Source organism: Scyliorhinus canicula, chromosome 12 (genome assembly GCF_902713615.1).
Source record: "Scyliorhinus canicula chromosome 12, sScyCan1.1, whole genome shotgun sequence".
In the NCBI taxonomy this organism is placed as follows: Eukaryota; Metazoa; Chordata; class Chondrichthyes; order Carcharhiniformes; family Scyliorhinidae; genus Scyliorhinus; species Scyliorhinus canicula.
The window spans coordinates 56,838,956-56,911,044 of NC_052157.1; the positions used below are offsets into that span (position 1 = coordinate 56,838,956).

The 72,089-nt window shown below is 51.4% G+C and overlaps 1 protein-coding gene across 1 annotated transcript; it reads left to right on the forward strand.

The window, feature by feature from the left end:
- The first annotated feature begins 10,662 nt into the window (after positions 1-10,662).
- LOC119974974 (immunoglobulin lambda-1 light chain-like) lies at positions 10,663-48,523 on the forward strand. The gene is made up of 5 exons (XM_038814376.1): positions 10,663-10,853; positions 27,205-27,241; positions 32,871-33,224; positions 46,669-46,971; positions 47,768-48,523. Exons 1-5 carry the CDS (start codon positions 10,782-10,784, stop codon positions 47,881-47,883), a joined length of 882 nt encoding a protein of 293 aa, XP_038670304.1. The 5' UTR covers positions 10,663-10,781; the 3' UTR covers positions 47,884-48,523.
- The last annotated feature ends 23,566 nt before the right edge of the window (positions 48,524-72,089 follow it).

Consider the following 72,089-nt stretch of genomic DNA (forward strand, 5'->3'; position numbering starts at 1 on the left):
ACCATTACATCTGATTCCAGCTTCTCCCTCTCAAACTGCAGGGTAAATTCTATCCTATTGTGGTCACTGCTCCCTAAGGATTCCTTCACCTTAAGTTCCCTAATCCAATCTGCCTCATTACATATCATCACATCCAGAATTGCCTGTTTCCTAATAGGTTCTGTCACAAACTGCTCCAAAAAATCATCTCTTCGACATTCAACAAATTCCTTTTCTTGGGATCCACTACCATCCTGATTTTCCCAGTCCACCTGCATATTGAAGTCCCCCATGATGACTGTAATATTGCCTTTTTTACATACATTTTCTATTGTCTGATTTATTTTCTGCCCCACATCCTGACTACTGCTATGGGGCCTGTACATAACTCCCATCAGAGTCATTTTATCTTTGTGATTCCTCATCTTTACCTACACAGATTCTATGCCTTCTGATCCTATATTGTTCCTTGCTATCGATTTAGCTCCATTCTTTACTAACAATGCAACCCATCCCCTTTGCCCATCTCTCTGTCCTTTTGATAGGACACATATCCTTGTATATTTAGATCCAGCCCTGATCCCCTTGCAGCCATGTCTCTGTGATGCCCACAACATCGTACCGGCCAATTTCAATGTGCATAATAAGCTCATTTACCTTGTTCCGTACACTGCGTGCATTTAGGTACAATACCGTCAGTCTTGCATTGACCACCTCCCTTCTCACACTTGTCAACTTTTTTGCTCTGCCTGAGGGTGATGTTGTTCTCTTATTTTTGTTCTCTATTCCCCCTTCATTTATGACACCTTCTAAGCTAACGCTCTGGTTCCCAACCCCCTGCCATACCAGTTTAAATCCTCCAGAGTGACTCTCGCAAACTTCCCAGCCAGGATATTGGTGCCCCTCCAGTTTAGATGCAACCCCTCCTTCTTGTACAGGTCCCACCTACCCTGGAAGAGATTCCAATTGTCCAGAACTCTGAAACCCTCTCTCCGACACAATCAGATCTGCCACGTGATTAGCTGCACTATCGTCCTATTTCTAGCCTCACTGACACATGCACAGGGAGTAATCTGAGATTACAACCCTCGAGGTCCTGCTTTTTAGCTTACTGCCTAACTTCCTGAACTCCTTCTACAGGACCTCATTACTCTTCCTGCCCATGTCGCACGAACCAATGTGTACAACGACCTCTGGCTGTTCACAATTCCCCTTTAGGATGCACTGTGTTTATTCAGAGACACCCTTGACCCTGGCCCAGGGAGGCAACATACCATTCTGGAGTCTCTTTTACGTCGACAGAAGCGCCTATCTCTGCGCCTTACTATAGAGTCCCCTATAACTATCGTTCTCCTGCACTTTGCCCTCCCCTGCTGAGGAGCCGAACCAGTTGTGATGCCACTGTTCTGGCTGCTGTTATTTCCCCTGATAGGCTCTCTCTTTCCAAAGGCTCCCGGTGGCTGTCAAGGTGACGGTCGCCCTGAATTTGACCGCCATGGGGTCCTGCCAGGCGACGAGTGGGGACCTGTCTAGGATCTCCCAGATCTCGGTGCAAAGGTGCATCCATGCCGTCATGGAGGCCCAGGCGGATCAGCACATCCATTTCAATGTGGACCAAGCCCTCCAGGATACCCGGACAGCAGGGTTCGTGACCAAGATGTCCCAGGTCTAGGGGGTCATCAATGGGATGCATGTTGCCCTACGAGGACCGGCCCATTATGGTGTGTGACCATGAGATGCACATCATGCACATCTGAGCCCGATAACCAGATGATACCTTTATCCTGGCACACTTAACGGTTCCTGACCTCTTCGAGACCCATTCCCAGTTGATGATCTCCTCGCGATAGACATTATCCACTGCGATCGTGGCCGATTACGCCTATTCAGGGGCCACAGACCTGTGCTGAGACCAGCTACAACAACGTTCATCCGGCGACCAGGAGCATGATTGATCGGTGCTTCAGCATCCTGAAGATACGGTTCAGGCATCTGGATGCTCTGGACAGACCCTCCAGTATGGCACTAGGAGTGTCCCCCATAACGTGTTTCACAGCGCCAGGGTCCCAGGTTCAATTCCTGGCTTGGGTCACTCTCTGTGCGGAGTCTGCACGTTCTCCCCGTGTCTGCGTGTGTTTCCTCCGGGTGCTCCGGTTTCCTCCCGCATGTTCCGAAAGACGTGCTATTAGGTAATTTGGACATTCTGAATTCTCCCTCAGTATACCCGAACAGGCGCCGGATTGTGGCGACTCGGGGTTTTTCACAGTAACTTAATTGCAGTGTTAATGTAAGCCTACTTGTGATAATAATAATTATTATTACTATTAACATGTGCGTCTAGGCTGATGCGCACGGGATGCTCTAGTCACCTCCAGGTTCACTGACTCGGGGCCCAGTCAAAGGCATGGTCATCCCATCCCACCCAATCACTTCACACGGTCCCATCGAACCCTCGGGGTGGTTGGGTGAGAAGGGAAGGTGGGGTGGGGAGGTGGTGCGGTATGAAGTGGAGCAGGATGGGTCTGGGTCACCGGGGCGGTAAGCGCTGGCTGAACTGGAGTCCCTGGCCCAAGCCCACACCCAATGTCCGCCCATCTACACCCCACCCCCAGCGCCCCCTCTGCAGCCACCCTCACCCAATCCATGTCTCACACCCTTCTGACAGAGCACCGAGTCAGGTTGAAACATTGTGAACAGGTGCTTATTGTGAAACGGTGAACATATTTGTACAGGTTTTAGAACAGTACAGCACAGAACAGGCCCTTCGGCCCTCAATGTTGTGCCGAGCCATGATCACCCTACTCAAACCCACGTATCCACCCTATACCCGTAACCCAACAACCCCCCCTCCCTTAACCTTACTTCTATTAGGACACTACGGGCAATTTAGCATGGCCAATCCACCTAACCCGCACATCTTTGGACTGTGGGAGGAAACCGGAGCACCCGGAGGAAACCCACGCACACAGGGGGAGGACGTGCAGACTCCACACAGACAGTGACCCAGCCGGGAATCGAACCTGTGACCCTGGAGCTGTGAAGCATTTATGCTAACCACCATGCTACCCTGCTGCCCCTAACCCCTAACACTATACTGTGGGCTGCACCCGTACCAACGTAACTGGTATCTACCTTTCTGGCCTTATGGGCCCTACGCTATGTCGGGGTGGGTCCCAGGCGGTACATCAGGAATGGAGGCGGCATGCTGAGATTCCTGCCCTGTGACCTGGGTCCCCTTTGGTGGCCGTTTTCTGGAGTGACTGGGCCTTGATGGGCCTGGTTGCTGCTCAGGTGTCCCAAGTGGGATGGTGCCGCCCTTATCTGCCTACTTCCCATCAGATGCACCAGGGACAGGAGGGGGGAGTCCGAGGCACTGTGGTTCCAGTATCTTCCCTGTGGGAGTCACCGGCACAGGCTCCATCACCTCCTCCTCCCTTGGGGTACCTAATTGTCCCATACCAACTCCTTGGGACGCAGGTGCAGGCAAAACTATCCCCTAACTCCCCCCCCCCCCCCCCCCGCCAAGATACCAGTCTTGAACAGTGTCTCAATGCTCACAGCCATGTAGCAAAGTGACTGTGCCACCACCCTCTGGGCTGGGCTCAGGTCAGCCAGCGCCCAGGTAGTGCTGCTGACGGCCTCAGCCATGGCCCGCTGTGCCTGGGCCAGGATCTGGAGTACGGTTGCAATGTCCAGGTTGCTCTGTTACATGGCTGCACCGTGGCCGCCGCCCATGTGGTATTGAGCTGGGTGGCACACCAGGTCAACATCACCTCCTGCTCCCTCACACGGTTGGACTCTTCCAACTGCACCTGCAGGTACTGGATGCTCATCGACAACCCCTCATGTAGTCCCTGGCTCTGTGACTGCATCTCCACTATGGATGGGACTGCCTGTTCCAGAAGTCCGAAAACCATCTGGACGGCACCTCGTCCCTGGGGTCGGGCAGCCAAACGGCCGTCCATCCTCTTGGGGGTTCCTACCTCCACCTGCTGTATTGTGGAATGTGTGTGGTGAGCACCAGATAGTGCCCCAAGAGCCCCCTCACTAAATTTCCCAACCGAGGTGAGTGTCTCTGGAAAGGTGGAGGGTGTTGGAGACAGCTGGTCTGGGAAGTCAGTGACGTCCCCGGAGTAGTCCTCCGGGGTGTCTCGGGCTGTGGCTCCAAGGTTCCCATCACTGTCCGGGTCCTCCTCGTTGCTATCTGCTTGGGGTTCGGGGTTGGGGTCACCAGAAAGTCGCTTCTCATCGCCAGGTGCTCCTGCAAGACACAAGACATGAAGCATGCGTGGATCATGGGATGGTGGATTATGGGATGGAGAGGGGAACAGGCTGAGCGGCCGGGGTGATGCCCCACGAGACTGGAGCGGTGTCATTACGGACCACCATTGCCGCAGCCTCCAAGGCAGCCACCTTGCTGCGCACCCCTCTGACCACCCCCACTGGTCCTGGTTCTGCAGAGTGACACCGGCTCTAAGAGTGCCCCCACCCTCCCCACCCCAGCATCCCACCCTCTGCCATACCCACCCCACCCGGCAGTGCCGGCCCTAGGGTTGCTGGCGCCCCGGGCAAGCTGAACTTCGGGCGCCCTGGGGGGGGCGGGGCCGAGGCCGGACGGGGCCGAGGGGGGGGTGGGGTGGATCCGAGGGGGGGGCGGACCCGAGGGGGGGGGGCGGACCCGAGGGGGGGGAGGGGGGGGGGCGGGGGAGAGGGGGGGGCGGGGGGGCCGAGGGGGGGGACGGGCCGAGGGGGGTGGACCGAGGGGGGGGGGTGCGGACCGAGGGGGGGGGGCGGGGGGAGCGGACCGAGCGGGGGGAGCGGACCGAGCGGGGGGGGGGCGGACCGAGCGGGGGGGGGCGGACCGAGGGGGCGGAGGACCGAGGGGGCGGAGGACCGAGGGGGGGGCCGCCCTGGGGGAGGGCGGCCACCGCGCATGCGCTGGTTGGCACCGGCCCAACTGCGTATGCGCGGGACCCGAGTCTCTGGCGCCCCCTAGCACATGGCGCCCCGGGCGACTGCCCGAGTTGCCGGTGCCTTGAGCCGGCCCTGCCACCCGGCCTCCAATCACCGGCCCACCCAAGGGTAATGCCCATGCAGCCCCTGGGTGGGGGCTGCAGAATATAACCACTGGTAAGGGCAGCGCCAGCCGACGGTGCCCCTGGCATCAGGGATGTGCAACGGAAGGGCAGGTGGCAGCCGCCCAGGATGGAAAGCGAGCCGTCCAACAGGCCGAGGAGAAAAAGTGCTAAGGAGGCGTCACGTGAGGCCTTGTGTGTACCTCGAGAACCTGCTGGACCGGGCATGCCGTCAAAGACTCCTGCTGAGGAGAGAGAGAGAGTGCAACATATCTGCCAGATGATGGCATACCTGGCACTGCAAGGGTATGGGGGACGACACCTGCTCCTGGTGGCCATCAAGGTAATGATCACCCTGGGCACCATGGTGGCGCAGTGGTTAGCACTGCTGCCTCACAGTGCCGAGGTCCCAGGTTCAATCCCGGCTCTGGGTCTGTGTAGAGTTTGCACATTCTCCCCATGTTTGCGTGAGTCTCACCCCCACAACCCAAAACGATGTGCAGGGTAGGTGGATTGGCCACGCTAAATTGCCCCTTAATTGGAAAAAATGAATTGGGTACTCTATATTTCTTTAAAAAAAGGTAACTGTCATCCTGAACGTTTCCACCACGGGATCCTACCAGGCACCGAATAGGGAACAGTCCGGATTCTCACAGAACTCGGTGCATTGGTGCATCTGCGCCGTCACGGAGGCCTTATATGCCCAGTCGGCCCAATATATCCATTTCAATGTGGACCGAGGCCATTAGGATGCCAGGGCAGCGGGGTCCACCGCCATCGCCGGGATGGCCCAGGTCCAGGGGCTGATCGACAGGATGCATGTCGCCCTACGAACACCTGCAGATGACAGGTCGCTCTTCACAAACCTCCACCGCCCTGGCTGGGGGGGTTGGGTGACAGGGTTTATCCACCGTGGTCGTGGCTGATGACACCTATCCAGAGGCCACAGACCGACGCAGAGGCCCGCAACAACGACGCCCATACAGCGACCAGGAGCATGATCAAGCGGCGTGTCAGCTTCCTGAAGATCCGCTTCAGGTGCCTGGAGCACTCTGAGGGGACTTCCAGTATGATGCTGAGAGGGTCGCCTGCATGGTGGCGGCCTGTTGCGTCCTCCACAACATCGCACAGCTGAGGGGCGATGTGCTGGAGGAGGAGGTGGAACTTCCGACGAGGAAGATGATGGGCAGGACATGCGGCCAATGCAGGTACGGGAGGCCACACGTGTGGATGGTCGGAGGAGGGCGGGGATCCTGGGCCACCCACAACATCAGCCCATTCCGCACCCCCCCTATCCCCTCTCTGGCCAGGATTGTGCACTAGCCCCTATAACTAAACTGTGTCCTGCATGCATGCCAACATTACTGGTGTCTAACGTTCTGGCCTTACAGGCCCTAACACTACACCTTGGTGGTTCCTCAGATGGTACTGCAGGTGTGGAGGCGGCCTGCTGTGATTCCTGCCCTGTAACCTGGGTCCCCGTTGGTGCGCGTCTTCTGGGGAAATCGGGCCACGATGGGCACGGCTGCTGCTCGGTTGTCCCGGGTGGCGTGGTCACCCTGTTCTGCCCTCTGCCCACCAGATGCAACAGAGACAGGAGGTGAGGGAGCGGGGGAGGGGGGGTTGTCTGAGGTGCTGCGGGCCCATGCTGACATCTCCCCTGCAGGAGCCACCAGCATGGGTCCTATCACCACCTCCTCCCTCGGGGTGCCCAATGGCCCCGGGGCTACTCCATGGGACGGGACTGCGAGCAGAGCCATCCACCTGGTGCTGCCAGACCTGGAGGTCTGCTCTAGTCTTGACCAGGGTCTGCATGCTTGCGGCCCTGAGGCACAGGAAGTGGCACATTTCCGTCTGGGACTGGGGCCGGGATTCTCCCCTACCTGGCGGGACGGGGGATCCCGGCGTAGCGGAGTGGTGCCAACCACTCCGGTGTCGAGCATCCCCAAAGATGCCGAATTCTCCGCACCTTTAGAGGCTAGGCCTGCGCCGGAGTGGTTGGCGCCGCACCGACTGGCGCCAAAACTGGCGCCAACGGCCTTTGACGCCTGCCGCCCGGTGTCAGGGCTGGCCTAAAGGCCTTCACCGGTCGCGCATGCGCCGGTGCATCAGCGACCGCTGACGTCACCACCGGCGCATGCGCGGTAGGGGGATACTCTTCTGCCTCTGCCATGGTGGAGGCCATGGCGGCGGCGGAAGAAAAGGAGTGCCCCCACGGCACTGACCCGCCCGCCAATCGATGGGCCCCGATCGCTGGCCAGGCCACCGGGGGGGGCACCCGCGACCCCCCAGGACCCCGGGGGCCGGCTCCCGCCGCCAATCCCGCCGCCATCAGAGGTGGTTGAAACCACGTTGGCGGGATTGGCCTCTCAGCGGCGGGACTTCGGCCCATCGCGGGCTGGAGTATCGCTGCGGGGGGCACGCCGATCGGCGCGGCTTGATTCCCACCCCCGCCAATTCCCGGGTGGTGGAGAATTCCGGCCATAGCGGGGGCGGGATTTACACCGACCCTGGGCGATTCTCCGACCCTGTGGGGGGTCGGAGAATTTCGCCCTGGGTCATCTCTCTCTGTGACTGTGCCACATTGGCCAGCACCTGGGTAATGCCGCCGACATTTCCAGTCATGGCCTGCTGTGACCGGGTCACACTGAGAAACACCGCTGTGATTTCCAGGTGGCTCTGGCACATGGCTACCTGTGAGGTGGCAACCATCTCCTGGGCCTTGGTTCCCGCCTGCACTGAATGCCCCAGGCCTTGGACATTATGATGCAAAGCCGAGACCATCACCCCCAATGCCTCCACCATGGATGCCACCCATGCGGTGTTGCCTGGGGGGCACCATATTCGGCACCACCTCCTGCTCCTGCACGCGGATGGACTCCTCCAACTGCACCTGCAGATACTGGATGCTCGCCGACAACCCCACATACAGTCCCTGGCTCTGCGGCTGCATCTCCATGATCGATAGGACTATCTGTTCCAGAAGCCTGAAACCCGTCTACATTGCAGCTAGGTCGGCCTGCCCTCCGACCGTCCGCCCCCTCGGGAGATGCTACCTCCGCCTGCTGCATTGGATCAGCTGTGTGGTGCGCACCAGAGAGTGTCCCAGGAGCCTCTTCACTAAAGTGCCCAACTGAGGTGAGTGTCTCTGGGAGGGTGGAGGGTGTTGGAGACAGCTGGATGGAAAGTCAATATCATCCTCGGACCCGAGCTCCGGGGTCTCCTGAGTCTCGGGCGGAGGATTGGCTCTCCTCGCTATTGCTCATCTCACAGGGGGTTTCCGGTTGTGGCACTGGCTGGGGGCGGGTGCACCGGATAGACCCGCCCCATCTCCAGCCTCCCCTGCAAGACACAAGACACAACACATGATCAGACCACAGGCCAGGGAGTGGTGAGGGTGAGCTTGTGGGTAAGGGGTGGTGAGGTTGGGGCTAGCGTACGGTGAGGGTGGTGTGAAGGTGAGGGTGGTGTGGGGGTGAGGGTCGGGGTGAGGATGATTTGAGGCTGAAGGTGCAGGGTGGTGTGGGTGTGAGGGTTGGAGTAAGAGTGGGTGGGAGTGAGAGTGGGTGGGAGTGAGGGTGGGAGTGAGAGTGGTGTGGTGTATGAGGGTGTGGGTGAGGGTGGTCTGGGGGTGGTGTTGGGCGGGATTTTGACACACGTGTCCTGGGGTACTGTAACTATGTCGGGTCTCACTTCCTTGTCACGGCCAAGCTCCATCTCAGTGACCTCCCTTTCCTCCGGGCCATGGACCATATCCAGGGCCCTCTGCTCAGCCACAGTGAGGGGCCACAGGTCGAGCAGTCCCCCTCCTGTCTTCTGGTGGGTGTGTGCGCCTTCTCCTGGGGGAGACGGGTTAAACAGAAAACAACAGTGTCAGACAGTCCGACGTATGTAGCCCAGGGAGTTGGTAGCTGGTGGCCTCAGTGGCCAGGGCACCCGGCCATGGCAGTCGGTATGGTGCAGGGTGGGTGGTCAGGTGGCAGGGGGACAGGAGGGGGGTGTGCCGAGTTATGAGTGTGTGGGACGGGGTTAGTGCCAGGGGCACAGTGCTGCCTGCTCACCCTGGCCAGCCTGAGGACACTTTATTTGGCACTGCTGGCTGGTCCGGACAGGGTTGCCCATGGAGCTGACCATCTCTGCCAACTGTGCCCAGGCATGGTGAATGGCAGCGGCTGGCAGTCTCCTTCCTGGTCCAGAGTACAGGGCGGCAGACCTCTCCTCCATGGCGTCCAAGATGGTCTTGAGCTCTGAGTCTGTGAAACTTGGGGCCGCGGGTCTTGCTGCCATCTTGTTGGCTGGGATGGTGTGTGTGGGGAGTGAAGTGAGTATCTGCTCCTGCAGCTTGTCAGCCTCCTGAGTGTCAATCGTGAAACCGGAGAATCCGGCACCGTTTCTCATCAGAGTCGATTGTGTTGCACGAGGCGCGGGTGCTGGCTTATTAACAGTAGCTGAATCGGTCCAGTTGCGGCATCAGGTTTGCTGTCGGTGGACACCACGAATCCTGCAACAGCGTCAACACTTAGTCTCTGAAACTGAGAATCCCGCCCCTTTCATTTACAAGGTTCCTGGTGAATCACGTTGGAGATGTTTGTAGCCTGGAACGTAGATCTGAATATGATTGGTTGTTTCTCGCACATCCCCAGGGGCCTGACGAGCGTTGGACGCAGCGGTTGTATAACAGAAATTACACCGAGGTGCACATCCAGAGAGACAACGGCAACAAAAACAAAACAGGTGATCTGGGTCGCTGCCACGTCGCCGATTGTGGGATCTTGCTGTGCAGCCTTTCCGACAGGACAAGAGCAACATTGCTTGAATAAACAAAAAGCCCCTTCACCTCACACATCCTGAGTAGGATGTTCGCTCTGGAAATGCTGATTCATTCGCAACGAAACAACATTTTGGTCGAAAGTGGTCTCGGTTCCCGTTTTAACAGCCGACAGGGCAGAAAGGTCAGTTCAGAGATGTTTCTCTCACTGAATCGAGAGGAGGAGGGGGGCGGGGGGAAGCTGAAGAGGTGGTTTGGGGACAAGGGAGCGAGATGCTGGGGAGGGGGAGGGGTTAGCTGAGGAGGTGGGTTGGGAGGAGGGAGCGAGATGCTGGAGAGGGGGAGGGGTTAGCTGAGGAGATGGGTTGAGGAGGGGGGAGTGACGATGCGACTTGTGACACACACCCCCTCCCCAGATCCAGGCTCTCCAGGGGTGTGGAAAGGGTTGGGTGGGGGAAGAGACTCTCAAGCCTTAGAATTTGAGACGTTTCAATGAGATCCCCCCCCATTCATCTAAACACCCACTCTCCTCAATCCCAACTCATGGGGACAATCCCTACATCCCAGGAATCGGCCCGGTGAGCCCTCGTCACACCCCTGCCAAGGAAAGTAGACCCTTCCCCAGGTAAGGAGACCAGAACTGGACATGGTGCTCCAAGGGTGATCTCACTGCCCTAAACTTTACAAAATTGAACCCGCCTGAGCAAGGTCTCAAATCCCTTCATTCCTTGCAGCAAGCGAGGGTTTTGAATATAAAGCTGGTCCAGGCGCCACCCCCAGGCAGGACGTGCCAGAGCGAGAGAGGAAACCAAACTCAAAGAACGTTTTGAGAACCACAGCCACTTGATGACTTCCTGCCCAATCACAGAACCTGCACGGGAGCTCATAGCGGCGAAGGCAGCGATGCCTGAGGCAACTCCCCACCTCATACCGATACAAAGGCTTTCCCAGTCCTGAAAATGGGCAAATCCCCGCCAAGGAGGTGGCACCCTGTTCCAGAACCTTCCGCTGCCTCACGACCACACATCCAGGTAGGTGGAAGCAATCCTAAAACACCTGGGTCGTAGACTCAAGAGTTTTGCAGTACAGAAAGACCCTTCAGCCCATCGCGTCCGCACCAGTCAATGCCCATCTATTTATTCTGATCCCATTTTCTAGCACTTGGCCCGCAGCCTATATGCTCTGGCCTTTCAGGTGTTCAGCCTTCTCTGCTCCAAGGAAAACAACCCCAGCCTATCCAGTTTCCATACATAGCTAAAACACTTCAGCCAGGCAACACCCAGGTGAGTCTCCTCTGCACCCTCGCCACTTACTTACTACAGTGAGGCGATCAGAGCAGTGCACAGTACTCTAGCTGTGGCCTAACCACCATCTTATTCAGCTGCATCGTAACCTCCCTGTTCTTATATTCAATGCTCCGGCTAATAAAAGCAAGTGTCCCATTTGCCTTCCTAACTGCGTCTTCTTCGGAGCAGAGAAGGTTAAGGAGGAGATTTACTGGAATGTTCCCGGGGCGGGGGGGGGGGACTGGGAGAAGCTGGGATCGTTCTCCTCGCAACAGAGAAGAAACGTTTGAAATCATGAGGGTGGTGGGGGGGTAGAGTTGATAAGGAGAAAGTGTTTAAGTGTTTCCCAGCGGGAGGAGGCTCAGTAACCAGAGGGGTCACAGATTGAAGAGAATCGGGAAAGGAACCAGAGGGGGTGAGGGGAGATGAGGAGAATTTTTATTTCACACACGGCGAGTTGTTGTGATCTGGAAGGTGCTGCCTGAAAGGGCAGTGGAAGCAGATTCGATAGAGGGAAGGATTCTCCAGTCCGTCAGCCGTGTTTTCCGGAGCTGCGCGTCCCCGTCATCAGCGGGATTCTCCATTCCCGCGGCCGGCCAATAGGGCCACCCCGTGCCGTCGGCAAACCTGCGGCCGTGGATGCGCTCCCAGCGCACCGGAAGATCCCGCCGACGGAGAATTCCCCTGAGAAACTTTCAAAATGGGGGGAATTCGGGAAATACTGGAGGGGGAAAATTTGCAGGAATATTGGGGGAAAGTGCGGGGGGGGGGGGGGGGGAGTGGGGATTGATTGGATGGAACGTTGAAGTTTACGGGTCGAGCGAACAACAGACTGAACTGGGAGATGCCAGAGAGGGATGGTTTTAAGGGAATATCGGGAATTAAGGAAAAGCAGGACAGCCGAGCAAAAGGACCCGGTGATGAATTTTTACAGGATATTAATGATTTTGCTATTTATTCCATTATTAATGACCGAATGGGAAAAAAATCTGACCCATGAGATGCATAGGCCGATATCAGGGACAATGCAACTAAACGCTGAGCCGCAGAGGTGGGTTTCTAAGGAGCGTCTTGGAGGAGGAGAGAGAGAGAGACACAGACAGAGAGAGAGATAGGCTTTAGAGAGAGAGAGACTGGTGTTCGAGAGAGAGAGGGTGAAGGACAGGGACAGGGTGAGAGAAAAGGAGAGACAAGGGAGGAAGAGACAGAGAGAGAGAAATACGTGAGAGTGAGGGTGAAGTACAGGGAGATAATAATAATATATAATAATTTTTATTAGTGTCACAAGTAGGCTTAAATTAACACTGCAATGAGGTTACTGTGAAAAGCCCCTAGTCGCCACACTCCGGCGCCTGTTCGGGTACACAAGGAGAATTCAGAATAAAAGCAAATTACTGCGGTTGCTGGAATCTGAAACGAAAGAGAAAATGCTGGAAAATCTCAGCAGGTCTGGCAGCATCTGTAGGGAGAGAAAAAAGCTAACGTTTCGAGTCTGATGACTCTTTGTCAAAGCTCAATTTTTGTCAAAGAGAATTCAGAATGTCCAATTCACCCAACAAGCACGTCTTTCGGGACTTGTGGGAGGAAACCGGAGCACCCGGAGGGAACCCAGGCAGACACGGGGAGAACGTGCCGACTCCGCACAGACAGTGACCCAAGCCGGGAATCGAACCCGGGACCCTGGCGCTGTGAAGTCACAGTGCTAACCACTGTGCTAAGAGAGGGCGAGAGACAGAGAGAGAAAAACAGGGGAAGAGCGAGAGGATGAAGGATAGAGTGTGAGAAACAGAGATACTAAAAAAAGAGATGTTGAGAAAAACAGACGGATGTCAGTGGACTAGTAATCCAGAGTCTGATGCTCTGGGTACACGGATTCAAATCTCAACAGGACAACTGATGGAATTAAAACCTAATTAATAAAATCTGGAACATAAAACTAGTCTCAGTAATGATGACCATGAAACCATTGTCAATTGTTGTGAAAGTCCATCTGATTCATTAATGTCCTTTAGGGCAAGAAATCTACCGTCCTTACCTGGTCTGGCCTACATGTGACTCCAAACCCACAGCAACGTGGTTGACTCTTACCTGTGCCTCTGGAATGGCCGAGCGAGACACTCAGGAAATTAGGATGGGTGTCAAATGTTGGTTTGATCAGCAAGGCCCGCAGACCCAGAGTAAATAACAGTCTGGAAATTCCAGAGCTCAGAGCCACAGGCTGCTGAAGGCACGGCCGCTAACGCTGAACCGATGGGAATCAGAGAGTGTTCGAGAGGCTGGAATTGGACAAATGCAGAAATCTCGGAGAGATGTAGGGGTTGGAGGAGTTTACAGAGATAGGGAGGGTTGTAGGGGCTGGAGGAGGTTACAGAGATAGGGAGGGATGTAGGGGTTGGAGGAGTTTACAGAGATAGGGAGGGTTGTAGGGACTGGAGGAGTTTACAGAGATAGGGAGGGTTGTAGGGGCTGGAGGAGTTTACAGAGATAGGGAGGGTTGTAGGGCTGGAGGAGGTTTCAGAGATAGGGAGGGTTGTTGGGACTAGAGAAGGTTACAGAGATAGGGAGGGTTGTAGGGGCTGGAGGAGGTTACAGAGATAGGGAGGGCTGTAGGGCTGGAGAAGGTTGCAGAGATAGGGAGGGTTGTAGGGGCTGGAGGAGGTTTCAGAGATAAGGAGGGTTGTTGGGACTGGAGAAGGTTACAGAGATAGGGAGGGTTGTTGGGACTGGAGAAGGTTACAGAGATAGGGAGAGTTGTTGGGACTGGAGAAGGTTACAGAGATAGGGAGAGTTGTTGGGACTGGAGAAGGTTACAGAGATAGGGAGGGTTGTAGGGCTGGAGAAGGTTACAGAGATAGGGGGGGTTGTAGGGGCTGGAGGAGGTTTCAGAGATAGGGAGGGCTGTAGGGCTGGAGGAGGTTACAGAGATAGGGAGGGCTGTAGGGATGGAGGAAGTTTCAGAGATAGGGAGGGTTGTTGGGACTGGAGAAGGTTACAGAGATAGGGAGGGTTGTAGGGGATGGAGGAGGTTACAGAGATAGGGAGGGCTGTAGGGCTGGAGAAGGTTACAGAGATAGGGAGGGCTGTAGGGCTGGAGGAGGTTTCAGAGATAGGGAGGGTTGTTGGGACTGGAGAAGGTTACAGAGATAGGGAGGGTTGTTGGGACTGGAGAAGGTTACAGAGATAGGGAGGGCTGTCGGGCTGGAGGAGGTTGCAGAGATAGGGAGGGTTGTAGGGGCTGGAGGAGGGTACAGAGATAGGGAGGGCTGTAGGGGCTGGAGGAGGTTACAAAGATAGGGAGGGTTGCAGAGGCTGGAGGAGGTTACAGAGATAGGAAGGGTTGTAGAGGCTGGAGGAGGTTACAGAGGTAGGGAGGGTTGTAGGGGCTGGAGGAGGTTACAGAGATAGGGAGGGTTGTAGATGCTGGAGGAGGTTACAGAGATAAGGATGGTTATAGGAGCTGGAGGAGGTCACAGAGATAGGGAGGGTTGTCGGGGCTGGAAGAGGTTACAGGGATATGGAGGGCTGTAGGGGCTGGAGGAGGTTACAGAGATAGGGAGGGTTGTAGAGGCTGGAGGAGATTACGGAGATAGGGAGGGTTGTAGGGGCTGGAGGAGATCACAGAGTTAGGGAGGATGGTAGAGGCTGGAGGTTACAGAGATAGGGAGGATTGTAGGTGTCGTGTTAAACAAAGTGAGATAACACGGGCTGCAACTGGATGCAGCTATAACTGAAATATACTCCAGACCTTGAAGTTAGTTCAATTTTATTTATTGAACCTGTCACACAGTTAGCTCAGTTCTCTGTGAGTTCGACTCTCTGCTAACCTAAGTGTGATTAATCTGTCTGACTGAACCAGACTAGCTGTTAGCCACGTGCCGGAGGTGTTATGTGATATATACACCTGACTCACTCTGTAGGTGTCCCCAGTGGAAAGAGGCAGAGCGTGAGTGTCTCGTGCCTTTTATAGTGAGAAACCACCCCCATGTGTTCTGCCTGCTGATTGGTTATGTCCTGTTCTCTGTGTTCATTAGCTGCCTGTCTGTATCTCATTATGTGCATGTCTGCATATCATGACATCTCCCCTTTTGAAATGTTTTTCTGTAGCATATGTGAAAGTATTTACATGTGTAGGCCGAAAAACTATCTTATTTACATAAAATGGCAGATATGTACATGTGAAAACAGGTGTCCAGTGTGCGAAAACAGAACATAGCAAACAAAACAAATGTTCATAAATTCAGTCTCTGGGGCTTGCGTCTGATCCTGGTCAATAGCCGGAGAGGTGGCGGCGGGGACGACGGAGCCTTGATGGGCGGGATTGCAGCCGGACTGGTGGTCTCGTGGTTCAAGGTATCAGGGGGTGGCACAATAACAGATGGAAACAATGAAGAATGTGGTTGCGGGCAGGCAACTGTACGCAGTGCCTGGCTGTTTCGCCACACAACAGAGCCATCAGCCATACGCACAACGTGCGATTGAGAAGCAGCCTGTCGGACAACAACCGCTGGAGCTGACCAGCCTCCATCAGGTAGCTTGATCCGAACAGCATCCGCCAGGGGTAACACAGGCAACTCGGTGGCATGAGCATCATAGCCCTGCTTTTGCCGGCCCCTGAGTTTCTGCATCTTCTGCAGCAACGGGAGGTGATCCACATCAGGCAAGTGAATGGCTGGAAGGTTCATCCGCAGGTCCCTGTTCATCAGGAGTTGAGCCGGTGACATGCCGGTAGACAGAGGGGTTGCCCTGTACGCAAGCAGCTCAAGGTTGACGTCAGAAGCAGAATCTGCGGCCTTGCGGATGAGCTGCTTCACTCTGTGTACTCCTTTCTCAACCTTCCCATTGGACTGCGGGTAATGTGAGCTGAAAGTGACGTGATGAAACTGATATAGCTGGGCAAAACTTGACCACTCTTGGCTGCTGAAGTAAGGACCGTTGTCACTCATGACAGTGAGTGGAATACCATGCCTGGAGAACGTCTCCTTACAGACCTTGATGACGGTCTTGGATGTGAGGTCTGAGAGCTTCACAATTTCTGGGTAGTTGGAAAAATAATCAATGATTAGCACATAATCACGGCCATTGGCGTGAAAGAAGTTGATGCCCATATTGGACCATGGGGAGGCCACTTCTTGTGCTGCTGAAGAGTCTCCTTGCTCTGTGCTGGCTGGAAGCATTGACAGGTCAGACAGTTGAGGACCATGGGCAGAATTCTATGACCCCCGCAGGGTCGGGGAATCGTCCAGGGCCGGCGTAAATCCCGCCCCCGCCGTGGCCATAATTGGCTGACAGGCCAATCCCGCCGGCGTTGTTTAAACCACCTCTGTGCCGGCGGGATTGGCGGCGCGAGCGGGCCCCCGGGGTCCTGGGGGGGGGGGGGGGGGCGTGGGGCCATCGGCCCCCAGGGGGTGCCCCCACGGTGGCCTGGCCCGCGATCGGGGACCACCGATCGGCGGGCCGGCCAATGCCGTGGGGCACTCTTTTTCTTCCGCCGCTGCCACGGCCTCTACCATGGCGAGGCGGAAGAGACCTCGTCCATCGCGCATGCGCCGGTGGTGACGTCAGCGGCCGCTGACGCTCCGGAGCATGCGCGGACCGGCGAAGGCCTTTCGGCCAGTCCCGACGCCGGGCGGCGTAGCGCCAAAGGCCGTTGGCGCCAGTTTTGGCGCCGGCCGGCGGAGCGGAAACCACTCCGGGGCGGGCCTAGCCCCTAAAGGTGAGGAGAATTCTGCACCTTTGGGGAGGCCCGACGCTGGAGTGGTTGGCGACACTCCGCTACGCTGGGACCCCCTGTCTTGCTGGGTAGGTTGCGCCCCATATTAGAGATGTCCTGACTAATCCCAGGCCAGTAGGCAGCTTGCCTGGCTCTGCGCCTGCATTTCTCGACACCCAGATGTCCCTCATGGATTTGTCGGAGCACCAAGCTCTGGAGACTGAGTGGAATGACATGCGGTCCAGCTTGAGGAGGATACCATCAACCACCGTCAGGTCGTCCTTCACATTGAAGAATTGAGGGCATTGCCCTTTTTGCCAGCCATTGGCGAGGTGGCACGTGACGCATTGCTGAAGAGAGTCTTTGGCCATCTTGTCACGAATGCGAATCACCTTTTCATCCGTGCCAGGAGGTTGCTGGCCCACAGCTGCACCTGTGATTCAATCTGTTGGATGAATGCTGGCGGGTCAGCAGGCAAGGTTATGGAGTGGGCCAAGGCAACCGCAATAATGAGTTCCTTGCCAGGCGTGCGCACAAGCTCAATGTCGTACCTTCTGAGTCTGAGGAGGATGCGCTGCAGCCGGGGCGTCATGTCGTTCAGGTCCTTGTGGATAATGTGGACCAGAGGCCTGTGGTCCGTCTCAATGGGAACGTCGGCAGGTCATAGACATAATCGTGGAACTTGAGAATTCCAGTGAGAAGGCCCAGACATTCCTTTTCAATTTGGGCATACCGTTGCTCGGTGGGTGTCATCGCCCGTCATGCGTTGGCAAACGGTGCCCAGGACGAGGTGTCATCGCGCTGAAGCCATCCTGGCTCGCATCTGTCGAGGTTTTCAGGATCAAAAAATGCCAATACAGGTGCAGTGGTGAGCTTGGCTTTCAGCTCCAACCACTCTGCCTGATGAGCTGCCTGCCACTCAAAGGCAGTAGATTTTTTCAAAAGGTGTCTGAGAACCGTGGTGCATGAGGCAAAGTTTGGGATAAACTTGCCCAAAATGTTTACCATGCCTAGGAAGCGCAGCACTGCCTTCTTGTCTTCAGGGGTCTTCATGGCTTCAATGGTCTTGACCTTGTCTGTGTCCGTGCGCACACCCTGCTGAGATATCTGGTCACCTAAGAACTTCAGTGTCGACCTGCCAAAGCAACACCTGGCCCTGTTCAGCTTGAGGCCATTGGCATGGACATGGCGGAATACTTGCTGGAGACGGGAGATGTGCTCTTCGAGGGTCGTGGACCAAATTATAACGTCGTACACACGAACCCCTTTAATGCCCTACATCATCTGCTCCATGATTCTATGGAAGATCTCCGAGGCCGAGACAATGCCGAACGGCATACGATTATCACAGTAGCTGCCAAACGGTGGGTTGAAGGTGCAGAGCCTTCTGCTGGACTCATCCAGCTGGATTTGACAGATCCCGTGTGATGCATGTAACTTTGTGAAGAACCGGGCGTGTGCCATCTCACTTGTGAGTTCCTCCTTCTTCAGGATGGGGTAGTTTTCCCGCATTATATTCTGGTTGAGACCCTTGGGATCAATGCAGATGCGCAACTCCCCCAAAGGCTTCTTTACGCATACCATCGAGCTGACCCAGTCAGTCGGTTCTGTAACTTGGGAGGTGATGCCCTGGTCCTGAAGATCCTTTAACTGTGTCTTCAGGCGCTCCTTCAGTGGAGCCGGGACCTGATGTGGAGCGTGGACCACAGCATGGCATCAGGCCGCAGCAGGATCTTGTACCGATATGGCAGAATGCCCATCCCGTCAAACACATCCGGATACTGAGCGAGGATGTCGTCAATGGCAGCTTGAAGATCCACGTTGGGGGAGGTGATTGTGTAGACCCGCTGCACAAGGTTTAGCTGCTTGCATGCATGTGCGCCGAGCAGGGAGGCCCTGTCTGGCTTGACGATTTCAAACCTTAGCCTTGTGTGAATGCTCCTGTTGGAGATGAGCAGATGGCAGGATCCCAGTGCTGTGATGGCATTGCCGTTACAGTCCAGGAGCTGGCAGGCTGCTGGTAGGAGCTTGGGTGGCTTCTTGATGCGGTTGAAATCTGCCTGTGAAAGGAGATTGGCAGAAGCACCTGTGTCCAGCTTGAACTGGATAGAGCATTGATTTACTCGCATCACCGCACGCCATTCGTCCAGAGAATCCACAGTGGGGATGGGCAGGCTCCGTGATGATGTCGGTGAGGCATGTTCACGTGCGGTAATGATGCCCACGTGGTAGGGGAACTCCAGGCAATCGTCCTCTGGATCCATTATACTGCCAGGATCAGAATCCTGTAAACCTTGTTGGGCACTTTGAATGCGCTTGCGTTGGAATTGGGATCGCTGGCCCTTGACTGGTGGTGCAGACCTGCACAAGGCTGCATCGTGTCCAGGCATTCCGCAGTTTAAACAGTGCCTGCCTCTTTGGTCTCTGATCATGGAGTCAGCAATATCACCAAAGTTGCAGGACAGAGCCAACAGGCGGAGGCTAGTTAAGAAGGAGTTGAAAGATTCATCTTTACCTTGAAGATGTTGTTTGAATATGTCGCGCTCAAAGACTTCATTGGTGTCCACTTCACAGTGACTATCGAACTTGTCCAGTGTCATAATCTACACATCAGTATATGATGGTGCAGATACACACACTGACTGACACACTACAAGGCCAATCAACACACACAACACAGCAGCCAATCTCCAGTTAGGGCACGCTCACTATAAAGCCAGAGGGCACTAGCTTTCCCGCTCATTCGGGGATGCAGCCTCTGAGACAGACAGAGCTCGCAGTCAGTAGCACAAACATCCACCATGTGGTAGCAGTCTAGGCTGGTCAGGCAATCAATCTAACATAGTGTCGACCCACAGTGCAAGTATGTTTAACAGCTCCTAGTTTAATAAAATAGTGTTGTACTATTACAAGTGTTGGTAGCCTGTCTATGTTACTGCTAAGGTAAACGCAGTCTCCACAGATCCAGAGTACCCAACACATCATGGTACCAGAATGCGATGTTAGAATTTACTAGACCTACCTTCAAGTGATCTGCCTTCATCCAGCAATCAGCCATCCTGCAATAGGGACAGCGTCCGCCCCCCACCACCGCTCCGCATCACCGGCAACCTCGGTGCCAACTGGAAAATCTTTAAACAACGATTCCAGCTGCACCTCAAAGCTACAGATCTGAAAACTGCTTCAGACGCCAGGAAGATCGCTCTCTTCCTTTCCACGGCCAGGGACCACACCATTCACATCTTTAACTCTCTCACTTTCGCTGAAGGTGAGGACAAGTCCAAGTTCAAGACGGTCCTCCTTAAATTTGACAGTCACTGTGACATTGAGGTCAATGAAAGTTTTGAGCGCTATGTTTTTCAACAGTGTTTGCAGGGTAAGGATGAACCTTTTCAATCTTTCCTCACCCACCTCCGCATCCTCGCGCAGTCCTGCAATTACGGCTCCACCTCAAATTCGATGATCCGTGGCCAGATTGTTTTCGGTGTGCAATCGGACCCCCTACAAACAGCAGCTCCTCAAGGTTAAACAGCTCACCCTTGCGATAGCCATCAAGACCTGCGTTCTGCATGAACACGCCACTAACCGGCACTCGCACATTCAAGCGGCTGAAATGATGCGGCAATGTCCCCACGAGGCAGAGCGGGTGCAAGCCATTAAACAATTCCAGGGCCGAGGCCTGGATGAGGGCGGCCATTTTGCCTGCTTTTTGTGGGCTCCCGCACATGCCCGAGGGGACGGCAATGCCGAAGACCGCACTGTGCAGGCGCGCACCACGTACAACCGCACTGCTCTGGCGCACCGAACATTCTGACGTAATGACATGCGGCAACTGTCATGCGGCTCATTTAAAGCGGCAATTTCCTTCAAAATCCCGACGCTGTCTCCAATGTGGCAAGCTTGGCCACTGTGCTACGTTATGCAGGTCTGCTCAACCTACTACCTCTTGTCGCTCCAACCAGCCACGCAAGGATGTCCGAGCCACCCAACCACCGGTCACCGATTCCGAGTCCGACTTGATTCCAGACCTTGACACTTAGGACCCCAACGCACAATTTAGGGTGGGCATCATCACTAAACACAAGATGCTCCCGAAAACAAAAGCCAAGTCTCTCCCAATATTCCGCATTGATCTGGACGAGGAGTGGTGTGCCACACCTCACGGTCAACCGGTCCCGCATCCAATTCCGCTCGGACACCGGCGCATCAGCCAACCTCATTGCGCAGTCTGGCCTCGATAGCCTCCATGTCAAGCCTCCCATCCTGCCATCAGCCTGTCAGCTTCTGGACTATAATGATAATGCCATTGCTGACAGTGGCACTGGTCATTAAAGGCTAACCTGCCATTCGAAATAGTGGGATCCTCTAAAGCTTCCCTGCTGGGTGCTCAGGCATGCAAACTGCTGAACCTTGTCCAAAGGGTTCACTCCCTGACACCCACTAATGCTTCAGCATCTCAGAACGGTGACTTTCAGGCACAGCTGAACGCCATCATCAACCGATACCACGGTGTATTCGAGGGCATGGGCACACTCCCATACACTTATAAAATCTTGTTAAAACCAAATGTCTCGCCTGTGGTGCACGCACCTCGCAGGGTCCCAGCTCCCCTCAAGGACCACCTCAAGCAGCAGCTGCAGGACCTCCAGGACCAGGGCGTGATTCCAAAAGTTACGGAACCGACCGACTGGGTCAGCTCAATGGTATGTGTGAAAAAAACCATCCGGCGAATTGCGGATATTTATTGATTCCAAGGACCTCAACCGCAATATTATGAGAGAACACTATCCTATTCCGAAGCATGAAGAGCTCACCTGTGAGATGGCTCGCGCCAAATTTTTCACCAAGCTAGACGCATCCAACAGGTTCTGGCAGATCCAACTCGATGCATCCAGTCGGAAGCTCTGCACCTTTAACACCCCATTTGGCCGCTATTGTTACAACCGGATGTCATTTGGCATCATCTCTGCATCGGAAGTGTTCCACAGGGTTATGGAACAGATGATGGAGGGCATCGAAGGGGTTTGCGTCTATGTGGACAACATAATCGTCTGTTCTACCACCCCAACAAGAGCACATTGATCGCCTCCAACGCATCTTCAGATGAATCCATGAGCATGGCCTCCCCCTCAGCAGGGCCAAATGCTCCTTTGGTCAAACAGAAATTCAATTCCTCAGAGACCACATCTCACAGTTTGGTGTGCAACCGGATGCTGACAAGGTTTCTGCCATTAAGGCCATGAAGACACCGAAGGACATGAAGGCGGTCCTCCGCTTCCTGGGCATGGTCAACTTTCTAGGGAAATTCATCCCTAACCTCACCTCCCACTCTCAGGAACCTGGTCAAGAAGACAACAGAGTTCAATGGCTCTCCGCCCACGAACAAGAATGGCGGGAACTCAGGGCAAAGCAGACCAAGGCCCCAGTGTTGGCATTTTTTGAGCCATCCAAAGAAACAAAGATTTCCACGGATGCCAGTCAATCTGGCATTGGAGCAGTGCTCCTTCACCGTGATGATGCCTCTTCATGGGCTCCTGTCGCATACGCGTCACGTGCAATGACGCCCACCGAACAGCGCTTTGCACAAATTGAAAAAGAGTGCCTGGGCCTTCTTACCGGGGTCATCAAATTCCATGGCTATGTCTACGGACTCCCAAAATTCACAGTCGAGACAGACCACAGACCGCTGGTCAATATCATTCAAAATTACCTTAACAACATGACGCCACGCCTGCAGCGCATTTTCCTCAAACTCAGGCAGTACGACTTCGAACTCGTCTATATCCTGGGTAAGGAGCTCATCGTCGCCGATGCACTCTCCCAATCAGTCACCACACCCTGCGACCCAGCGGGCTTCATGTGCCAGACTGATGCTCAGGTGGCATTCGCCGCATCCAATCTGCCCGCCACGGATGAACGGCTCATCCAGATTTGTCGTGAGACAACCAACGATCCTCTGCTCCAATGTGTCATGCGCCACCTGACAGACGGGTGGTTCAAGGGCCAATGCCCTCATTCGAGAATTTTAAAGATGACCTGGGGGTGGTAGATGGAATTCTACTCAAGTTGGACAGGATCGTCATCCCGCACAGCATGCACAACCTGGTCCTCGAGCAGCTCCATGAGGGCCACCTGGGAGTGGAGAAGTGCCGACGATGGGCCTGTGAGGCAGTGTACTGGCCTGGAATTAACTAGGACATAGCTAATGCCGTTCTCAACTGCCGAACATGTCAGCGATTCCAGCCTGCGCAATCAAGGGAAACCTTGCAACCCCATGAGTTGGTCACGTCCCCCTAGACCAAAGTGGGCATCGACCTGTTCCATGCGCTTGGCCGGGACTGTGTCCTCATAGTGGAATATTTCTCGAACTACCCGGAGGTGGTTAGGCTGCACGACCTCACTTCAACTGTGGTTACCCGTGCGTGTAAGGAAACCTTTGCTCGTCATGGCATCCCGCTCATGGTCATGTCCGGCAATGGCCCGCGTTTTACCAGTAAGGAGTGGTCCAATTTTTCCGAACAATACAACTTCACACATGTCACATCCAGTCCCCATTACCCCCAATCCAATGACAAAGCTGAAAAGGGGGTGCACATCGTAAAACGACTCCTGTGCAAGGCGGCCGATGCAGGATCCGATTTTTACCTTGCCCTGCTTGCTTACTGATCTGCTCCTTTGTCCACCGGCCTGTCACCGGCTCAATTATTGATGAACCGCACGCTACGGATGACAGTGCCGGCCATTCATGTCCCGGTCTTGGACAACTCTCCGGTCCTTTGCCACATGCAGCTGTCCCGGGCCCAACACAAATTGGCCTACGACGCCCATGCCACGGATCTCCCTGATCTGGCTCCCAATGACGACGTCCGTGTCCAACTTCCAGATGGTAGCTGGTCAGCCACCGCTGTGGTGCTCAGACAAGTGGCCCCCAGGTCATTTTGGTTTGTCAACCAGACGGCTCTCTTCTGCGCCAGAATCGGCGGGCACTACGACTCCTTCCTCGCTCGCCGCATGATTATTATGTTCTGCCTCGCCATCACAACAAACCCGTTACCGGCTTTGTGGATCTCCCTTTCACTCTGCCACCCTCCGAATCTGACACAGTCCGGCCCGTTCCAGAACAGGCGGCTCTTGACCCACCCTTGAGGCAGTCAACCAGAATTCGTCGCCCACCTCAGAGACTGAATTTATGAACTGCCTGAATTCATGGACTCTCTGAACTCGTGAACTGCTTATTTTGTTGCCTTGTTTGATTAGCTCACTGGTTTGTACATACTGTTGTTCTAGTTATTTTTCTGTTACATACTGTCCATCTGCACTAGACACCTCCCGATGTAAATATCTTCGCGTTTCTGTACATAATCTTGTGAATATGCTCATATATGACACGCATAGTTAGGAACATTCACATCATACACTATTTATTGCCACGAACACACATTTGTTTTCAAAAAAGGGGGGATGTCATAACATACACATCAGTATATAATGGTGCAGAGACACACACTGACTGACACACTACAAGACCAATCAACGCGCACAACAGAGCAGCCAATCACCAGTTAGGGCACGGTCACTATAAAGCCAGAGGGCACTAGTTTTCCTGCTCATTCGGGATGCAGCCTCTGAGAGAGACGGAGCTCGTAGTCAGTAGCACAAACTTCCATCATGTGCTAGCAGTCTAGGCTGGTCAGGTTAGGCATATGTCTGCAATCAATCTAACATATTGTCGACCCACAGTGCAAGTATGTGTAACAGCTCTTAGTTTAATAAAATAGTGTTGTACTATTACAAGTGTTGGTAGCCTGTCTATGTCACTGCTAAGGTAAACGCAGTCTCCACAGATCCAGAGTACCCAACACATCATCCAGGATGGTCTGAAACTTTGTATCGTCCCGGCCTTCGGTGAAGTTAAATGAGTTGAAGAGTTGGATGGCTTGACCACCCGCAGTTGAGAGGAGTAGCCCAATCTTTCTTGTATCAGACGCACCCCCGAGGTCTGAGGCTTCGCTGTACAGCAGAAGCCTTTGTTTGAAAGTCCGCCAGTTGGCACTGAGATTGCCGGAGGTCCACAACTGTTGAGGAGCCTGGATCTTCTTCATGGTGCCAGGATATATTTGCTGGTCGCCACGGAACAGGTTGAGATGAACCACCTAGGGATAGCAGTCTTCTGGTACCGTGCCATGTTAAGCACACTGAGATAACACAGGCTGCAACTGGATGCAGCTTTAATGAAAAATACTCCAGACCTTGAAGTTAGTTCAATTTGATTTACTGAACCTGTCACACAGTTAGCTCAGTTCTCTGTGAGTTCGACTCTCTGCTAACCTAAGTGTGATTAATCTGTCTGACTGAACCAGACTAGCTCTTAGCCACGTGCCGGAGGTGTTATGTGATATATACACCTGACTCACTCTGTAGATTTCCCCAGTGGAAAGAGGCGGAGTGTGAGTGCCTCGTGCCTTTTATTGTGCGAAAACCACCGCCAAGTGTTCTGTCTGCTGATTGGTTTTTGTCCTGTTCTCTGTGTTCATTAGGTGCCTATCTGTATCTCATTTCGTGCATGTCTGCATATCATGACAGTAGGTGCTGGCGGAGCTTACAGAGATGCGTAGGGTTGTTGGAGCTGCTGGAGGTTACAGTAGATAGGGATGGTTGTGGGGTCTGGAGGAGATGACAGAGATAGTGTGGTAGTATGACTAGAGGTACTACGGTACCTAGCAATGCCGAGACACCATTGGTGGAGAAGGCTCGCTGCTCATTAGCCCAATGGTATGTAACACTAGTCATCCATTGGTTAGAATTGTAAGGTAGCTCCGCCCAGTAAGGTGGGGTATTAGAGCCCGTGTATCCCCCACAGCTTCCTTTCTGTACCTGAGCTGCTGGGGGAAACATCTTGTCTATTAAAGCCTTCAGTTCGGACTACAACCTCGTTTCTGTGGTCATTGATAGTGCATCAGATAGGGAGAGTTGTAGGGGTTAGAAGAGGTTACAAAGATAGGGAGAATGGTAGAGGCTGGTGGAGGTTACAGAGATAGGGACGGTTGTAGCGGCTGGAGGAACTTACAGAGATAGGGAGGGTTGTAGGGGCTGGAGGTGCTTACAAAGGTTGGGAGGGTTGGAAGGGAGGGCTGGATGAGGTTACAGAGATATGGAGGGTTGTGGTGGCTGCAGGAGGTTACAGAGTCAGGGAGGGTTGTAGGTGTTGGAGGAAGTACAGAGATAGGGACAGTTGTACGGGCTGTAGGAGGTTACAGAGATAGGGAGGGTTGTAGGGAATGGATGAGGTTACAGGAGGCGGCACAGTAGCACAAGTGGATAGCACTGTGGCTTCACAGCGCCAGGGTCCCAGATTCGATTCCCCGCTGGGTCACTGTCTGTGCGGAGTTTGCACATTCTCCCCGTGTCTGCGAGATTTCCTCCAGGTGCTCCGGTTTCCTTCCACAGTCCAAAGACGTGCAGGTTAGGTGAATTGGCCATGATAAATTGCCCTTAGTGTCCAAAATAGGTTAGGAGGGGTTATTGGGTTACGGAGATAGGGTGGAAGTGAGGGCTTAAGTGGGTCGGTGCAGACCCGATGGGCCAAATGGCCTCCTTCTGCACTGTATGTTGTATGTAGAGACAGGGGGAGTTGTAGGGGCTGGAGGAGGTTACAGAGATAGGGAGGGTTGTCGGGCTGGTTTAGCACAGGGCTAAGTAGCTGGCTTTTAAAGCAGACCAAGGCAGGCCAGCCACGCGAGTTCAATTCCCCTACCAGCCTCCCCGAACAGGCGCTGGAATGTGGCAACTGAGGGCGTTTCACAGTAACTTAATTTGAAGCCTCCTTGTGACAACAAGCGATTTTTCATTAGGGGCTGGAGGAGGTTGGAGACATAGGGAGGGTTGTAGGACCTGGCGGAGGTTACAGAGGTAGGGAGGGAGGGTTGTCGGGCCTGGCGGAGGTTGCAGAGATAGGGAGGGAGGGTTGTAGGACCTGGAGAAGGTTACAGAGATAGGGAGGGAGGGTTGAAGGGACTGGAGGAGGTTATTGAGATAGGGAGGGTTCTAGGGGCTGGAGTTTACAGCAATGGGTAGGGGTGAGATAGGGGGAATTTGGTAATTAAATGTAGACAGGGAGACAGTGCGGGGCAGGGGAGCGACAGGAGGAACAGGGTTAATCACTGATGAGTACCGGAGGGGAGGAAATTGGTGTGGGGATTTTGGAAGGAATGTTGCTTTCAGTTCCTGATCTGATTATTTGTGTTTAGTTTAGCTTCCTCCTCGGGAGGGAGCGTGTTCAGCACTGAGCCGTACAGCAACAGCACAGAGGGGGCGGGGGAGGGGGGTTGACTTAACTGTCCCCCCCAAACATTCAAACACTCAACGCTATAATATCTTTCCCCACAGATCACCTGTCTGACCATATTTCTCCTGCTTCTGATCGGTAAATAAGCCAGAACATTCCACCATTCAATTCGGGCACTGCTCGGGGCAGCTGGCGGAGAGGAGCAGCTGGAGGACGAAGATTTACTCTTACTTTTCGAAAGGGAGTCGATTTAACAGCGAGAGGAGGGCCAGCAGCAGAGAGAGACAGAGATACAGTATATATATATAAGACCGATAGAGAGACAGACAGACAGATAGAGAGAGAGAGAGAGAGCGACATAGACAGAGAGAGACACAGAGAGTGAGACAGAGAGAGACAGACAGAGGGAGAGAGAGAGACAGACAGAGAGAGACACAGAGACAGAGAGTGACAGACAGATAGAGACAGAGGCAGAGAGGGTGAGACAAAGAGAGAGAGGCAGAGAGGGAGACAGGGAAATGAGAGAGAGGGAGAGAGAGACAAAGATACAGAGAGAGACACAGAGAGACTGAGCAAGTGATACAGAGAGAGAGGCAGACAGAGGAAGAGAGAGAGACGGGGGGGGGGGGGCAAAAAGGGAGAGACAGAGAGAGAGAAATGAGAGAGATACAGAGAGTGAGAGAGAGAGTGACAGAGCAAGCGACAGAGAGTGAGAGGGAGAAAGAGATAGAGCCAGTGTGAGACAGAAGAGATAAAGGGTGAGAGGGAGATTCAGAGAGAGAACAAGACCAAGATGGACAGGTAGAAGAGAGACAATGAGACAGTGAGGGATAGAAACGGAGAGAGTGAAATACAGAGGGAGAGAGACAGAGAGCGAATTGGATAGAGCAGAGAGTAAGAGATAGAGGGCGAGAGACAAAAAGAGTGTGAAACGGTGATGAAAGAGAGGAAGAACGAGACAAAGAGCGAAACAGTGAGGCGCAGAGAGAGAAAGGAAGAGAGACAGAGGCAGCAAGAGAGAGAGAGAGAATGAGATGCGGTGCAAGAGTGAGGGTTAATAAAGCTGCAAGTTCCATTTGTGAGTCTCTCACAGCCAATGAAAGGCTTATTTTGCAGTGTGGTCACTGTTGTGATGTCGGAAACACAGCAGCCAGTACACGCACAAGATCCCACAAGCAGCAATATGATAATGACCCCAGATCATCTGTGTTTTTTTCAGCAATGTTGGTCGAGGGGTAAATATTGGGCCCAGGATCCGGGGAGAATGCCTCCCGCTCTCCTTCAGTATAGTGACTGTGGGATGATTCACATCCTCCCGAGAGGGCAGACAGGGGTCCTGGTTTCTGTTATTCTCTGTGTCAGTAATGAGTGATTGTTTGACGAGAAAGATCCTCTCAAACAGCCTGTGCAGTTTAACCACATTGATATCGGCAGCAAAAAACCCTGTGGCAGGATTAAACCCACACACAACATGACATCACAACAAAGTTCATCAGTAAACCACCATCTCGCCATTGTCAAAATCCAGCTGCATCGAATCTGCAGCAACGAGAATTAGGCCATTTGGCCCATCTGCCCCATGCTGCCCCATGCTGTTTTTCCAGCCCCACACCAGGCAGAACGGTGGCACAGTGGTCAGCACTGCTGTCTCTCAGCTCCAGGGACCAGGGTTAAATTCCGGCCTCAGGTAACTGTGTGGAGTTTGCACTGTGTGGAGTCTCCCCGTGTCCGCGTGGGTTTCCTCCGGGTGCTCCGGTTTCCTCCACAGTTCAAAGATGTGCCGGTTAGGTGGATTGGCCGTGCTAAATTATCTCTTAGTGTCCAAAAGGTTAGTTGGGGTACACGGTTACGGGGATAGGGTGGAGGCGTGGTCTTAAGTAAGGTGTTCTTTCCAAGGGCCAGTGCAGACCCGATGGGCCAAATGCCTCGTTCTGCACTGTAAATTCTATGAACCAGCCTCATTCCCCCACCCCCACGTTCATCTCTCCCATCACAATATCCTTCTATTTATCGCCCCTCATGTATTTATAACTTCCCCTTTAATACATCAACACTTCAACTCAACCTCTCCCTGTGGGACTAAGTCTGACATTCTCCTCACTCCCTGCGGGAGCAAGTCTCACATTCCCCTCACTCGCCGTGGGAGTGAGTCAAACATTCTCCCCACTTCCTCTGGGAGCGAGTCCCACATTCTCCCCACTCCCTATGGGAGCGAGTCCCACATTCTCCCCACTCCCTGTGGGAGCGAGTCCCACATTCTCCCCACTCCATGTGGGAGCGAGTCCCACATTCTCCCCACTCCCTGTGGGAGTGAGTCCCACACTCTTCCCACTCCCTGTGGGAGCGAGCCCCACATTCTCCCCACTCCCTGTGGGAGCGAGTCCCACATTCTCCCCACTCCCTGTGGGAGCGAGCCCCACATTCTCCCCACTCCCTGTGGGAACGAGTCCCACATTCTCCCCACTCCATGTGGGAGCGAGTCCCACATTCTCCCCACTCCCTGTGGGAGTGAGTCCCACACTCTCCCCACTCCCTGTGGGAGCGAGCCCCACATTCTCCCCACTCCCTGTGGGAGCGAGTCCCACATTCTCCCCACTCCATGTGGGAGCGAGTCCCACATTCTCCCCACTCCCTGTGGGAGCAAGACCCATGACCCCACCACCAAGCATCAAGCCATTGTTTCGATGACTATCCCTGCCCTCATCTCCTCTGGAGATCTTCCCTCACGGCTTCCAACCTCATAATCTCCAAACCCCAGGCAGCCCGGTTCTACCTCCTCCCCAAAATCCACAAACAGGACTGTCCTGGTCAGTCAGTCTGCTCCAGACCTATCAAACTCATTTCTTCCTGCCTTGATTCCATACTCCTCTTATCCAGTCCCTTCCCACCTCCATCTGTGATTCCTCTGATGCCCTACATCATATCATCAACTTCCAGTTCCCCGGCCCTAGCTGCCTCCTCTTTACCATGGATGTCCAACCCGTCTATACCTCCATTCCCCAGCAGGATGGTCTGAGAGCTCTCCGCTTCTTCCTCGGACAGAGGCCCAAACAATCCCCATCCACCGCCACACTCCGCCTGGCTGAACTGATCACTCACTCAACAATTTCTCCTTTAACATGTCTCATTTCCTCCAAGCCAAACTTGTGGCTATGGGTATCCACATGGGTCCCAGTTTTGCCGTCTCTTTATGGGGTATGTGGAACATTCCTTGTTCCTGTCCTACTCTGGCCAAAACTCTTGAATCGGTCTATCAAACTTTATTACTAACACAATATTAAAATATCTTTAGCATCACACCAGAAAATAACTGACAATTACCCCTTAAACAATGCTAATCAATACAGTGACACAATAACCCTTAACTGCTATCTTTATTCCTACTCAAACAACAAAACCATCTCAGCTCTCAATCCACTTTCAAATACAGTTAGAACTCAGGAATATCTGCTGTACAAAGATAAAGGCCTGAATCCTGTCAGAACCATGCAGAAACTCTGCCTGTATTTTTTCAGAAGCTGCTTCCCAGCTCTCCTTCTAACAAGGCAATTCTGAACTGCTGGGAAATAAGCTGTTAATCTGTCTGCAGGCATATCTTTAATTGAACTGCAGTGAGAGCAAATGCTCACATCCCAATCTAAAATTCAACTAAAACTGCTTTTCTGCAAAATGCCTGTCTCTTAGATCCTCTCACTAATTACATCACCTGACCAGGGTAAAATGTAATTCTTTTCTTTTTTTAAATAAATTTAGAGTACCCAATTATTTTTTCTATTAAGGGGCAATTTAGCGTGGCCAATCCACCTACTCTGCACATTTTTTGGGTTGTGGGGGCGAAACCCACGTAGACACGGGGAGAATGTGAAAACTCCACATGGACAGTGACCCAGAGCCGGGATCGAACCTGGGACCTCAGCGCCGTGAGGCAGCTGTGCTAACCACTAGGCCACCGTGCTGCCCTGGGTAAAATGTAATTGACTTCACATTAAGGAAACACCCTTAATCCAAATAAAACTTGATTACCTTTTGAATCTGCTTCCTTCGACCTTTTAGGCAGCACCATCGAGATCACAACAACTCACTGTGCATAAAATGACAATTCTCCATATCGCAGCCCCCCACCCACTACTCCCCCACTCAAAGAACAGAGAACATACAGTGCAGAAGGAGGCCATTCGGCCCATCAAGTCTGCACCAACCCACTTAAGCCCTCACTTCCACCCTATCCCCAAACCCAATAACACCTCCTCACCTTTTTGGTCACTAAGGTCAATTTATCATGGCGTATCCACCGAACCTGCACATCTTTGGACTGTGGGAGGGAACCCACGCAGACACAGGGAGAACATGCAGACTCCGCACAGACAGTGACCCAGTGGGGAACCGAACCTTGGACCCTGGCGCTGTGAAGCCATGGTGCTATCCACTTGTGCTGCCTGTACGCAGCCCTCCCCACCCCAGCTCTTTTCCTGATTCTCTTCAATCTGTGCCCCCTCTGGTTAGCGAGCCTCCTCCCGCTGGGAAACACTTTCTCTTCATCAACTCCATCCAAACCCCCCTCAGCATTTTGAATGTTCGATTCAATCTTCCCTCATAATCTTCTCCGCTCTGAGGAGAACTATCCCAGCTTCTCCCAGTCTCTCCACATGAACTGAAGCCCCCTCATCCCTGGATGCATTCCTAGAAACATAACTCCCCACCATCTCCGAAGCTCTCTAATTCTTCCCAAAGCATGACATTCCAACATTTGGACTCAATCGTTTTGATGGGATCACAGGTGGTAATTTGAATAAAGCGTTTAAAGATAGCATGCTGATTTGATGGCAAGTCAGCTCTGATTGGTTGCTGCAGAGCAAAGGAGAATGCACAAGAGAACGCTCCCTATCTCTGTAACCTCCTCCAGCCCCGACAACCCTCCCTATCTCTGTAACCGCCTCCAACCTCTACAACCCTCCCTATCTCTGTAACCTCTTTCAGCCCCGACAACCCTCCCTATCTCTGTAACCTCCTCCAGCCCTTACAACCCTCCCTATCTCTGTAACCTCTTTCAGCCCCGACAAACCCTCCCAATCTCTGTAACCTCCTCCAACCCCTACAACCCTCCCCATCTCTGTAACTTCCTCCAGCCCCCCACAGCCCTCCCTATCTCTGTAACCTCCTGCAGCCCCGATAACTTCTCCCCTGAATCAAAGTTTCCCTTCAGTGAACCCCCACCCTACTTCACCTTTTGACACTAAGGGCAATTTAGTATGGCCAATCCACCCAACCTGTAGAGCTTTGAACTGTGGGAGGAAACCGGAGCACCCGGAGGAAACTCAGACAGACACTGGGGAATTTGGAAACTCCACAGTGCGTCACCTGAGGTCCAAATCAAACCTGGGTCCCTGGCACTGTTAGGCAACGGTGCTAACCACTGTACCGACGTGCCACCCATAACACCCCTCCCTATCTCTGTAACCTCCTTCTGCCCCTATAATCCTTCCTATCTCTGCCTTCTCCTCCAGCACCCACAACCCCCTATCTCTATAACCTCCTCCAGCCCCTACAACCCTCCCTATCTCTGTGACTTCCTCTAACCCCTATAACCCTCCCTATCTCTGTGACTTCCTCCAGCCCCTAACAACCATCCCAATATCTCGAACCTCCTCCGATCCTGACAACCCACCCTGTCACCAGTTTCTGTTGTGAGGTTTGGTGTGTGAATGTGTGTAAGTGTGGGAGCTGTTCTATCACTGATTCCAAAATCCCTCATGCTTTCTTACCCCAGGTTGTCTCCATGGTGATCTGGTGGTTGTCCAGGAACCCTCATTCATCAGTGGATTAAAGGGACAGTCTGTCACGCTGTATTGCAGCTACACGTCTGATGGCGAGGACGTCTTCCGAAGTGTGGTCTACTGGGCATTCAAGGAGGGCAAAGCCCCCACAGTGATCCACCCCGCACCTCCCCCTCGCTACCAAAACCGGGTGAAGTTCAGCAAATACAACGGGAGCGTCAACACCACATTTCAAATCCACCCCCTTCAACTGAAGGACACAGAGACATATTATTGCTACATCTCATTCCTGGTGGGAGAACAGACCTTCACCAAGGAAGGGGCGGGGACAAGGCTGTTTGTCCATGGTAGGTGTGGCACTGATAGCCCATTACACAAAAGTGTCTATCACTACCTCAGGATTTCCCAAAGTGTTTCACAGCCTCCTTGTGAGTGCACAAATTGAGACTAGGAACATGAGATTATTTATACAAAGACACCAGAGCTCAGTTGTGTTTTGCTCAAAAGCAAAAGTCAAATTAAGATGGAATTACATGACACACATCCCTTCTAGTGATGTCCTGCTGTTATCCCTTAAAGGCATGTTGCAACATTCCACTTTCTTTTCAATGATACTCCCTCTCCTTCCTAAGGACTACATCTATTGACAAGACATGTTCACATTTAGTTGCCATTACAGAAGTGTATTGAGCCAATGAATCTATGAGTCGCTAAAGTGTTGAGGTAATCTGCTGCTACGCCCAGATCTTGTAATGGAGACCTTTTCTGGGGGTTTCTTTCATTGCTGTCTGTGATGTGTGGGATTGTCATTGTTGGTTTAATTTGGTATCTTGTGCACGATGCATTAGGACTGTAAGGTGGGTGAGGAGCTTGAATGGATCTGGTTTGTCCTCACTTATGTCTCATTGCCTTTGTGTGTGATGACTTCATTGGACCCTGGTTCTGAACAAATTCTTGTCACCTCAGCTGGTTGTCACTAACCTTCTGTGGGATCCTGGATGTCAACTTGTCCCAGTTGTAAACTTGCCAGTTCTGTGCCTCCATTGTTATCATGCAGGTTGGCCACCTTCTCTTGCAGTTTTACAAGTTGTTCTCTAGTTTCTGAGACAGTAGAACGAGTCAGAGTGGGTAAATTGGTGTGCACCAGTCTGTCAAATATTAGCTCTGCCAGTGATGTAATAGTTGCACTTAAAGATGTTTCTCTCAGATGTAAGATTGAAGTGAGTAGATCTTGCTTGTTGTGTCTACATTTGAGGATGAGGGATTCCATCGTGCAAACCATTAACTTAACCAGACCTTTAAACCTAGGGTAATGAAGAGAAGAAGCAGTGTGATTTATATTACACTTCTCACACATATCTCACCAATAGATTGCAGACCATTACCTGTAATGATCTCTAGGAAAATAAACTGAAAATAATACTTATAGTCTGGGCAACAGTTGTATTTGCCATATTGTGAAATTGTTGAATAATGGGGTACTTGGTAAAGCCGATGACAATGATGATTAAGTCAGTGCCGTTGACATGAATGAGATTACGTACTATTTTGGTCAAAGAATAGGAAGGAACATCATGTGGAATCAGCGGTACTTTATGCCATATGCTCTAGACATGCCTAAAACTTCTTGATGATGAATTAATTGACATAAGAACATAAGAACATAAGAACTAGGAGCAGGAGTAGGCCATCTGACCCCTCGAGCCTGCTCCGCCATTCAATGAGATCATGGCTAATCTTTTGTGGACTCAGCTCCACTTTCCGGCCCGATCACCATAACCCTTAAACCCTTTATTCTTCAAAAAACTATCTATCTTTACCTTAAAAACATGTAATGAAGGAGCCTCAACTGCTTCACTGGGCAAGGAATTCCATAGATTCACAACCCTTTGGGTGAAGAAGTTCCTCCTAAACTCAGTCCTAAATCTACTTCCCCTTATTTTGAGGCTATGTCCCCTAGTTCTGCTTTCACCCGCCAGTGGAAACGACCTGCCCGCATCTATCCTATCTATTCCCTTCATAATTTTAAATGTTTCTATAAGATCCCCCCTCATCCTTCTAAATTCTAACGAGTACAGTCCCAGTCTACTCAACCTCTCCTCATAATCCAACCCCTTCAGATCTGGGATTAACCTAGTGAATCTCCTCTGCACACCCTCCAGTGCCAGTACGTCCTTTCTCAAGTAAGGAGACCAAAACTGAACACAATACTCCAGGTGTGGCCTCACTAACACCTTATACAATTGCAACATAACCTCCCTAGTCTTAAACTCCATCCCTCTAGCAATGAAGGACAAAATTCCATTTGCCTTCTTAATTACCTGTTGCACCTGTAAACCAACTTTCTGTGACTCATGCACTAGCACACTCAGGTCTCTCTGCACAGCGGCATGCTTGAATATTTCGTCATTTAAATAATAATCCCGTTTGCTGTTATTCCTACCAAAATGGATAAACTCACATTTGTCAACACTGTATTCCATCTGCCAGACCCTAGCCCATTCACTTAACCTATCCAAATCCCTCTGCAGACTTCCAGTATCCTCTGCACTTTTCGCTTTACCACTCATCTTAGTGTCATCTGCAAACTTGGACACATTGCCCTTGGTCCCCAACTCCAAATCATCTATGTAAATTGTGAACAATTGTGGGCCCAACACGGATCCCTGAGGGACACCACTAGCTACTGATTGTCAACAAGAGAAACACCCATTAATCCCCACTCTTTGTTTTCTATTAATTAACCAATCCTCTATCCATGCTACTACTTTACCCTTAATGCCATGCATCTTTATCTTCTGCAGCAACCTTTTGTGTGGCACCTTGTCAAAGGCTTTCTGGAAATCCAGATATACCACATCCATTGGCTCCCCGTTATCTACTGCACTGGTAATGTCCTCAATAAATTCCACTAAATTAGTTAGGCATGACCTGCCCTTTATGAACCCATGCTGCGTCTGCCCAATGGGACAATTTCTATCCAGATGCCTCGCTATTTCTTCCTTGATGATAGATTCTAGCATCTTTCCTACTACTGAAGTTAAGCTCACTGGCCTATAGTTTCCTGCTCTCTGCCTACCTCCTTTTTTAAACAGTGGTGTCACGTTTGCTAATTTACAATCCACCGGGACCACCCCAGAGTCTAGTGAATTTTGGTAAATCATCATTAGTGCATCTGCAATTTCCCTAGCCATTTCTCTTAGCACTCTGGGATGCATTCCATCAGGGCCAGGAGACTTGTCTATCTTTAGCCCCATTAGCTTTCCCATCACTACCTCCTTAGTGATAACAATCCTCTCTAGGTCCTCACCTGCCATAGCCTCATTTCTATCAGTCGCTGGCATTTTATTTGTGTCTTCCACTGTGAAGACAGACCCAAAAAACCTGTTCAGTTTCTCAGCCATTTCCTCATCTCCCATTATTAAAACTCCCTTCTCATCCTCTAAAGGACCAATATTTACCTTAGCCACTCTTTTTTGTTTTATATATTTGTAAAAACGTTTACTGTCTGTTTTTACATTCTGAGCAAGTTTATTCTCATACTCTATCTTACTCTTCTTTATAGCTTTTTTAGTAGCTTTCTGTTGCCCCCTAAAAATTTCCCAGTCCTCTAGTCTCCCACCAATCTTTGCCACTTTATATGCTTTTCCCTTCAATTTGATACTCTCCCTTATTTCCTTAGATATCCACGGTCGATTTTCCCTTTTTCTACCGTCCTTCCTTTTTGTTGGTATAAAACTTTGCTGAGCACTGTGAAAAATCGCTTGGAAGGTTCTCCACTGTTCCTCAACTGTTCCACCATAAAGTCTTTGCTCCCAGTCTACCTTAGCTAGTTCTTCTCTCATCCCATTGTAATCTCCTTTGTTTAAACACAAAACACTATTATTTGATTTTACATTCTCACCCTCCATCTGTATTTTAAATTCCACCATATTGTGATCGCTCCTTCCGAGAGGATCCCTAACTATGAGATCATGAATCAATCCTGTCTCATTACACAGGACAAGATCTAGGACCGCTTGTTCCCTCATAGGCTCCATTACATACTGTTCTAGGAAACTATCGCGGATACATTCTATAAACTCCTCCTCAAGGTTGCCTTGACCGACCTGGTTAAACCAATCGACATGTAGATTAAAATCCCACATGATAACTGCTGTACCATTTCTACATGCATCAGTTATTTCTTTGTTTATTGCCTGCCCCACCATAACGTTACTATTTGGTGGCCGATAGACAACTCCTATCAGTGACTTTTTCGCCTTACCATTCCTGATTTCCACTCAAATGGATTCAACCTTATCCTCCATAGCACCGATGTCATCCCTTACTATTGCCCGGATGTCATCCTTAAATAACAGAGCAACACCACCTCCCTTACCATCCACTCTGTCCTTCTAAATAGTTTGATACCCTCGGATATTTATCTCCCAGTCGTGACCATCTTTTAACAATGTTTCAGTAATGGCCATTAAATCATAGTCATTCACGATGATTTGTGCCATCAACTCATTTACTTTATTCCGAATACTACGAGCATTCAGGTAAAGTACACTTATGATGGGTTTTTTAACCTCTGTTTTGAACCTTAACATCTCCAGTTTTATTCCTTTTAGTATTACTGGGCCTATTCACTGAGCTCCCCTCAGTCACTGTACCTTGTACTGTCGCCCTTTTTGATTTTTGACTATGTCTTCTCTGCCTTGCACTTTTCCCCTTACTTCCTTTTGCTTCTGTCCCTGTTTTACTACCTTCCAACTTCCTGCCACACTAGTTTATACCCTCCCCAACAGCTCTAGAAAACACCCCTCCTAGGACATCGGTTTATGCTGGGGTAATAGACTGCCTCTCTTGTGAGTCGTCTCATTGGACCTATGACCATGTGCGAATAATGAAGTAGTTGAAGAATATCAGATCACAAAGATTCCGGTGTGAGGACCTGCCTGCCTTTAAAGATGATTCCCCGGGAGATGCCGAGCTCGTCCCGATAAGGTCAAAATTGGTCTCACACATTTCGGGACATGCTGGATTGAGTCTGGTCATCCTTTGATGACGGTTTTCGACATTTTCTGTGATGTGGAACTTTTTGCTGCTCCTGTGTGAAACTGCCGGCCCTTGAATTGTGCAGAAATGCGGCAGATCAATGGACATTCTCCTGCAAGCGTAATGTCACAACGCCCTTGAAACTGCCAACTTTGGCGACATATTCCAGACGCGCCGAAACGTCATGAAACGAGGATGAGAGGAGTGGTTTCTGAGGTTGACCCGCCTTTGTGAGATCTGGCGAATTCCAAGGATTGTGACTAATGCGAGGTCACGTCATGCCAGTAGAGTTGTGACCACCGGATCTTTAATCTCTAGAATATCAGTGATACCCGGGAGCACTCCAGCACTGAGAGACCCAAACCCCACAACACAAAGATGTGCAGGGTACGGGGATTGGACATGTCAAATTGCCCCTTAATTGGAAAAAAAACAAATTGGTAGCTTAAATTTATAAAACTTAACAATTGCGAGACCCGGGCATGGAATTAGCGAACCGCTATGCATTGTAAGTTTCACAGCAGTAGGTTTTACTGTGGCCTCCAGCTTCTGTAGTGCATGTCTTGTGGAATTCATGGGGACGTGGGTGGAGAGAAGGAGAGTATGTTGACACTCACCACCATGTCATCTTGGCCAATCTTGTCAACTTTCTTCAGGCAGATAATTTGAATCTTGGTGACCATTTGGACAGTGTGATGGTATCCCTTTTCGTACTGGATTCACGGCGTGAGATTGTCAGGCGATTGCAGCATGCACAGTTGTCGCGCAGACTTCAAGTGATATATTCAGTTCATTCAGTATGCCCGGGTTGACTGTCACAGATAGCAGTTCATGACTTGTTGGTCAACCATTTCAGGATCTGAGTGAGAAGTGGAATATTGATCGACCCTCGCCAACTCATCGGGCACGTCAAATTCGGGGTCTAGATTGTCAATTGTCTCATGCAAATTTACCACCCTGTGCGAGAAGTGGTTCCTCCTTTTCTCAGTTCTAAATCTACCACCTCTGAACCCATATCTAAGACCTTGCATTCTAGATTGCTCCACAAAGGGGAACACTTAGTCTATTTACTTTATCAATTCCTTTTAGCATTTTGTAAATCTCATACAAATCCCCTCTCATCCTTCTAAACTCCAGCGAGTATAAACCCAAACTGTTTAACCTCTCCTCATACGTCAATCCTTTCATCCCCAGAATTTATCTGGTGAACCTCCACTGAACTGCCTCAAATGGCACCACATCCTTCCTCAAATAAGGAGCCCAAAACTGGACACAATACTCCAGATGTAGCCTCACCAACACACTATACAATTGCAACAACACTTCCCTACTTTCAAACCCCAGTCCTTTTGCAATAAATGCTAACATTCCATTTGCCTTTTTAATTACATGCTGTACCTGCATGCTGACTTTCTGTGATTCATGAACAAAGACACACAGATCCCTCTGCGCAGACGCATTTTGAATCTGCTTTCCATTTAAATAATAATTTGCTTACCTATTTTCAAAATAGATAACCTCATACTTATCTATATTAAACCCATCTGCCAGATTTTGGCCCAATCTCCGAGCCTATCTATATCCATCTGTAAACTCTTTATCTCCTCTCACTGCCTGCTTTCTCACCTATTTTAGTATCATCCACAAATTTTACTATGTTACCCTCTGTCCCAACTTGCAGATCATTTATATAAATTGTAAACAGTTGAGATTTGAGGACTGACCCCAGCGGACTCCCGCTAGTAATAGTTCATCAACTAGAGAAGCTTCCATTTATCCCGACCCCCTTTCTGTCAATCAGCCAATCCTCAATCCAATCCAGTACTCTCCTCCAATCCCCTGCGATCTCACCTTCTGGATAAGTCTTTTATGCGGCACCTTGTCAAACACCTTCTGGAACTCCAGATATACCACATCCACAGGTTCCCCATTATCCACCTTGCTGTTTACTTCATCAAAGAACTCAAGCTAGTTTGTCAGGCATGATTTACCCTTCATAAAACCATGCTAACAATGGTGGATTGAGCTTTGTCTTTCCAAATGTTCAGTCATCTTCTCCTTAATGATTGGTTCCAGCAACTTCCCCACCAAGCTAACCGGTCTATAGTTTCCTACTTTTTGCCTCTCTCCATTTTTGAATAGGGCATCACATTAACGTGTTTCCAATCCACCGAGTCTCTTCCAGAATCCAGGGAATTCTGAAATATCATAACCCATGCATCCTCTATCTCTGCTGCCACCTCCTTAATCATAGAATCATAGAATCATAGAATCATAGAATCATAGAATCATAGCATCACTACAGTGCAGAAGGAGGCCATTCGGCCCATTGAGTCTACACTGACCATCTCAAAGAACAGCCTACATATGCCCACGGCCCACCCTATCCCTGTAACCCAATAACTCCACCTAACCTTTTGAGCACTAAGGGGCAATTTAACATGGCCGATCCACCTAACCTGCACATCTTTGGAATGTGGGAGGAAACTGGAGCACCTGGAGGAAACCCACGCAGACACGAGGAGAATATACAAACTCTACACAGCCAGTGATCCAAGGCAGAAATCGAACCCGGATCCCAAGTTCTGTGAAGTAGCAGTGTTAACCACTGTGCCACTGTGGGCAGACCATCAGGTCCCATGGATTTATCTGTCTTAAATCCCGTCAGTTTTTTCAATACTGTCCCCCTAGTGATGGTTAATGCACCATGTTCCTCTGCATTAACTGTAGTTGTTGGAAAATCTTTATTGCCTTCTGCCATGAAGTCAGAGACAACATATTGGTTCATTGCCTCTGCCATCTCTGTGTTCCCAAATTATTACCTCACCAGTATCATCCTCTAAAGGGCCAACATTTACTTTCGCTGTTCTCTTCCTCTTTATATACTTATAGAAACTCTTGGTATTAATGTTTTATGCTAGTTTCCTTTCGTAGTTCATTTCAGCTCTTTTGATTTTATTTTTAGTAGGCTTTTGTTGAAGCTTAAAGTTCTCCTAATCCCCCACCTTAACACTAGCCTTTGCAGTATGGTATTCCATAATTTTGGGCTTTTATGTTTTCCTTGACTTCCTTGTTCAGCAATTGAACATTTTTCTCCCTTTTACAATTCCTCTTCTTTTCAGGAATATAGGGCGCGATTCTCCCAAAACGGGAGAAATCGTAAGGCTGGCGTCAAACCCGGTCCCCGGTCGGGGCTAGCAGCCCGACGCCGTAAGCTCCGGCATCACAGGCTTAACGAATTTCGTTAAGCCCGCTTGCCGGAGTTAGCGCCGGCTGACGCGTCATATGACGTCAGCCGCGCATGCGCGGATTGGAAGACTCCAACCCGCGCATGCGCGGATGACGTCATCGCGTATTTGCGCGAAACCCGCGCATGTGCGGGCCGGGATGCCCCTCAGCCGCCCCGCGAATGGATACTGCGGGGCGGCGGAAGGAGAAATAGTGCGCGGGCATCGGGCCCGCTGCCCGCGATCGGTGCCCACCGATCGCGGGCCCAAGGCACCCTTGGCACGGCCGTGGTATTGCCGTGCCAATCGGTGCCATGGTTATAAAAAGCGAGTTGTTCCCGCCGTTTTTATGAACGGCCAGACCAGGTGTGTTTGCCGTTCGTAAAAACAGCGTAAAGGGCTGGGACTTCGGCCCATCTATCAGCTGTGAATCGCTGCCGGCCGTAAAAAAACGGCGGCAGCGATTCGTGTCGGGAGTTGGGCGGGGGGGGGGGGTGGAGAATAGCGGGAGGGCGGGAAAAATGTCAGGAAGGCTCTCCCGCTATTCTCCGACCCGTCGTGGGGGGCGGAGAATCACGCCCATACTTTATTTGAGAGGTGTTTAATATCTCCCTGAACATCCGCCATTGTTCCTCAACTGTCCAACCCTCAATTATTTGTGCCCAGTCTACTTGGGCCAACTCTTTCCTCAGGCCTGTATAATTACCTCGGCCCCACGCTAAAACTCTGTCCTCTCTCACTCAATCTGAATTTGAAATTCTAGCATGCTGTGATCACTCCATCCAAGAAGATCCTTAACACAAGACTATTTATCAACCCTTATTTGTTACATAATACTAAATCTAAAATAGCCTGCTCTCTGGTTGTCTCCATAACATATTGCTTGAAGGAACAATCCCTCATACACTCTATGAAATCTTCCTCGTGCTACCCTTGCCAATTTGAATAGTTCAATCAATATGCATATTAAAATCGCCCATGATTACTTTTGTGCCCTTCTCACAAGCCCTGGTTATTTTTTGATTTATACTATGTCCCACTTTGGAAGTATTGCTCGAAGGCCTATAAATTGCACTACCAAGAAGATTTTCCCTTGTTTTCTATTTCCACCCAGATCGATTCAACATTTTGGCCCTGAGTGCCAACATGATTTCTTAATGCAGCCTTGGTGTAATCTTTAACAAATAAAACAACTCTACCTCCTATTCCATCCTGTCTATCCTTGCGGAATGCTGAGTACCGTTGGGCATTCAACTCCCAGTCCTGGTCCTCCTGCAGCCATGTTTCAGTGATCCCCACCAAATCATACCCATTTGCCTCTTTGTGCCCTCAGCTCATTGAATTTATTCCGAATACTGAGTGCATTTAGGTACAAGGTTTATAAATATGTCCTACTGATTTGCCTTCCCCTTGCAGGATTTTTTTGTGCACTCCACTTTTCAGACATTCTGACCTCCTTTATTAATCTCTGATAACACTCAGCATCATCCCTAAATTTTGCTCTCAGTCTCCTTAGATTTTGATTTTTTACGTTTTGTATCTCCTCTGTAGTCGTTAGACTGGCCCTGCCTGTTTATCCTATTAACATTTCACAGCATTTACAGTGCAGAAGGAAGCCATTCAGCCCATCGAGTCTGCACCGGCCCTTGGAAAGAGCACCCTACTTAAGCCCCGTGCCTCCACCCTATCCCCTTTATCCCCGTAAGCCAGTAACCCCACTTAACCTTTCCTGGACACTGAGGGAAATTTAGAATAGCCAATCCACCTGATCTGCACGTCTTTGGACTGTGGGAGAAAACCGCAGCACCCGGAGGAAACCCACGCACACACGGGGAGGATGTGCAGACTTCGCACAGACAGTGACCCAAGCCAGGAATCGAACTGGGACCCTGGAGCTGTGAAGCAACCGTGATAACCACTGTGCTACCATGCTGCCCTAACCTCTACCTTCCCCTCACATACCAACCTGCTGTTTTGGTACCCTTTAACCATTATACCTCTTGTAGCTTTACTGTTCCCTTCCACCCCACTTGCTAGTTGAAAGTCCTATTTATCCTTTCCACTAGAACACTGGTCCCAGATCAGTTCAGGTGGAGACTGTCCCAATGGTGCAGATCACTCCTGTCCCAATGCTGATGCCAATGCCCCATGGAATGGAACCCCTCCTCCCCTCCTTCCCTCACCATTCCTTTAGCCACGTGTTTACTTCCTTAATTTTCTCATCCCTATGCCAATTTGCAAAGGTCTTGGGTAGTGATCCACAGATTATAACCCGTGAAGACCTGTTCTTTAATTTTGTTCCTAGTTCCTGATAATCCCCAAACAGGTCTTCTTTCATAGCCTTGCCTATATTGTTTGTCCCAACATGGACCACAATAACTGGATCCTCAAGCCGGTTCAAGCCAGTTGGAGATGTTTGTCACCCTGGTTCCGGGCAGGCAGCATGTCACGCGGCACTCTGGGTCCTGTTTGCAAAGGATGCTATCAGTTCCCCTAATTATATAATTCCCTCAACTATTATCTTTTTGCACCTCCACCGTCTCCGCTGCTTGAATGGCCACCCCTACCATGGTACAATGGTCGGCTCGCTCATCCTCCCTACAGTCCTTTTCCTCACCTACAAAGGGAGCAAGGTCCTCATACATGTTGGACAAGGTCAAGAGCTGAGGCTCTTCCATTTCTGAATTTAGGATCCCTCCATCTGCCTCACTCACAGTCACACTCTACTGTTAACACACTGCTGTCCCTGACCACTGGCTGAATTTGAGGTACTTAATTGGCAGGATGCGAACACCTGACTGTTTCAGCCCTCCCTCCTCCTCCCCTTAACACATCATCCCACTAATTGGGATCTGACCATCTGACTAAGGTTAAGCACAATATCTCTCATTATCTACTCCCCAGGAGACCTTCTTTCTGTCAAGAAAGTTCCATTAGCTGTACTTCAGCAAACAATATCCACGGCTGGAATGAATTATGATCTGACTTTTATGGTGCTTTAATTGCACCTCTGTAGCCCCAAACTCTAGCTGCCTTTCAACCCAGGATTCTTTTAAAACTATTACTGCAGCAGTCAGATACACACCCGATCTCAGACTTTTAACCATTAATGTCCCAGCTGCGTACGATATAATCTATGTGAAATTCCTACATTCATCAAAGCACATCTTCCACATGTCTTGTGGGATTTTGGGATTCAAGTGCGGGCATCAACAGTTGGAGTTGTCCCGAGGGCCTGTAACCATCATCAGCCTGCAAGGATCCCTTCATACTTATGTCCATCCTTGAGAAGCTCTTCGACGCTACACGATTTGGACCTGTCTAGCAGATCTTCTTGGACACTTCCAGGGGAGTGGATGCGATCACCAACTCAACAATTCTGTCTGCTCGCTCTGCGTTTGAAAATTCACAGTATGCACTCTTTTCTCTGCACCTGTTGACAACGTGGTCTACAGATTATATAGGCTGCTGGCGAAATAACAGGAAATCTGACCAATAAATACAGAATTTTAACTTGAATTTGATTCAGTCTTCCAATGTCGCCCATGCCTTTTGGGGATGGTTTCACTCTTCTGCTGTTATTCCCCATGTTTCAGTCTGTGTCGACCTTCGTTCCCAATTGCTGGATGAGCTTTAGTGGCTTGCCCGTCTGGTTCAGACACACCTGAATCAAGAAACCACAATGTCTAAACATTTTGAATCAGGATGTTGCACCTCAAACTTGGGTCTGACTCGCATTACGGAAACTCTAAAATTAGCGTACAAACTTGGGTCTGACTCGCATTACGGAAACTCTAAAATTAGCGTACAACCATCCCCTTTATTATATCTTTCCAGATGACCCCAAAAGTATAAAAACACCGCTATATAGGGTATCAGAAGCTCTGTCGCACACAGTATCAAATACCGTCCTACACAAGGCACCAAAAACTCACGGCTTGGACGTAAATACCACCCGTTAAGAGGCAATGTGATCTGACTCCCTCTTGGTGGATCCCAATGTCCTCTCTGAGTCCTGGACCTAGGGTCTGGCTTCTTAAGATGGTCATTCCTGCAGTTTATCATTCCAGAACGTCCGTTGTCTCTCCTTCTTTTACGGATCTTTCTCACGCTTCCAGTTGAGATTAATGTAGGAATTTCAGAGATATTGTTTTATAGGTATTTGGTGCAGTAAGGGTTACAAACCTGGGTTAATATGTGGGTGTGTGACTGCTGCGGTAGTGTTTATAAAGAATCCGTGTTTGAAAGGATTGGGAGTCAGAAGTGCAATTAAGCCATCATAAAGTTTGGGCTAATGGGGTTTTGATTGGATTAAGGGGGGTTCCCTGAGGAGATGGTAGGATACAGCTTGATAAGATGATGTAATTAATGGGAGGAGCTAAGATATCAGGCATTTTGCAGAAAAGCAGTTTTAGTTGAGTTTTAGATTGGGATGTGAGCAGGAATCAAACACAGGAAGTAGTTGAGGTAAAAACGTTGTGCGATTTCAAGCAGGAGTTAGATATAGCTCTAGGGGCTAAACGGAACAAGAGATATGGGGGGAAGGCGGGATCAGGATATTGAACTTGATGATCAGCCATGATCATAATGAATGGTGGAGCAGGCTTGAAGGGCCGAGTGGCCTCCTCCTACTTCTATTTCTAATGTATGTTTCTATGTAAGGATGCTGCGGGGACTTTAGGAGAGGATGCGGAAGTGGAGTTGAGGCAGAGGGTCGGCCCTGATGGTATTGGATGGGGGAAGATGTATGGAGGGGGCGAATGGCCTCCTCCAGCTTTTTGTTTGTTCACGTCCATTTCACCGGAAGTGGGCATCGCTGGGCCAGGAAAGCATTTATTTCACATCCCCAATTGTCCGTTGAAGGGAGTGATTCTCTGGGCCATTTCAGGGGGGGAAGTTGAGTCGACCTCATTACCATGTGGGTATGGAATCAAGTATAGGCTAGACCAGGGTAAGGATGGCAATTTCCTTCTCCTAAAGAGACGTGAGTGTACCAAATGTGTCTTTATGACAATCCATGATGGTTTTGGGCAGCACGGTAGCATGGTGGTTAGCATAAATGCTTCACAGCTCCAGGGTCCCAGGTTCGATTTCCGGCTGGGTCACTGTCTGTGCGGAGTCTGCACGTCCTCCCCGTGTGTGCGTGGGTTTCCTCCGGGTGCTCCGGTTTCCTCCCACAGTCCAAAGTGCAGATTAGGTGGATTGGCCATGATAAATTGCCCTTAGTGTCCTAATAGTAAGGTTAAGGGGGGGAGTTGTTGGGTTGCGGGTATAGGGTGGATACGTGGGTTTGAGTAGGGTGATCATTGCTCGGCACAACATCGAGGGCCGAAGGGCCTGTTCTTTGCTGTACTGTTCTATGTTCTATGTTGTCACAGTCGCCTTGACAGTCCCGGGTTTCATGTATCGAACTTTAAGTTCCTCAGCTCCATGTTCCACATGCTGTTATGTAACTGGACGTCTTTGCCAAAGGCAATCCCTCAACCAGACCACTAACCGCCACCGGCTCTCCCTTCCACAGAACCTCTGGTCCTTACTCCTCCTCCCAATTGCTCGTGTGATGCTCCGCAGCGACGTTATGTTTCCTGTGGGACTCGGGTTCCAGTTGGGGATGTCGCCCGGATCGACTGGCTGAGAAACGGCGAGGAGGTGAGGCGGGAGAACCGGACGCAGTTGGTCAAACCTGCCGGCGATGGTTCCGCGAGATTGGAGAGCCAGGTTCCATTACCCGTGCCCAGCCCAGGCACTGAGGTGAATTACACATGTATGTTGACCCACACCTCCGGCGGCATCATCGACTGGAGGCAGTACATAGCAGTGAGCGGTAAGTGTCCTGTTCTCCAATCCCTCCCCGGTGGGCTCACTGGTGCGATTAGCGTCCTGCCAGCTGTGGCTCATTGGCTCTTACGCTTTCTCTTTCCCTTCTGGGTCACCAATTTAAGACCACTCCCAAAATTGAAACCCCATAAGCACAGGCTGAAACTCCCAGTGCCAGCCCAAAGAAGCGCTGCACTGTCGTGGGCCAGTGTGAAGGGAGCATTATCGGAGGCTCAGTAATGAGGGAGCACCGTACTGTCAAAGAGGGTACTGAGGGAGTGCTGCACTGTCAGAGGGTCAGTACTGAGGGAGTGCTGCACTGTCAGAGGGTCAATTTTGAGGGAGTGCTGCACTGTTGGAGGGTCAGTACTGAGGGAGTGTTGCACTTTCAGAGGGTCAGTACTGAGGGAGTGCTGCACTGTCAGAGGGTCAATTTTGAGGGAGTGCTGCACTGTTGGAGGGTCAGTACTGAGGGAGTGTTGCACTTTCAGAGGGTCAGTACTGAGGGAGTGTTGCACTTTCAGAGGGTCAGTACTGAGGGAGTGCTGCACTGTCAGAGGGTCAATACTGAGGGAGTGTGTATACCTGTGCCTGCCTATGTAATCATTGTACGTGGGAACCACTTTCATCTCTCCTCTCTGGGTTCGCGATGCAGGATTTTTTTCTAACCAACCCTCACAAGCGGTGGATTGGGATTTAGACAAGGGAGATGATTGGATCGTGTGACAGAGATTTACAGATGTCAGAAAATTATGATTAATCACACTGAGCATTATAATCTCCTAATATCTCTCTCGTTTCAGAATCCCCCGGACACCCCGTGCTCTTGTATGTTCTATTGATCGTAAATTCAACCATAATTCTGCTGTTGGTTATGGCCGTTGGTCTGAAAAAACCTTCCGTGTGCAGCCGCTGCTAAGCTCACTGATGTCTATCCACTCTCTCTCGCTATCTCTCTCTGTCTCCCCATCCATGAAGTCACTGCATGTACAAGACCCTGGCTGCTGAAATCAGCAACCCCCCTTCAAACCTCCAACCGCCTACCCTTCAATGTGAGCTCGGTCCATCACCCCCCACCTCCCGCCCACCTTCCACCTCAAGCTTCTGGACTCTTCACCTCGGAATCAACAATTGGGCGACAATTTCGGAGTTGGGAGTCAGCATCGGGAGGTGGACCCATCATTCTCGAAACTCTGCCTTGCGTAATGTTAAGCACAATCCTGGGACTGTTCAAAATTAAATTAATCTTACTCCATCAGCTTAGGGAGTTTTACGGCTTTGAAGAACAGGAAATATATCCTGAACCCATGTGAGTTGAACGAATTTCCAAATTTGACCTTATTTACCAGCTTGCTTTGCAAGACCAGGTGTTGAAATGTGAAAAAACAATCTACTTAAAGCTGCAGACTGCTTCCTCGCAGATGAACAAGAACCATTGGACTGCGAAAGGGAAAGAAAATGCACTTGAATCCCACAGTCACAAAAAGCGTGTTAAACTCAACATTTGGCCAATGTTTCATGTGGTGTTCAATGGTTAATAAATCACCGTTTGAATGTGTTGGTCTGTTCGCTGATCCACGTTCACTGTGCTCAATTCATCACATCTACAAACAGAACTCGAGAGCGCAAGGAACTGACGGCAGAGGATGTTCCGGATTCTGGGCGGAGAGCATTTGTTCATAAATCCTCTAATTCCTGAGATATTTTAGAGGACCATTTAATAAGCCTATTGTAGATCTAGAAACAGCATCACCTCTGCAGTGCTGGGAGATAAATCGGAACTCTGCAGCCTTGTGATTGTCTGATCCTGCTTGCAGCACACCCTTGCCCATGGCTTTCCCGGGAACGTGTGGCGGTTTCAATGGAAAATGTTGAGTGTGTAGCATTCTGAAGGTTTGGTACAATAGAGGAACATAGAACATAGAACGATACAGCGCAGTACAGGCCCTTCGGCCCACGATGTTGCACCGACATGGGAAGTCAAAAACTAAAGGTCATCTAACCTACACTATGCCATTATCATCCATATGCTTATCCAATAAACTTTTAAATGCCCTCAATGTTGGCGAGTTCACTACTGTTGCAGGTAGGGCATTCCACGGCCTCACCACTCTTTGCGTAAAAAACCTACCTCTGACGTCTGTCCTATATCTATTACCCCTCAATTTAAGGCTATGTCCCCTCGTGCTAGCCACCTCCATCCGTGGGAGAAGGCTCTCACTGTCCACCCTATCTAACCCTCTGATCATTTTGTATGCCTCTATTAAGTCACCTCTTAACCTTCTTCTCTCTAACGAAAACAACCTCAAGTCCATCAGCCTTTCCTCTTAAGATTTTCCCTCCATACCAGGCAACATCCTGGTAAATCTCCTCTGCACCCGTTCCAAAGCTTCCACATCCTTCCTATAATGAGGCGACCAGAACTGTACGCAATATTCCAAATGCGGCTGTACCAGAGTTTTGTACAGGAGACAGCTGTGTAATGGTGAGGCCACTGGGTTAATAATCTCGTACCTGCACCCTAATGCTCCTGGATACTGCCGATGCTGGAAATCTGAAAGAAAGACAGAAAAGGTTGGAAAACAAAGTCAGCAGGTCTGGCAGCATCTGTGGAGAGAGAAACAGAGTTAATGCTTCGATTCACTGTGACTCTTCTTCAGAGATGAACAAAGAACAAAGGAAAGTACTGCACAGGAACAAGCCCTTCGGCCCTCCAAGCCAGCGCCGACCATGCTGCCTGTCGAAACTAAAATATTCTACACTTCCAGGGTCCGTATCCCTCTATTCCCACTCTATTCATGTATTTGTCAAGGTGCCCCTTAAATGTCACTATCATCCCTGCTTCCACCGTCTCCTCCGGCAACGAGTTCCAGGCGCCCACTACCCTCTGTGTAAAAAACTTGCCTCGTACATCTCCTCTAAACCTTGCCCCTCGCACCTTAAACATATGCCCCCTAGTAATTGACCCCTCTACCCTGGGAAAAAGTCTCTGACTATCCACCCTGTCTATGCCCCTCATAATTTTGTAGACCTCTATCAGGTTGCCCCTCAACCTCCACCATTCCAGTGAGAAGAAACCGAGCTTATTCAACCGCTCCTCATAGCTAATGCCCTCCATATCAGGCAACATCCTGGTAAATCTCTTCTGCACGCTCTCTAAAGCCTCCACATCCTCTGGTCGTACGGCGACCAGAATTGAACACTGTACTCCAAGTGTGGCCGAACTAAGGTTCTATACAGCTGCAACATGACTTGCCAATTCTTATACTCAATGCCCCGACCAATGAAGGCAAGCATGCCGTATGCCTTCTTGACTACCTTCTCCGCCTGTATTGCCCCTTTCAGTGACCTGTATACCTGTACATCTAGATCTCTCTGACTGTCAATACTCTTGAGGGTCCTACCATTCATTGTATATTCCCTACCTGTATTAGACCTTCCAAAATGCATTACCTCACATTTGTCCGGATTAAACTCCATCTGTCATCTCTCCCCCCAAGTCTCCAGATGATCTAAATCCTTCTGTATCCTCTGACAGTCCTCATCGCTATCCACAATTCCACCAACTTTTGTGTCGTCTGCAAACTTACTAATCAGACCAGTTACATTTTCCTCCAAATCATTTATATATGCTACGAACAGCAATGGTGCCAGCACTGATCCCTGCGGAACACCACTATTCACAGCCCTCCAATCAGAAAAGCACCCTTCCATTGCTACTCTCTGCCTTCTATGACCTAGCCAGCTCCGTATCCATCTTGCCAGCTCACCTCTGATCCTGTGTGACTTCACCTTTTGTATCAGTCTGCCATGAGGGACCTTGTCAAAGGCCTTACTGAAGTCCACATAGACAACATCCACTGCCCTACCTGCATCAATCATTTTTGTGACCGCCTCGAAAAACTCTATCAAGTTAGTGAGACACGACCTGCCCTTCACAAAACCATGCTGCCTCTCGCTAATACATCCACTTGCTTCCAAATGGGAGTAGATCCTGTCTCGAAGAATTCTCTCCAGTAATTTCCCTCCCACTGACATAAGGCTCATCGGTCCGTAGTTCCATGGATTATCCTTGCTACACTTCTTAATCAAAGGAAAAACATTGGCTATTCTCCAGTCCTCCGGGACATCACCTGAAGGCAGTGAGGATCCAAAGATTTCTACCAAGGCCTCAGCAATTTACTCTCTTGCCTCCTTCAGTATTCTGGGCTAGATCCCATCAGGCCCTGGGGACTTAACTACCTTAATATTTTTCAAGACGCCAACACCTCATGAAGAGGGGGGAGGGATGTGATGGATTATGTATAAGAGGCAGCGGAGCAACTTGGGCAGAGCCGGAGTTCAGTGAGTGGTGGGAGCTGGGAGAGATATATCGATAAGTGACAGATGGCCCGGTGGGGGGAGGGGTGGGATTGTCTTTTTATACTGGGACTAAAAATATTTTGGATATTGAAGAAACCAGTCAAGGTAGAGCAGAAAGGTCACAGACTAATTGAACCTATCACTGATTGTTGTAAAAACCAATCTGGTTCATTAACACCCTTTAAGGAAGGACATCTGCTGTACTTACCCAGTCTGGCCTACATTTTGCTGTGCCATGTGACTGAACAGCAAGCACTGACCACACAAATGGACCTGGGTAAACTCAAACATGGTTTTCTTATTCATGAAGGTAAAGCAGGGCGTGTACATTCTCAGAGTGCTTGATGTCATGCCTCACAAGAGAGTCTGCACACTGCTGACTACCTATCATGTGATAAACTATATCGTTTTCGATCTGTTGATGGCATCTGTCATAGCCACACCTATTTCAAGGTTTACCACAAATGGAAAGTCACACCAGACCCACAGCAATTTTGTTGCCGATTAACAAATCCCACCTCTGGCGTGCAGCCAGTCACTCAGTGGCAGCAGAAACCACGACAGGACAGGTCAGATCAGGTCCACTGCGGCTGACCAGAACGTATGTTCACCACCAGGGCAATGAGGGGCAAGGCAGCAAATGCCACCTTCGCCAGCGACGCCAAGCACACATGGAAAATACAAGTCAACGCCTGCCTGCAAGCAGTATCGAAGTGAGATTTCGACCAATGGTTGGCAAGCCAGCGAATGGTGGAGGTAGGCATTCTGAACGTTGGCCAACGAACAGGCATCTAGGTGTCCGAAGGGAAGGGTTATGGGTGAGGCGAGGGGTAGGCATTGCAGAGGCTCGATCAATCGAGGGTGGAATATATGGGTGGAAGCTCTGGAGGTTGGTCGGGGGTCCATTGGAGGAATTACCCAGCGGATGGCATTTTACTGGGCAGCATGGTCACGTCAACGTGATGTCCTGTTTGCTATTGAGGGAAACAAAGGTAGAAAAAGTGATTCGCGAAGGAACCTCCTGGGTATTCTTAAGGAGAGACATGTTGGCTGAAATCAGCAGATCGTCTATGAGCATAAAGGCAAAACATCTCGGAGACTGGAATCTGAGATCAAAAGATCCAAAGTGCTGGACACACCTTGCAGGTCTGCGAGTGTTGGTGGAGAGGGAAAGAGGGGGGGAGGAATTTTCACCCCACCCCCACGCATCGTACTTACCGGCGGACAAGGTGGCTCGCTTATCATAGTCAGTGGGAACTAGCTGACGTCTTCGCCATTTTGGGTGGATCGTTTCGCCTCACAGTATGGAGGGTGGGGGTGTAACGCCTTCGGAGGGATCGGAAGACCCTGCACTGGTGGGATGGGCCGGAACATTCTCTCCCAGAGTTCACGTTTCGAGTCCCATGTGGTTTTTCCAGACTGTCACATTCCACCCCGGACGTACACTCTGTTTTTACTCCCTCTCACTGCCACATCTGCTGAACTCGTCCAGAATTAATTTTGGGTCATGCTTTAACCGTTATCTGTGCGTGTTTTAACCTTCAAATAGCTATTATTGCTTCTCTTGCAGTGTTAGTAGAGCTAACTTTAGACCATGTCATTGCAGTGTTTTTGGAATCTAATTTGACATTCCCAATAAAATCTCACAGGGGGAACTTGTGTGTGTGTCTTACGTAATATCTCCTGAATCTCGGGGAATGGAATCATAGAAAACCTGCAGTGCAGAGGGAGGCCATTTGGCCCATCGAGTCTGCACCAACCCTCTGAAGGAGCATCCTAACCACTCCCACTCCCCCACTGTATTCCCGTAACCCCACCTAACCTGCACAGCTTTGGGAACTCAGGGGCAATATAGCACAGCCAATTCACCTAACCTCCACCTCTTTGGGCTGTGGGAGGAAACTGGAGCACCCGGAGGAAACCCACGCACACACAAGGAGAAAGTGCAAACTCTACACAGAGAGTCACCCGAGGTCGGAATTGAACCCGGGTCCCCGGCGGCGTGAGAAAACAGTGCTAACCATTGTGCTAGCGTGCTGCCCAAGAATGACGAATCAGCTCTTTCCATAACATAACGGTCCCAATCCTAACCCCCAAGAGGGCGGATTCTTGTGAACCAAACGCGGAACTCAACCTCAACTAGGATTAACCTCGAACTTTCTGTGAATTAGAGAGTCCCTACAGTGCAAGAGGCCATTTGGCCCTTCAAGTCTGCTTCGGCCCTCCGAAAGAGTACCTTGCCCAGGCTTACTCCCTAACCCTAACCCTGAAACCCCACCTAAGATACGGGGAGAAAGTGCAAACTCCACACACAGTTGCCCGAGGCTGGAATGAAACACGGCCCCCTGGCTCTGTCAAGTCTCGTATTGTATTTGACACTCCAAATAGAGAATGTTTAACAGAAAGGTGACAAATGTTGTACGGATTGGGTCTGTCCTGGAACAGTGGACAGGAACAGCTGGTTCTTACTGAGACAAGCGTAATGTTCACGCCCCTTAATCAGTAAGAAATTGTTGAGGTTTCTCTGGCACTCAAAGTCTTCTCCGCTTCTCGTTCAGAGTAATTTCACAAATTTAACTCCCGCCCGATGACATCAATGTGAGTGTGTTTTATCCGACTGTGTATCCCGGACGTGTTCCCAGTTACCCAAGTGCTCAGCTGGACCTCATCAGATATTCACCCAATCACTCAAATCGATTTGGATTCTTCACTGTGTTATGGGCCAGGGTTTTGAGACCCCAAAGTGTATCATGGAGTTCACCTGACCCACAACTTTGAATAGATTGTGGTTATGGGGAGCATCACTCTGCGGGTGTGATGCAACAGAAATCTACAGTACTTTAAAATTAAAACACTGTTTATTTATGAAACCGGTTAACACTTTATAAACCCACAGTAAACATCTTAACAACTATCAACACCAATAAGTAACTCTTAATCTTTCCTTGCAACATCAATAAGACAAAAATAACCCTCTTTACAGAAAGACATCAGGTTTAACTTCACTACTGAGAACAGTTACCACTTTGAAATCACCAAATGAACATTCTTTAGCTTGCAGAGTTTCATACACATCTTGCTGTGATTGCAGCTTCTCCAAGTGTAAAACAAAACTAAACACACCTTGTAGCAAACAGCCTAAAGTGAAAGTAAAAGCAGACAGACAGCCCAGTTCCACCACACTCTGTCATCACTGGTAAACACCCATTTCTTAAAGGTACATCCACAGCAGATAATTTTATAAACACCTATTTCTTAAAGGTACTCTCACATGACAACTAGTTTCAATTCTTGAGTCACAGATATAGCAAAGGGCGGGGCCATTTGGCCCATCGTGTCTGTGCTGTCTATTTGAAAGATCTTTCTGATCTTTCTCAGTGCAGTGCAGCCCTCGCTCAGTACTGACCTTCTGTCAGAGCAGCACAACCCACTATTAATTTATCTATAACCCATCTGACATTGCTCGATTAGATTCCAGTCTGGAACTCACTCCCGGGTATCTGTTATTCTGTATATAAACCATCCCGAACTTCTCGATTAGATTCCAGTCTGTAACTAACTCCCGGGTATCTGTTATTCTATATATAAACCATCCCGAACTCCTCGAGTCGATTCCAGTCTGTAACTCACTCCCGGGAATCTGTTATTCTATATATAAACCATCCCGAACTCCTCGAGTCGATTCCAGTCTGTAACTCACTCCTGGGTAACTGTTATTCCTTATATAAACCCCCTGAAATGCTCAATTAGACTCCAGTCTGTAACTCACTCCCTGGTATCTTTTATTCTATATATAAACCACGCTGAACCCCTCTGTTAGATTTCAGTCTGTAACTCACTCCTGGGAATCTGTTATTATATATATAAACCACCCGGAATCCCTCTATTAGATTTCAGTCTGTAACTCACTCCTGGGAATCTGTTATTATATATATAAACCACCTCGAATCCCTCTATTAGATTTCAGTCTGTAACGCACTCCTGGATATCTGTAACAGGTGCAGCGCAACCTCTGGGAAGCTGTGGGAGTGACGGGTGGGGGCCCTGAAAGGGGGGAGACTGTCAGGGGGCATCGGGAAGCCTAAAGAGGGGGGGTGCTCCCACCATCCCATAGCGGGTTGTCCTCACTTGGGGTGGGGGTGGGGTAGTGCCCATGGGTATGGGGTTGACATTGCCCATGGGTGGTGAGGACTGGGGCACCCTTTCAAAATGGCTGCCTGATCCCTGAGTTCAGCTCCACAGTTCTGAAAAATATTCTAAGTGTGGGCTAAACCGATGAGAAATTCCCCAGGGCAAAACAAAAGTGACACAGGGTGAGATTCAGTTCCCTCATTGTGCTCGAGCAAGAGCGTGGTGAGGCTGATAAATAGCGAGAGAGGCCAAAAATGAGAACTGTGCCAAACCGTTCGCAATGCAACCAGCCCTCTCTTGTCGGCAAAATCAGGATCCAGTCGTAGTGTGGTGAGAAACAAACAAACGCCATGGGCGGCACGGCAGCACAGTGGTTAGCACTGTTGCTTCACAGCACCAGGATCCCAGGTTCGATTCCCGGCTTGGGTCACTGACTGTGTGGAGTCTGCACATTCTCCCCGTGTCTGCGTGGGTTTCCTCCGGGTGCTCCGGTTTCCCCCCACAAGCCCCAAAAGACGTGCTGTTGGGTGAATTGGTCATTCTGAATTCTCCCTATGTATATCCAAACAGGCGCTGGAGGGTGGTGACTAGGTGCTTTTCACAGTAACTTCATTGCAGTGTTAATGTAAGCCTACTTGTGTCAATGAATATTATTATCATTTAAGACTATTTCCATACAATTTGCGGGAGCCACCCCATATTTAAAGGGATCCTGTGATTCATCCACCTCCCCAACAAGTGGTCATGCTGCCGCTGATTCATACTCCTTTTTAAAAAGTGAATCTGGTGGAAGGGCTGTTGCGGGGTGCCGAGGAGGGGAGTAGCCCATCTTCGCTTGCAGGCAAAGAGCCCAAGGGCACTGGGGATGTTGTCCCTGTGCTCAAAGGGGAGTGGGGGGGGGGGGGGGGGGGGGCAGAAACCGGATGGGCCCCAGCCCCATGGACATGTCCGTGGCCAGGGGATGGATGAATGCAACAATGAAGGGACCTCAACCCGATCCAGGTAATGTTCCGTTTGGGTGTCTGTGGTGCAGGGTGTGGGGGTCCAGTGAGCAACGGCCCCTGCTGTGACTGGGTGTGCGTGGACAGGGTATGCTGGGTTGGGGGGGGGGGGGGGGGGGGTGACGGAGGTGGGGAGCAATGAGGAGACTGGAGGGTCCCGAGGTGGGAGACATCACTCACACCCTTTCCCAATTCCTTACAAATATTGAACGGTATGGACAATACTTTGGACCCCGCTGAACCTGCCCTAGTGGTGTTTTTGGCAGGCAAGGTAGCCAGACGACGGAGAAGGCGGCGGCAGCTGCAGTGTCAACTGAGATCACGAGGCAGTGACCCATGTGCAGGGTCCCTACCCACACCCTGAGGACCCGGCCAGTGTGACACCCAGAGGGAGAAGCCCACGGCGGCCCAAGGTGCACAGCGCATGCCGCAGGAGGCTCCGCCTCAACAAGGGGTTGGTGCAGCACCTGTGCCATGTCTTTGCGAACTCCGGGTGGAGTTGGAGGACACCCGCTCCCGGTGGCCGTCAATGTCACCGCAGCCCTGATCTTTTATGCCTCAAGGACATTTCAGGGCTCGAGAAGGGACCTGTGTGGCATCTCTCAAGATACAGCCCACAGGTCATCCGACAGGTCACAGATACCCTATTTGCTCAGACAGCAAACTATAAAAACATGGACCAAGCCCAACCAGATGCCCGGTCAGCAGGATTCTCCGCCATCGCTGGGATGCCCCAGATCCAGGAGCCAATAGATGGCTTTGTGCGTACCGGGCCATCTGGGAGTGCCGCACGTCAACAGGGAGGGGTTCAATTCCTTGCACATTCAGCTTGTGTGCAACCACCACATGTAGATCATGTACATGTTGCACGCTTCCCGGGGAGTGTGCACGACAGCGACATCCTGGGGCAGTCAGACATCCCCGGCCTGTTCGAGGATCACCCCAGGATGGCCAGTTGGCTCTTCGGGGATAAGGGGTACCCACTGAGGACCTGTCTAATGACGCCAGGACAGAGACTAGTGACTGATACGGAGACCTGACACAATGAGGCTCATGCGCCCACCCAGGTTGTCATTGCTCAAAATGTGGTCCCGAGGCCTTAACTGCTCCGGTGGTACGCAGCAGTACACCGCCTAGAGGACTGGATTTGTTTATTGTCACATGTACCGAGGTACAATGAAATGTATTTTTCTGCGAACAGCTCAACAAATCATTAAGTACATGAAAAGAAAAGGAAATAAAAGAAAATACATAATAGGGCATCACAAGGTACACAATGTAACTACATAAGACCAGCATCGGTGAAGTATACAGGGGTGTTGTGTTAATCAGGTCAGTCCATAAGAGGGTCGCCCACCTTGTGGGGGTCTGTGCTATCCTCCACAACCTGGCACAGCAGTAAGGTGATGCAGTGGAGGTGGAGGAGGAGGATGAACATGTGCCCACCTCAGAGGAGGAGAAGGAGGAGGAAGAGGAGGTGAGGAGAAGGTGCTGGACTAGGAGGGACTGGGGGATGATCCTGGAGAACCAGCCAGAGGCTGGAGGACAGGCAGCAGCAGCGAGGATCTGGCAAGCCCGGAGGGCTAGGGAGGCCCTCATCAATGCCTGCTTCACGTAGCAATTAGGCTAGTCCGTAATCGAAGCCACTCCCCCCTCCCTCCCCCTCCTCCATCCCTTTGAACTCCCCCACCCTCACCATCCTCTCCTCCTCCCCCCTGACCCTCCATTTTCCATCCTCCCAGGGTCTGTGTCACATCAATCCAGGGTGCTGGGACTGTGTCAGCACTGTCAGCGGGTCACTGTCAGCGGGTCACTGTCAGCGGGACACTGTCAGCGGGTCAGCGGGTCACTGTCAGCGGGTCACTGTCAGCGGGTCAGCGGGTCAGCGGGTCACTGTCAGCGGGTCACTGTCAGCGGGTCACTGTCAGCGGGTCACTGTCAGCGGGACACTGTCAGCGGGTCAGCGGGTCACTGTCAGCGGGTCACTGTCAGCGGGTCACTGTCAGCGGGTCACTGTCAGCGGGTCACTGTCAGCAGGTCACTGTCAGCGGGTCACTGTCAGCGGGTCACTGTCAGCGGGTCAGCGGGTCACTGTCAGCGGGTCACTGTCAGCGGGTCACTGTCAGCAGGTCACTGTCAGCAGGTCACTGTCAGCGGGTCACTGTCAGCGGGTCACTGTCAGCGGGTCACTGTCAGCGGGTCACTGTCAGCAGGTCACTGTCAGCGGGTCACTGTCAGCGGGTCAGCGGGTCACTGTCAGCGGGTCACTGTCAGCGGGTCACTGTCAGAGGGTCACTGTCAGCGGGTCACTGTCAGCAGGTCACTGTCAGCGGGTCACTGTCAGCGGGTCACTGTCAGCGGGTCACTGTCAGCGGGTCAGCGGGTCACTGTCAGCGGGTCACTGTCAGCGGGTCACTGTCAGCGAGTCAGCGGGTCACTGTCAGCGGGTCACTGTCAGCGGGTCACTGTCAGCGGGTCACTGTCAGCGGGTCACTGTCAGCGGGTCAGCGGGTCACTGTCAGCGGGTCAGCGGGTCACTGTCAGCGGGTCACTGTCAGCGGGTCACTGTCAGCGGGTCACTGTCAGCGGGTCAGCGGGTCACTGTCAGCGGGTCACTGTCAGCGGGTCACTGTCAGCGGGTCACTGTCACTGTCAGCGGGTCACTGTCAGCGGGTCACTGTCAGCGGGTCACTGTCACTGTCAGCGGGTCACTGTCAGCGGGTCACTGTCACTGTCAGCGGGTCACTGTCAGCGGGTCACTGTCAGCGGGTCACTGTCAGCGGGTCACTGTCAGCGGGTTACTGTCAGCAGGTCACTGTCAGCGGGTCACTGTCAGCGGGTCACTGTCAGCGGGTCACTGTCAGCGGGTCACTGTCAGCGGGTCACTGTCAGCGGGTTACTGTCAGCAGGTCACTGTCAGCGGGTCACTGTCAGCGGGTCACTGTCAGCGGGTCACTGTCAGCGGGTAACTGTCAGCGGGTCACTGTCAGCGGGTCACTGTCAGCGGGTCAGCGGGTCACTGTCAGCGGGTCAGCGGGTCACTGTCAGCGGGTCACTGTCAGCGGGTCACTGTCAGCGGGTCACTGTCAGCTGGTCACTGTCAGCGGGTCACTGTCAGCGGGTCACTGTCAGCGGGTCACTGTCAGCGGGTCACTGTCACTGTCAGCGGGTCACTGTCAGCGGGTCACTGTCAGCGGGTCACTGTCAGCGGGTCACTGTCAGCGGGTCACTGTCAGCGGGTCAGCGGGTCACTGTCAGCGGGTCACTGTCAGCGGGTCACTGTCAGCGGGTCACTGTCAGCGGGTCACTGTCAGCGGGTCACTGTTGTGGGCAGGGGGGCTGATGATAACCCGCAGATGCTCCACAATCTGTGCCATCGTCTGACTCCTGCCTGTCTGCTGAGTGCTCGCTTACACCCATCACTCCATGTCTGGGGAGATGGGGCATGGATTTGTTGGTCGGCCTGCACTGCAGAAGGAAGTGCCACAGGCGTCGTATTGGTTGTGGTGAAGGGTTTTTAATGTATCTCAAAGAAGTATCCACCAATTCCCTAGTCACCCGAAGATGCCACCCCACTCTCGCCACCACCCCTCACCCTCACACCCCCCAAGGTACAAACCCCCCCTCACCCCCTACCTACCCCTCACAGTGACCATCGACATGCTTGGCCTTCCATGCTGAGAGCGGTTCATGTCCCGCAGAACCCCATCAAGGTCAGCCTGGTACTGGGTCACATTCACAAGCGAATCGGATATCCTGCCGAGACTCTCAGCCATGGCCGTCACCGATTGCGCCACACCTTGGACACCTTCACTAATGATGCCGATGTCGTGGACCAGGCTCTCCACTGCGGTCACCACCCTAGCATTGTTGGCCTCGGTGATACGCATTGCCAGCGACACTCCTGCACCTGTAGTCTCTGGGACTCCTCCAATCGGCCATGGGCCTGCTGGAGTGCCGCTGACATCTCCCTCTGAATGTCCTGACCGCTCCCTATCATCTCCACCAGCTCTGGGTAATGCTGTACCACAGGCTCAGCATCAGGCTGGCACCCTGCTGGGTCCCGGGATCCAGGAGACCTCTGACTACTGTCTCGCCTGGGCTTCCTGCCTCTACCTGATGCACATTAGCAACTTTGTGGTAGCCACCAAAATGTACCACAGAAGCTTAACCGCTACCGTCGCCCACTGAGTTGGGTGTTCCTGCACTGTTGGAGGGTGGAGATGACAGCTGTGATGCATCTATGGTGGTCTTCTCAGGAGCTCTCCTTGGAACTACTCTCATGGGAGGTTGGGGGTGGGGGTAGGGGTGGGGGTGCGGGGTGGAGGGGGGGGGGTGACACCACTCCGGATTGGCTGGCGCTGTCGGCTGGGTTTCCTGTGGGAAAATGGACCTGTGGTCAGTAGGAGGGATGGGGCAGTCAGTACGGCAATAACCACTCCAGTTTAAGTCCATCTGGGTGGGGCCCAGTGGATCCTCACATCAGCATTGTACGCTGACCTCCGTGTTGGTGACCGTTCTGTCCTCAGCGGTCCCTGTATTCTCCAGGTACCGTTCCTCGAAGGTGGTGAGAATTCTGATGTCTGGGACCTCACCACCTTTCTGGTCCCTTTCCCGATGGTTGTGGGACAACTTTTCCTGCGGAGACACAAAAGGCACATTGTTAGCCGTATGCATGGTTCATCATGCGGAGGAGAGGGGTGAGTTTCGGAGGGTAGTTTGAGGAGGAGGATTGGGGTGGGGATGATCCGCATAGGGTGGGAGAAGGATTTGGGAGGGGATTGGGAAGGGGCAGCATGGGCAGCATGGGTGGGATAGGACATGGCATGGTGCTGGGCGGGGGCAGTGCCAGGCGCATTGCTATGGGGACGCGGGTGCCGGGGGTCGGGTGCCAACTCACCCATGCAGCCCAGTGTAGGTCATTGACCTTCTTACGCAGGTCAATGCGGGCCGGTCCTCCTGGTCACACTGCCCGAGTTGACGGTCGCTGTCACTTCCTTCCAGGTGGCATGGCTGCCCTGTGGCTGACCCTCTGGGACCCTCAGGGGAATAGGACATCCCCCTTGGCCTCGGCTCCATGGCTCCAAGCTGTGGAGTTGACGTGCAAGAGCAATTTACTGTTGTTAGCGGGGGACTGACAGGGAGAACGGGCCGTGGGGCCAGGGTATCTCCGCAAAACAGACCCCACCCCTGCACCCCACCCTCTGGCATACCACCCCCCCAACTTGCCACCACCCTCTGGCAGGGCATCACGTGGCCCACCCAAAGGCAACGCGCACAGTAGCCCCTACAGGGGGGGGACCAGACTGGAGCACCAGAGCGTACCACTGGCAAAGGCTCCGTCAGCCAACGATACCCCTGGCAACAGGGACGGGCGCTAGGGCAGAGGTCAGGGCTGGGGGGAGGTTGGGGGGGGGGGGGGGGGGGGGGGACGACATGCAGGAGCATAGACCGCTATGTCAACTGGGGCCACTGTGTAGCCTGTTGGACCTGGTTGGGTATGGGGGTACACAGCATGCTAACATGTCGACCTTTCACCCCCTGCAAACAATGGCTATTGGAATTCAACCAAAATTGGTGGCCTTTCTCCTAGTTGTCGCAATCCTGGATGATGCACTGTGGCTGTCAGAGCTGGAGTTTCTCAAGGAGGAGGAAGCTGCAGAAGCGAAGCAAGCCACAGGGGAACAGGAGGCAGCCACTGAAGAATGGAGAGCCGACTGCCCAACAGGCTGAGGAGAAGGAGGTGTTAAGAAGGCCTTGAGTGTACTGGGAGTGCCTGTCATTCAAGGACCCGCCGGACCGGGCATACCGTCCAAAACTCCTGCTGTGCAGGGGGACGGTGTGACATATCTGCCAGATCATAGCGCAACTGGCACTGCAGGGTATGGCGGAGGGCACCTGCTCCGGGTGGCCACCCAAGTGACGGTCGCCTTGAACCTTTACACCACGGGATCCTTCCAGGCACCGAGTGGGGGCTTGTCCGTGATCTCCCATATCGGTGCACAGGTGCATCCATGCAAACACGGAGGTCCTTTCTGCCCAGTCGGCTCAAAACATCCATTTCAATGTGGGCTGAACCCACCAGGATGCCCCATCACCAACATGGCCTGGGTCCAGGGGGTGATTAGTAGGGTGCACGTTGCTGTAGGAGCACCTGCAAATGACAGGCCGCTCTACACAAGCCGAAAGAGATTCCCCTCGATGAACTTGCAGCTGATTTGTGACCATCAGCTCCTCATCATACATGTCTGTGCCCGATACCCAGGCAGTGCGCACGTCGCCTTCATCCTGGCACACTTGATGATTCCTGACATTTTTGAGGCCCACCCAGGGCTGGGGGGTTTGCTCCTGGGCAACAGGGGTTATCCAATGGCCATGGCATATATCTGTCAATTACCAACTGGGTACAGACATTCAGTCGGATTCTCCGTTCCTGAGACTAATGGCTGGATTCTCCGATCCTGCGGCTATGTCCGGACAATCTCATGCAACATGGCGCCGGCTGCGCGCCGACACGGTCTGCCAAAAATATCACCCCCGCAACCAGCCTCGCCTCATCTGGACCACCCCCCACCAGCCCCCTAGCCCCCACCGAAGGCCCCCTAGCCAGTGGAATGGCTCCACTCCCAACTGTGGCAACGCTGGACAAGTGCGCAGCCGCCAGACAAGGTCCCCGAACGGTATGACCACATGCGAGCGAGGCCATCGGGGACTCGGCCCATTGGGGGCGGAGCATTGGGGGAGGGCCTTTGGTGACGTCCTGAGGCCGTCCATACAGCATGCAGTGTACTCCCCAAGTATGGCATTTTTGAGGGGGCGGAGCGTCGCAAAAACACCCCCGCCCCTAAATCCAGCATAAACATTAATACTCCGGCCGATCGCGAATGCGATTTTGGCATTGACGATCGGAGAATCCAGCCCTAAGTGTTGGCGCCGGGGGACAAATCGTGGAGTTCCATGACAGCAAAAATGGCGCCACACCTCGATCTGTTCAGTGACTGTAACCCTATTGGCACCACATGGAACACAACCGATTCTAGTGAATACCGGTGTCTGATTCGCCGGACCCATGATTGACACTCAGGAAGCTGATAAACTACAGCCCCATATACACACTTCACTCCCGACTCACACCATCCCAGCCAACAAGGTGGCACTGGTTGCACTGCACTGCAGGGCACCCATCCCACTAATGGGTCACTGGGGTCAGAGAGCACTTAGAGGCGTGGCCTGGAGGGCACCCATACGGCCCATGGCACTAAGCTCACGGTGGGCAGTCAGCGGCACCCGCAGCTGCAGTGTTGCCTTGCAGGCAGCAGCAATGGTGTTCCATGCCCGTTCACCATGACCCCACAGCCTACCTCCTGGCCACTCCTCACTACTTCCCCCGGACCTGGCAGAATGCCCCACGACCAGTGGCACAACGGTAGGCACACTATGACAATGTTGGACACTTTCCGTACGCCCTCTCTCTCCCTCTGAAGCCACAGCGCTTATTTCATGATTTTTAAAAGTACAATCATCATAAGAATCTGGGGGTGGGGGGTAGATGGGCGGACATTGGGTGTGGGCTTGGGCCAGGGACTCCAGTTCAGCCAGCGCTTACCGCCCCGGTGACCCAGACCCATCCTGTTCCACTTCACACCGCACCACCTCCCCACCCCACCTTCCCCTCTCACCCGACCACCCCGAGGGTTCGATGGGACCGTGTGAAGTGATTGGGTGGGATGGGATGACCATGCCTTTGACTGGGCCCCGAGTCAGTGAACCTGGAGGTGACTAGAGCATCCCGTGCGCATCAGCCTAGACGCACATGTTAATAGTAATAATTATTATTATTATCACAAGAAGGCTTACATTAACACTGCAAAGAAGTTACTGTGTAAATCCCTTACTACGGCGTCGGGTACATGGAGGGAGAATTCAGAATGTCCAAATTACCTATCAGCACGTCTTTCGGGACTCGTAGGAGGAAACCGGAGCACCCGGACGGAACCCACGCAGACACGGGGAGAAAGTGCTGACGCCGCACAGACAGTGACCCAAGCTGGGAATCGAACCTGGGACCCTGGCACTGTGAAGCAACAGTGCTAACCATTGTGTTACCAAGATGGTGGCGGCAGACACACCATGCAGTCTTTGGACCAAGGTCATGTGACCTGTGACTCCGAAATAAGGAGAGACCCATCCGGCTATCTTCAGAAGAAGATTGCGAGGGTAATAAGATGTATATGTGAATGGTCAGTGCTAGGTGCAAGTTCCAGAGGAGTAATTAGCAGACTCCATGATAACCTGCTCTGTATCAGACTGCTGTCTTAGCACATCAGACTCAATAAAAGATCCTGGTTTGGACAAGTCGCTGTGTTTGGTGAGTTCCTTCATGAAGTACAAAGGACCAAACACAACACTCCACCTCCGGGTGAACCCACACCCCCGCTTTTGGCAGCTCCAAGTCCCGCCAACCTAACACAATCCGTCTCCGGGCTATCAGGGAGGTAAAGGCCAAAACATCGGCCTCTCCCACCTGGACTCCCGGGTCTTCTGACACACCAAATATCGGCACCTCCGGACTCGGAGACACCCTCACACCCAGCACCTCAGGCATTACGTCCGAGAACCCCTGCCAGAAACCCTTCAGTCTTGGATACTCCCAGAGCATGGATTGTATTGGATTGGCTTTTGTTTATTGTCACCTGTACCGAGGTACAGAGAAAAGTATTTTTCAGCTCAACAGATCATTAGGTACATGAAAAGAAAAGGAAATAAAAGAAAATACATAATAGGGCAACACAAGGTACACAATGTAACTAGATAACACCGGCATCAGGTGAAGCATACAGGGGTGTAGTGTTAATAGGTCTGTCCATAAGAGGGTCGTTTAGGAGTCTGGTAACAGTGGGGAAGAAGCTGTTTTTGAGTCTGTTCGTGCATGTTCTCAGACTTTTGTACCTCCTGCCCGATGGAAGAAGTTGGAAGAGTGAGTAAGCCGGGTGGGAGGGGTCTTTGATTATGCTGCCCGCTTTCCCAAGGCAGCGGGAGGTGTAGATGGAGTCAATGGATGGGAGGCAGGTTTGTGTGAAGGACTGGGCGGTATTCACGACTCTCTGAAGTTTCCTGCGGTCTTGGGCCGAGCAGTTGCCTTACCAGGCTGTGATGCAGCCCGATAGGATGCTTTCTATGGTGCATCTGTAAAAGTTGGTAAGGTTAATGTGGACATGCCGAATTTCCTTAGTTTCCTGAGGAAGTATAGGCGCTGTTGTGCTTTCTTGGTCAACGTGGGTGGACCAGGACAGATTTTTGGAGATGTGTACCCCAAGGAATTTGAAACTGCTAACCATCTCCACCTCGGCCCCGTTGATGCTGACAGGGGTGTGTACAGTAATTTGCTTCCTGAAGTCAATGACTAGCTCTTTAGTTTTGCTGGCATTGAGGGATAGATTGTTGTCGCTGCCTCACTCCACTAGGTTCTCAATCACCCTCCTGTATTCTGACTCGTCATTATTCGAGATCTGGCCCACTATGGTCATATCATCAGCAAACTTGTAGATGGAGTTGGAACCTAATTTTGCCACGCAGTCGTGTGTGTATAGGGAGTATAGTAGGGGGCTAAGTACGCTGCCTTGCGGGGCCCGGGTATTGAGTACTATTGTGGAGGAGGTGTTGTTGTTTATTCTTACTGATTGTGGTCTGTGGGTTAGAAAGTCGAGGATCCAGTTGCAGAGTGAGGAGCCAAGTCCTGGGTTTTGGAGCTTTGATATGAGCTTGTCTGGGATTATGGTGATGAAGGTGGAGCTGTAGTCAATAAATAGGAGTCTGATGTAGGAGTCCTTCTTGTCGAGATGCACTAATAATAACAATGGCTTATTGTCACAAGTAGGCTTCAATGAAGTTATTGTGAAAAGCCCCTAGGGATGAGTGTAGGGCCAGGGAGACGGCGTCTGCTGTGGACCGGTTGCGGCGGTATGTGAACTGCAATGGATCAAGGTGTTCTGGGAGTATGAAGGTGATGCGCTTCATGACCAACCTCTTGAGGCACTTCATTACGGCTGATGTCCAGGGCCACCAGACGGTAGTTATTGAGGCACGTTGCCTGGTTCTTCTTTGGCACCGGTATGATGGTGGTTTCCTTGAAGCAGGTGGGGACCTTGGAGCGGAGTAGGGACAGGTTAAAGATGTCCGTGAACACATCTGGCAGCTGGTCTGCGCAGGCTCTGAGTGCACGACCAGGGATCCCGTGCGGACCCTTCTCCATCCGTCCTTCCGAGGGTTCACTTTCAGGAAAGCCGATCTGACTTTGGAAGCTGTGATGGTGGGTATGGGTGTGTTGTTGGCTGCTGGGGCACTCGACAGTGGATCATTGATTCGTGCCACCCCCCCCCCCCCCCCCCCCCCCCCCGCCCCCCTCCCGGTGCACCACCACACCTATCCTCTACCTCCGCAAAGGACCTTCACAACCCCGCCACCTTCATGTGGGCCCTATTCACTACCTTCAACTGGGTGAAGCTTAACCTCGCACATGATGAGGACCCGTTCACCCTCCACAAGACCTCCGCCCACGTCCCGACTTGCACTTCTCTCCCAACACCTCTTTCCATTTGCGCTTAATATTCTTCCCCTGGAACACCCTCTCCCCCTATCGGTTCCTCATAAATATTTGACACCTTCCCCTTCCCTATTTCATCCTCTGACAACAGCATCCCCAGGAAGGACGCCACCTCTCTCTTCACGAAATCCCGAACCTGCAGGTACCTAAAACCATTCCCCTTGGGGAACTCATACAATTCCTGCAACTCTTACAGCCCTGTGAACCTGTCCCTTATAAAGAAGTCCCTGAAATACTCAATCCCCACCTGCCGCCACCCCCGGAACCTCGCAACCAGCCCCACCGGCACAAACCTATGGTTGTCGCAGATCATGTCCCGCAACATACCCTCCAACCCGAAATGCTGCCGACACACTGCCCCCACACCTTTAAAGCCAACACTACCACTGGGCTCACAGAATACCTGGCCGGCGAGAACGGCAGAGGCGACAATAACAAGGCTTTCAAACCCATTCACCTACACCATGCCTCCACCACTCACCCCCAGACCGACCTCTCCTTCACAGCCCATTCCGTCACCGTCACAATATTTGCCGCAATAATTTATCAAATTTGGCAATGCCAGCCCCCACCCCTTCCTCGCCCCCATTCTAAAAACGTCCGTCACCCCCAGTTTGCATTCCCCAACCACACAAATCCTGAGATCAGATCATTGACTTACCTAAAAAAAGACTTGGGGACAAACATAGAGAGGTTGTGGAACACAAACAGAAACCTAGGCAGCACCGTCATTTTCAGTGTTTGCACTCACTCAGCCAGTGATAGTGACAACACATCCCACCTCCTAAAATCCACCTGCATCCCCTGCACCAATCGAGCCAAGTTCAATCTATGCAGCTGGGCCCAGCACAGTGCCACTTAGATACCAAGGTACCTAAAGCTCGTCCCCATTGCCCTAAAATGCAGCTCCTCTAATCTCCTTTCTTGCCCCGGCATTGATTGGGAACACTTCACTCTTTCCCATGTGCTATGGGCCAGGGTTTAGAGAACCTCAAAGTATATCATGGAGATCACCTGACCCATGACTTTTCCTAGATTGTGGTATGGGAAGCACACGGCCCACTCTACAGGTGTGGGTGCAGCAGAAATCTAAAAGTATTTTTTCAAGCAAAACAATGTTTATTCCATGAACTCAGTTAACCATTTTAAAACATACAGTGAACATCTTGGCAACCATCAATTCAAATACAACATCCAAAGAATACAACACCCTAAATAATCCTTAAACTTTCCTTTTAACATCCAGAAGGCAAAAAACCCTTTTTACAGAAGCAGATCAGGTTTAAATTCTCTACTGAGAGCAGTTATCACTCTGAATTCTCCAAATAATCTAGGGCTAGTCTTTAGATGGCAGAGAGATCAAAATTACACCTTCTTTGTCTGGCTGCAGCTCCAACACTAAAACAAAACTAAAAAACACAGACACACCCAAGCTTTTCCTCAAAGCGAAACAAAAAAGCAGAGCCAGAGCTCAGCTCCACCCACACTGTGACATCACTGCAGGCACTTGAGCAGACAAACATTTCTTAAAGTGACATCCACTACAGATATTTTTATAAACACGCATTTCTTAAAGGTGCTCTCACAAGACACATGTTCAATTTATATCCCGAAAACATGCTAAATTCCCCCCAAATCCTCATAATTCTGCCAATGCGGCCAATCTATAATATCAAGTCTTCCACATGTAGCGAAACCCTGTGCTCGGCACTCCCCCCAACTCAATCCCTCTCCAATCCCTTAATGCCCTAAGTGACATTGCTAATGGCTCTATTACCAAGGCAAAATTCAAAGGACAGAGCGGCCACCCCTGTCTCATCCCACGGTGTAGCCCAAAGTACCCCAAACTCACTCAGTTCATCCACACACTCGCCACCAGAGCCTTGTATTGTAGCCGGGCCCAATCCACAAACCCCTGCCCGAACCCAAACCAGCCCAGCACCTTAAACAAATAGGCCCACTCCACCCGATCAAAAGCCTTCTCCACACCCATTGCTACCCCTACGTCTACCTTCTGTCTCTCCGAGGGTATGATAATCACATTAAGTAACCTCTGAACATTTGCCGACAACTGCCTTCCCTTCACAAAACCCATCTGATCCTCCCCTATCACCCCTGGCACACAGTCCTCAGTCCACGATGCTAGCACCTTCGCCAGCAGGTTGGCATCGACATTCAGCAGCGATATCGGATGTTGTGACCCACACTGCTCAGGGTCCTTATCCTTCTTTCAAATTAGTGAGATGGAGGCCTCCGCCAGTGTGAGGGGAAGATCCCCCGTCTCCCTCAACTCATTATACGTCCTGACCAGCAGTGGCCCCAGATCTACCCCAAACATTTTAAGAAACTCAACTGAGAATCCGTCCGGTCCCAGGGCCTTCCCCGCCTGCATCGGCTTCATGCCATCCATCAAGTCCCTCAGCCCAATCGGCACCCCCAGACCCTCAACCCACACCTCCTCCACCTTAAGAAACTCAACCAATTCAGGAACCGCTTCATCCCCTCTTCCCCATCGGGGGATCCGGCTCACACAGCCTCCAATAAAAGGCCTCGAGTACCACATTCACCCCCTCCATGTCCATCACTACCTTACCTCTCTCGTCCCTCACTCTACCAATCTCCCTCACCACTGCCTGATTCCTCAACTGATGGGCCAGCATCCTACTCGCTTTCTCCCCATTCTCATACACTGCTCCTCTGACCCTCCACAACTGCCCTACCACCTTCCGCATAGACACTAACCCACTCCATCTGGACCCTCTGTCTCTCCTTCAACAACCCCTCCTCCGGCGCCACCGAGTACCTCCGGTCCACAATCAGAATCTCATTAATAAAAGCAAATTACTGCAGATGCTGGAATCTGAAACCAAAGAGAAAATGCTGGAAAATCTCGGCAGGTCTGGCAGCAACTGTAGGGAGAGAAAAGAGCTAACGTTTCGAGTCCAGATGACTCTCTGTCAAAGCGGACGGCTCTTTTCTCCCCCTACAGATGCTGCCAGACCTGCTGAGATTTTCCAGCATTTTCTCTTTGGTCTCAGAATCTCATTGACCTGCGTTGCCCTCTCCACCCTCTCGCTATGCGCCTGAATCACAATAAACTCCTCCTTAACTATAGCTTTGAGTAGGGAAGCATGGTGGCGCAGTGATTAGCACTGCTGCCTACGGCGCTGAGGACCTGTGTTCGATCCTGGCCCTGGGTCACTCTCTGTGTGGAGTTTGCACATTTTCCCCGTGCCTGCATGGGTTGCACCCGCACAACCCAAAGATGTGCAGGTTAGGTGAATTTGCCATGCTAAATTGCCCCTTAATTGGGAAAAAAAAGAATTGGGTACTCTAAATTAGAAAGAAACATCCAAGTTGTCCCAATTCAGGGCGTAAATGTTTCCCTGGACTATCGGCATCCCTTCCAGCTTCCCATTGACCATCACATATCTACCCCCCGGATCTGCCACAATGCTCCCCACCTCAAACGCCACCCTCTTATTCACCAACCTTGCCACCCCCCTCGTCTTCATGTCCAGCCCCGAGTGGAACATTTGCCCCACCCATCCCTTCCTCAGCCTCGTCTGATGCCCCAACTGCCGGTGGGTCTCCTGCAAAAACACAATATCCGCCCTCAGACTACACAAATAAGTGAACACACGTGAACGTTTAACCAGCCCATTCAACCCTCGCACGTTCCACGTGACCAGCCTAGTCGGGGGGGCTTCCCACCTCCCTACCCTGCCGGTCAGCCATACCACTTTCTGAACCAGCCCCCAGCCGCACCCCTCCAGGCCCGGCCTCAGATGTTTGCCGCCATCACTCCCTTCCCTGCTACGCCACACCAACCACTACTATGTCAGCAGCCCCCCTTCCCCCCTCCACCTTCAACCAAAAAAGTACACCACCTTCCCCACTTCACTCCCGTTAATTAGCCTATCCAGCTAGCATTGTGGGCTCCACCCAAGAACTCTGACTTTCCTTCGCCCCTCCAGTCCACCCCTCCCCCAACCACCCACAATCAAAGAACCAACCCCATCCACTTCCCCATGCTGTCTTGCCACGCCAAATTGCACCTGCGCTTAATCTCGCAGCTGTGCTGTTTGACCACCGCTGAACACGTGTTGCGTTTTTGTAATAATAGGGAGGTGCCAATCATGTGGAAGGAATTGCATAAAGATGTCACAGATGCGTTTATCAAGATTGGACACATGCGTACAGACATGCATGAGAATGAAGCACAAAAACATCAGTGGCAGATCTGTGCTCTCCTTAAAAGCAGAAGTGAAGCTGACACTTAATTGCCTGACACACTTCCCCTCTATTGATGTCATGCTGCTTTCCCCTCTTAGTCACCTTTGCAGCACTGTTGGATCTCTGTGTCTATTCATATACCAGTAACGCCACACCATATACCAAATAACAGAGATTCAAGGCTGGCTTCTTGGGTTAAAGGCAATTTTCCACCTTTATTTTGTCAGCTTCTAGTATCTATTGGTAAGTTTCAATTTTCACACAAGTACAGAATTTAGGACGCTCCGACTAGCCCTGCAGCAAGCTAATCAGAGTGATTGTCTTTCGCAAATGCAGATTGTTGAATTCAAAATACAATGACAGCTTGCAGCAATTGTTTCAATCAAAATACACAGTACAAAAGGACTGTGCAGTTTAAAATAGAATAAAAAAGCGATTTGCAAAACAAGAGGTTAGAACAGATTTTAGAGAATAGGTTGAATTGATTCTAGAATGACTTTCTCGTCCCGATACCTAAACTTTTAAGAAGATTACTATCTATAAAGTCTCACCCCCTCTACAGCAATGATTGGTCTTGACTAATCTATAATTATTTTAATTCAACTAATGTGTCTGTCTATTAAATTAAGAAATGAAACATTTCAGTAAATTTTCACAAGGAGACAAGCTTTCCATGGGGTGATTCCATGGTTACCATGGACATGGAACTGGATCCTAGCCCATCTCTCTAACACAATGAGTCTTTCTGTCAGTTCGGCCTTGAAAACGTTTGCCGTTTCATTATCGGATCTG

Coding starts and splice junctions, on each gene's coding strand:
- LOC119974974 (XM_038814376.1), top strand. CDS start 10,782: ATGGGCAAATCCCCGCCAAGGAGGTGGCACCCTGTTCCAGAACCTTCC. Junction 10,854..27,204: donor CCTCACGACCACACATCCAG/GTAGGTGGAAGC, acceptor CTTTCCCCACAG/ATCACCTGTCTGACCATATT. Junction 46,972..47,767: donor GCAGTACATAGCAGTGAGCG/GTAAGTGTCCTG, acceptor CTCTCGTTTCAG/AATCCCCCGGACACCCCGTG.